Below are 72089 nucleotides of genomic sequence, written 5' to 3'. Positions count from 1 at the left end.
AAGTTTTTAAGTTTACAATTAAAATTTTGAAAGAAATTTTTAAGTTTAAAATTAAAATTTTGAAATTAATTTTTAAGTTTAAAATTAAAATTTTGAAATTAATTTTTAAGTTTAAAATTTTGAAAATAATTTTTAAGTTTAAAAATTAAAGTTTTGAAATTAATTTTTTAAGTTTAAACTTAAAGTTTTGAAATTAATTTTTTAAGTTTAAAATTAAAGTTTTGAAATTAATTTTTAAGTTTAAAATTTTGAAATTAAAATTTTGAAAATAATTTTTAAGTTTAAAATAAAAGTTTTGAAATTAATTTTTTAAGTTTAAAATTAAATTTTGAAAAGTTTAAAATTAAAATTTTTGAAATTAGTTTTTAAGTTTAAAATTTTGAAAATAATTTTTAAGTTTAAAATTAAAGTTTTGAAATTAATTTTTAAGTTTAAAATTAAAATTTTGAAATTAATTTTTAAGTTTAAAATTAAAATTTTGAAATTAATTTTTAAGTTTAAAATTAAAGTTTTGAAATTAATTTTTAAGTTTAAAATTGAAATTTTTAAGTTAAAAATTGAAATTTTTAAGTTAAAATTTTGAAAATGATTTTTAAGTTTAAAGTTTTGAAAATAATTTTTAAGTTTAAAACTAAAGTTTTGAAATTAATTTTTAAGTTTAAAATTAAAGTTTTGAAATTAATTTTTTAAGTTTAAAATTATAGTTTTGAAATTAATTTTTAAGTTTAAAATTTTGAAATTAATTTTTAAGTTTAAAATTTTGAAAATAATTTTTAAGTTTAAAATTAAAGTTTTGAAATTAATTTTTTAAGTTTAAAATTTTGAAAATAATTTTTAAGTTTAAAATTAAAATTTTGAAATTAATTTTTAAGTTTAAAATTAAAATTTTGAAATTAATTTTTAAGTTTAAAATTGAAATTTTTAAGTTAAAATTTTGAAAATGATTTTTAAGTTTACAATTTTGAAAATAATTTTTAAGTTTAAAATTAAAGTTTTGAAATTAATTTTTTAAGTTTAAAATTAAAGTTTTGAAATTAATTTTTAAGTATAAAATTTTGAAAATAATTTTTAAGTTTAAAATTAAAGTTTTGAAATTAATTTTTAAGTTTAAAATTAAAATTTTGAAATTAATTTTTAAGTTTAAAATTAAAATTTTGAAATTAATTTTTAAGTTTAAAATTAAAGTTTTGAAATTAATTTTTAAGTTTAAAATTAAAGTTTTGAAATTAATTTTTAAGTTTAAAATTGAAATTTTTAAGTTAAAAATTGAAACTTTTAAGTTAAAATTTTGAAAATGATTTTTGAGTTTAAAATTTTGAAAATAATTTTTAAGTTTAAAATTTTTGAAACTCATTTTTAGAGCCTTATTCATCTCACCCAAACTATATTATCAATCAGGGAAACCTATGGTTTTGTGAGATGAAATTAGTTTGATTATAGAGTTTTGGTTTAACTAGTGTTAGATTCAGACTTAGCTTTGGTTTCCACAAGTAGGCATTCTTCGGATAAACTTCTAAGCTTGGTGAGTCTCATGGACATCATTAGAAGTAACCAACCTTTCGAAGTTTTCCGAATAGTCCTATCCACGGAACTTAGTACTAAATCTTGGTCTAACTGGTTAGGATTCGTTTAAGGGTAGCTTTCGGTTCCACTTGGCCAAATGCACCGGATCAAGTCATATCTTTCTAGACATCGATGCCCAAGCTTCCTAACGTACTATCATCCAAAACTTCACGGTACCATGAGTCAAGTTAAACTTGGTCTCTTTTAACTAATCCTAATTACCCTGTCGGGTTAGTTTGTTTTGGGTTACCCTCGGGTATGTTAGTTTTGGAGGTGCCTGCTCCGGAGCCTCCCTGAATTATTGGCCCTTAATTTAGATTTTGGGTTTGTGTCGATTCTTTTTATAGTTATAATCAACTTGGTGATAATCTAAATTTTGTTGAGTTTTGAATTTTGATTTTAAGTTAAATTTATATTTTAGTTTTTGATCTGATTTATTCAAGTTTATATAATGTATTTTATCTTTAGGTATATAGAATTGATTAAGTCCTACTTGCGTGGTTAAGCACGCTGGACCCAAGCTTGTTTAGTTGCTTTGTGTTGGGTTAATAATGATTTAAAGGTTTTGTTTGAGTTTGACTTATATCCAAGTCCGGTTTTATTATAGCATGCCTTTTGGTTATTTAGAATTAAATCTAAATTTTTAGATCTTGTTGTGAATTTTTCCAACAATTCTTTTAACTTATTAATTTCATTTTTAATGATAAATTCTCCTCCTCAAGTGTTCGATCTTGAGTTGGATTCGAATTTTTTAATTGTTCCTTGAGGTTTTGATTTTCCTCAAGAAGCGATTTATTTTCATTTTCCAACTTAACTACTTTTTTATTTAAACACGAGATAATTCTAAAGAATTTACGATTTAAGTTTAGGTATACCTCTTCGGAACCTTCGGAAACGAGTGCGGACTCGTGGCTTGATTCGGGTTCGGACCCGTCTTCCGATTCCTCTGATTCGTCTTCCGTTTCAGCTTCGTGAGCCATCAGCGCGAGGTGACTTTGGTGCTTTTGCCTTTCTCCTTCCGATTCGTCTGAGGAGGAGTCGTCCCATGTTGCTTTGAGGGCTTTCTTCTTTGTTGACTTTGGTTTGTCAAGTTTCAATCTTGGGCATTCATTCTTGTAGTGCCCCTTTTTGTTACATCCGAAACATGTGACATTTCTTGAGTCGGCTGGCGAACTGATCTTCTGAAGATCCTGTTTGCTGAAGCTTCTCTTTTTCCTGGTGAACATTTTCCTTACCAGGTTCACCAGGTTCTTCGTCTTCAGAGTCTTGATCGGAATCTTCTTCAGATTCGGGTTTGTTCTTCTTTTCTTTAGAGGAACCTGCAAATAAAGCTACACCTTTCTCGACCCCGGCGTTAGTTTGCTCATGAAGTTCTAATTCACAGAAGAGTTCATCCAATTTTAATTTAGATAAATTTTTTGAAATTTTGTAGGCATCTACAATTGATGCCCACAAATTATTTCGCGGAAAAGCATTTAACGCGTACCTTATTAAGTCTCGGTTCTCCATTTGGTGGCCTATCGCGTGGAGACCGTTGAGGATATCTTTGACCCTCGCGTGGAGCTGACTTGCCGTTTCTCCTTCCTGCATTTTTATATTAAAAATTTTATTTAACAGCAAATCTCTTTTTGTTACCTTCGCGTCGCTTGTTCCTTCGTGCAGCTCAATCAGTTTATCCCAAAGCTCCTTAGCGTTTTCATGCGGTCCGACCCGGTTCAGTTCTTCTCGTGTTAGTCCGCAGTGTAGAGTATTGATGGCTTTGTTTTCAATTGATGCCTTTTTCTTTAAATCATTTGTCCATTCTTCAGGGTCTACTATTTTCCCGGAGTTGTCTACTGGAATTTTGTAAGCCTTTGTAACGCTCATCCATTGGTCGTAGTCTGTCTTCATGTAGACCTCCATTCTCCTCTTCCAGTACGAAAAATCATCCCCGTTGAATAGGGGAGGACGTACTGTGCTGAAGCCTTCTTGTTGAGACATCTTATCCTGCACACACTAAATTAACTGGAAAAAGAAAATCCCAAGACTTCGTCTTGGATTAGCAGTGCGGGGAAAAATAGAAACTCTAAGTTGGTGTTGTACCAATTTAGATTTTAAGTGCAACGAAAAAAAATCTTCCAAAAAGATAATAATATTAGTTTGGAAAAAAAATTTTCCACCCCCTGTCTGATTGGTGGTTGCACCAAATTAGAGCGGTACCTGCTCTGATACCACTTGTAAGACCGTTGGATTCGATAGAGGGGGGGTGAATATCGATTCGATAAAGATGAGTATAAACGCAGCGGAAAACTAAAATAGACACAGGTGTTTTTTACTTCGTTCGGAGCTTGTGAGGACTCCTACTCGAAGGCCCGTACTCCATGAGTACTTTCGTTGGGCAATCACTATCAATTCGAATGAAGATTACAAATAACTACAAGAATTGACAGAAATAAAATACCGACAAGAGAAGAAGAGTTAGACTTTAAGAAAGCGCTTTGTCGGAATAGCCTCGTGGCGTCGCAGGAGCGTAGAGCAGCAGAGCAAGCAGTAAGTTTTCAGTGCAGACTTGATCTCTTTGAAGCTCCTACCTGGGGCTTCTTTTATATGCTGTCCCGGGCGCCTGGATCCCTTCCGGGCGCCTGGAACGTGACGTAGCTGCACGAACCATGATGCTCCACGTGGCGACGACTCGGCTGGATGAAATTTGCCTTCCGGGCGCCCGGACCTCCGGGCGCCCGGATCCCCTCCGGGCGCCCGGACCACCTTGTTTCAGAAAGCTCCTTTTTCCTGCAAAACAGGGTTAGTCCGAGGCAAATATGTATCCTGTAAAATAGATTGTTAGCACAGTTAAAGTTCAATAGATGGATAAGAAAGAGTATGACTTAGATTCCGTCTTTCCGAGACCGGAATCTAGTCACGATCTCGACTTAGATATCCGAAATGGATCTAAGCCGGATCGATGCCTAATGTCCCCTTCCCGGGAACGCGTCCTCACAGTCACTCCCCTCCAGTGACTTACCTCACTTACCTGCCAGACGTCCGGTCAGCCCGTCGACCCGTCTGGACTTCTCGCCAAGCGTCCGGTCAGCCCGTCGACCCGCTTGGACTTCTCGCCAGCTATCCGGTCAGCCCGTCGACCTAGCTGGACTTTTCCTGCACACTTGATAAAAGTGTCAGACAACAACAAACCTAACTTAACCTGATTTGTCATTCATCAAAACCTGAGTTAGACCGTTAGTGCTAACCGCACCAACACCTTAGTGGTTTGTCAATACCATCAACGATCTGTAATGTTGTGATAAAGTTCCGCAGCCAAATCTCATGATTGGATGCTCCATATCATGCTATCAACTATGCCTCCATAGTAGAAGTAACTATTAGCGTCTTTACATTCTTCCAAGAGATAGCTCCTTTAGCCAACATGAAAACATAGTTTGAAGTGGACCTCCTACTATCCAAGCATCCAACAAAATCAGAGTCTGAATATCCAATCACCTCCAGATGATCTGATCTCCGATGTGTGAGTATATATATCTTTTAGTTCTTTACAAATATCCCATCACGCTCTTAGCCGCTTTCTAGTGTGATGGTTCTGGATTACTGAATACCTGCCTAAAATCCCCATTATAAATGCTATATCTGGTAGAATATAAACTTGTGCATACATGAGACTTCCCACTAGAGTTGTCAGATGGGCCAACCTATGGTAGGACGGGTCAGCACGTGGCGGGCTAGCCATGGCGAGGCGGGGCGAGTAAACCCATCATCTTGGCGGGTTGGGAAATCTCCAACCCAATCCAAAAGCGGGTTGCGGGTTAGGAAGACCAACCCATGGACCCATAATTTTTTAAAAAAAAAATAAAATAAGTTTTATATATTCAACATTTTACTTCAAAAAAATTTTATCAATCAAATATATTTAGTAATAGATATTTTAAATGAAAATGGACATAAACAAGTACACATATTTCATGAAAAGTAATATTTTTATTTCAAAATTATAATAAAAAAAGATAATAAATTCATATAAAACTTAGCTTACATGTATTTCTCAACCTGCAGATCAACCCAAGCCCATCTCGGAACGACCTGCATGGGTTGTGGGCCTAGGCAGGCCAACCCGCGGTGGGCTTGGGTTGATAAAATTTCAACCAAAATCGCTTAAATTGTTTTGTGAGGCAGGCCAACTCGACCAGCCCAACCCAAATTGACGGCTCTACTTTCCACTGTTGGTGTATATGGAAATTGTTCCATCTCTTTTTTTTTAAGTTTAAGTCATAGACATTGTTGCATGTTAAACTTGTCGCCTCTTGACACAAGTGTGTCACTAGGTGTACGGTTCTACATACTATAACTTATAAGCACATTTTTAATATATGCCTATTGTGAAAATCTAAGAATCCCTCTTGAAAGATCATGACAGATCTGTATGCTTAAAATAAAGGAAGCTTCGCCAAGATCTTTCATTTTAAAATTACTAGATAGAAATGACCTAGTTTGATATAATAGACCCTTATTATTGCTCGTAAGCAATATATCATCCATGTATAAAATGAGTATAACAAACTTGCTCTTACTGAACTTGACATATTTGCACTAATCTACGAGGTTCTCTTTAAATCTAAATGAGGTAATCACTTGATCAAATTTTTTTAGGTACCACTGACAGGATGCCTGTTTTAAACCATAAATAGACTTCTTTAATCTACATACTAGGTGCTTTGAGTCCTTAGACTCAAAGTTATCTAGTTGCACCATATATATAGACTCCTCTATGTCTCCATTGAGGAATGTAGTCTTTACATCCATTTGATGTAGCTCCAAATCACACTAAGGTACAAGTGCTATGATTACCCTAAAAAAGTCTTTCATTGACACAGGTGAGAAAGTCTCCTTGTAATCAATATCTTCTTTTTGAGTGAATCCCTTAGCAACAAAATGAGTCTTATACTTTTCGACATTGCCCCTTGAATCCCGCTTGATTTTAAATATCCATATACAACTAATGGGCTTGTTACCTTTAGGTAATTCATAAATTCTCAAACGTCATTGTCTGCAATAGACTTCAACTCTTCTTGCATGACGTTAATCCACCTTTCAGAGTTAAGATATTGTTTGACTTTTTGGAAAGATGTAGGATTAATTTTCAACCCTATATTAAAATTATTCTTTTAGAGATAAATATTATAACGCTCAAGATCCCCTAACATGAAATACTTTCATGTAAATAGATAAACCACTATATTAATTTGATTAGATGGTTTATTCATTTTAATTTAAATAAATGATAACTAAATAAGTAGAAAAAGAAGTTACAGGATTTAAAATATATAGGATGGTTGAGCCTAACTACTTGGTATTTAAATCCAAAGCCAACAAAAATAGCAGCCGCCATGGTCGTCTTGGCCAAAACACAGCAAGAAAAAAAAAACAAAAGTGTGAGGTTCTTGAGAGAGGTATTCCGACCAAAGGCTCCTTGCTCGTGCTCCTTGTGTTGGTGTAATTGACCTAGGATTGATCGGAGTTCAATCATGGTTTTGATGTGTATGTCAAAGAGTTTAAGTTAGGCTTTCATATTGGTTTAATATGTGTTTGAGTCATGCAGGACTTGGTGAAACACACATGAGGAGCTTGGTGCAGCTAAGCTTGATAAGTGCATCCTATGGCTTGAGTCCATGAGATCGGTGAAGGATTGTGCATCCGAGGGACCACAGACGAGGAGCAACGGAGTGAAGCCGAAGGAAGCAGACTTTAAGGCAATGTGAAGGATGACACGGAGAGGAGCCGCAGGCTCGGGTGCTTCTGAGGGACGAAGGCCGAGGAAGAGGGATTAAAGGGTGACTCCGGAGAGGATGAGTGTGAGTGTGTAACCGAGATCAGTCGATTGCTGGAAGTGACAGTCGACTAGTCCAGTCGACTTGAAGCGAATAGAAGTATTCTGTTCACTCAGCCAGCAACGACCATTTGACTGGTACTTTTACCAGTCGACTGGTAAGTAGACGTTGGCACTATGAAGTAGCCGTTGGCTACCTCCAATGGTAGCACCAATCAATTGATGGAAGTGCCAGTCGACTGGTGTCGAGATGAGTTGATTTATTGATCAACTCTATTCTCTTATTTATAGGAAGCTTTGGGGCATGAAGGAGTTTACTCATGCTTGTTCAATAACTCCTAAGCCTTTGCCCAAAGCTTCCAAGTCCACTCTTCCTCTCCAAACCTAAGTTCCATCTTGTAAGAGGAAGAGAGCTTTGTGAGAGGTTGTACTCCATCGAGAAGGAGTAAGATCTAGCCGGAGATTGTCGGGGACTGATCCATCGAAGGATCAAGGGTTCATCCACCTCAAGGACACGCCGTGGAGTAGGAGCAAGCAATCTTTGAACCACGTAAAGGAATCGTGTTAACGTTTATTTTTTGTTTGCTTTCATTGTTTTAGTTTTCGTATTTCCACTATGCACTAATCTTTTGTAGAGAAGAAACTAAGTTGGGGGTGAGCTAGCTATCCAACCCCCCTTCTAGCCGGCCACCGATCTCCTACACTTTGTCTCCTCACATCAAGGATCGATATTCGAGTGTTTTAAATGCAAAGGCACTTCTTAAACTCTTCCTTTTTTTCCTTCGATCTGCACCATTCAAGTTATATTATGTATGTTTATAATATTATGCATGGAAAACCAGTAGCTTATGTATTTACTATTGGATATAAGTGATGTGAATGGAAAAGAGGTGGAAGAGGAAAGAGACTTCATTTTGAATGAGACTTTAGTCCCACATTGAGAGTTTCATGGCATGTTGGTTGGTTTATATTGATTCATATGCATTGATGATGTGAACAAATGTATAGGGAGAGGTTCTCTCTCACGCGTGGGTGTACAGGGGGCTGTAAATCCAAGGCTCGGATTATATTGAATCATATTGACTTGTGTGTGGGCACAACTTGCATGCATCGAATATCGGATCGGTCTGGTTAAAATTTTCCCAAGTGGAACAACTAACATTTTGCCACGTAAAACTTTTTGCTGCTTGTGTAATGGATGCATTAAAATAAGATTAATGCAGAATCAAAATGGCCGACTGAAATGCTAGCGTTTCATAACTCGGCGAGTAATGATCATTGATCGATCATTAATGTTGTCATTGATCTGAGCTCCTATATAAGGAGACTGCGAATACAGGCAAAACACACAGCAACACAAACAAAAGTTCTCCACCATCATTCCCTCCTCCTCCTCTATTGTGCAACTCCTGCTCGACGGAGTGCTTGTGATAGCAATCAGGTGCTACTCAGTTCACCGTGACCACTCATGCTTGGTGTGCGTCATGGTTAACCATTGTATCCTGGGAAGCAGATGACCCGAGAAAAAATTCAAAGTACAGCCGGAGGTGGGCGAATCTGTTTTAAGAAAACTATGTATTGCAAGCCTCGGTTCACACATTCGACTGCTCACATCGCTCACCCGGTTATAGCATCCGCTCAGCCTCATTGCACGTCTGGTCATTCTGCTCGGCAGATAACTCGGTCGGTATTTCGTCTGATCGGTTGCACGCTCGGTTAGCAAGTCACTCGGTCAATTCACTCGGCCTTAGCTCGCCCATCCTCTCTCTCAGCATGTCTAGTTCGCCCGACCGACCTCTTGCTCAGCTTATCTGCTCGCCAAACCGACGTCTCACCCGATCAGCTTCTCTGTCCGGTCGAACTTGCTCGGCCTTACTACCCGGTCAACCTCTCTGCTGTGCGACTCAAACGCGAGGTTGGTCGCTCACCCGCTCGGCCTAACTGTCCGGTCGACACCTCTGGCTTGGACTTTGCTGCTCGGACTCGGAGCTCGGTCTACACTCAGTAATTAGCATAAACCAACCCCTGCTAGCAGCCTGAGATTATCAGCTCAGGTCATTTCAACAAATAAGTGAATTTAATTTGGTGTATTTAAATTCAGCTAAATCCCAAATATTTTCGATAGATTGTTTGTCCAATAACCTTGAAACAGATTCGCTTATGTTAAGATGGCCATCGAACAGAGTGTTGAGGTGCAACAGACTCAACACATGAAGGTCCTCTCCCCCTGATTGGAACTGTGCCAATCAATTATGGGGAAAAACTAGAAGTTCAGTGGACTGAACTTCAAGAGGTGACAGCAGACTACTTGACCACGCTCAATCTGGCTTGGTTCTTGACTGAGGACCCTCCCAAGAATGTGAGGATGCTGATGCACAGACCATCAGTGCAGTAGAGGCATGGACTCATTCTGAGTTCCTTTACCGAAACTACATCCTCAACTGTCTTGCCGACTCGCTGTACATATAGCACGAAGAGAATGGATAAGGAGTTGTGGCAGTCCTTGGACAAGAAGTACAAGATGGAGGATGCGGGGGACAAGAAGTTCATTGTGGGCCGATTCCTAGATTACAAAATAGTTGACTCCAAGATGGTGAACAGCCAAGTCCAGGAGCTTCAGGTGATCTTACATGAGATCCACTTAGAAGAGATGGTTCTGAGTGAAACCTTCTAGGTGGCTGCTATCATTGAGAAGTTGCTTCCCAGCTAGAAGGACTTCAAGAACTACCTGAAGCACAAGTGAAAGGAGATGAATGTAGAGGAACTCATTGTTAGACTTCGCATCGAAGAAGACAACAAGAGTTCAGAGAGAAAGCTGTTCTCTCAGGCTACTGTGAAAGTCAACGTAGTCGAGCACGGTCAAAGCTCGAAACAGAAGAACCCCAAATCTTCCAAGATGGGACCTAGAGGAGGCATCAACAAGAAGAAGTTCTTTGAGAAGTGCTTGAACTATGACTGAGTGGGTCACAAATCTTCAGAGTGTAGGAAGCCGAAGAAGAAGCAGGAGGCCAACCTGAACGAGGGACCAGAAATGGATGAGCTCTGCTCAATGGTCTCAGAAAGAAACCTGGTCAGTTTAAACCTGCGACAATGGTGGATCGATACTGGAGCCACCAGACATGTGTGCTACAACAAGGAGCTACTCGACAACTTCGAAGAAGTCACTGGAAACAAACTGTTCATGGGGAACTCAGCAACCTCGGACATTATGGGCCAAAGAAAAATGGTGTTGAAGATGACCTCGGGCAAGGACCTCACTCTGAACAATGTGTTATATGTTCTAGAGATTCGGAAAAATCTAGTGTCTAGATCATTGTTAAGCAAGCATGGCTTTCATATTATTTTTGAGTCGGATAGAGTTATATTGTCCAAGAATGGAATGTTTGTAGGAAGGGGCTATGTATTTGATGGGCTATTCAAGCTCAATGTAATGGCCATTAGACCTAAGATAAATAAAAATGAAAGTTCTTCTACTTATATGCTTGAGTCTTTTTGTTTATGGTATGGTAGACTAGGACATGTTAACTACGATGTGCTGCGTAGATTAATAAACATGCAGAGCATACCTACATTCCAACTTGACCCAAAACACAAGTGTGAGATTTGTGTTGATTCAAAAATGATAAGATTATCCTTTCAACATGTTGAGAGAAGCAACAAACTACTCGGGCTAATTCATACCGATGTGTGCGACCTCAAAGGTACTCTAACACGTGGTGGGAACAAATACTTCATCACTTTTGTAGATGATAACACAAAATATTATTATGTGTATCTTCTCAAAAGTAAGGATGAAGCTATAGAGAAATTTTCTCTATAAGAATGATATTGAAAACCAACTTAATAGAAAGATTAAGGTGGTTCGAAGTGATCGAGGCGGTGAATATATATCACTATTTGCTGAGTTGTGTGCTGAACATGGGATCATATATGAAACAACAACTCCTTATACTCTTCAGCAAAATGGAGTTGCTGAGTGGAAGAACCAAACTCAAAAGGAGATAATGAATGCTCTTTTATTAAGTTCTAGACTGCCAGAGTTCATATGGGGGGAAGCTGTGTTAACAGCTAATTACCTTTTAAATAAGGTACCCCGAAAGAAAATATATAAGAGCCCTTATGAGTTGTGGTATAGAAGACAACTTTCATACAAATATTTACGAATGTGGGGGTGTCTTGCCAAAGTATTGGTGCCTAATCTGAAAATGATTAAGATAGGACCAAAGATTGTTGATTGCATATTTATTGGATATGCACAGAACAGCAGTATGTATCAATTTGTTGTGTATGAATCACAAATACTGGAGATACACAAGAATTCAATAATAGAATCGAGAAATGCCTCATTCTTCGAGCATGTATTTTTGTATAAGACCCCAGAGGATGCTAGCTCCTCAAAGTGGGCATATGAAATACAAGATGAAGATGATGATGAGGAACCAGTGGAGGGTGAGCTTAGACAGAGCAAAAGAGCTTGGGTAGAAAAATCATATGAATCAAATTTTATCACTTTCATGTTGGAAAGTGAGCCCCGAAGTTACTCAGAAGCTGTAGGCTCTTCTGATGAACCTCACTAGCAAGAGGCAATTGCATCTTAGATAGAATTTATCTTACAAAATTACACTTGGAAAATTGTGGATCTTCCTCCTGGAAGTAAACCACTAGGTTGCAAGTGTATCTTCAAGAAGAGAATGAAGTCAGATCGCACAATTGATAAGCATAAGGCCAAATTGGTAATCAAAGGATACCGACAATGAGAAGGTCTTGATTACTTTGATACGTATCCTCCGGTATCAAGGATAACTTCCATTAGAGTATTGTTGGCTATTGCCGCTCTATGAAATCTCGAAATAAATCAGATGGATGTAAAGACAGCTTTTCTAAATGGGGATTTAGAAGAGGAAATCTATATGGAGTAACCTGAGGGGTTTTCTATGTTAGGACAAGAAAACAAGGTTTGTAGATTGGTGAAGTCATTATACGGCTTAAAACAAGTACCAGAGTAGTGACATGAAAAATTTGATAATGCCATGAAGGAATGTGGATTTAAAATTAATGAATGTGATAAATATGTCTACATGAAAGTCACAGAGAATGACTACGTCATCTTGTGCCTATATGTAGATGATATACTTATCATTGGAAGTAATGATAAGACAATCAAATCCACTAAAGATATGTTGAACTCAATATTAGACATGAAAAACATGGGCCCAGATGATGTGATTTTAGGAATCAAAATTCTTAGAATAAAAAAAGGACTTGTTCTTAGTCAGTCCCATTACGTGGACAAGATTCTTGAGAAATTCACCAAGGGTGATACTGCATTGGCATGAACACCGATAAATACGTGTCAACATCTATCTAAAAATTAATATGAAAGTATCTCTCAGATAGAGTACTCTCGAGTGATTGGAAGTCTGATATACTTGATGAGTTGTACACAACCAGACTTGGCCTACGCAGTAAGTGAACTGAGTAGATACACAAGTAATCCTGATGTTGAACACTAGAAAGGGATAACAAGAGTACTGAGGTACTTGAGATATACTCGTGAATATGGACTGCACTATACGAGATATCCAACTGTGATCGAGGGATACAGCGATGTGAGTTGGATATCTGATATAAAAGACTTTAAGTCTATGAGTGAATATGTATTCACTCTTGGAGGTTCAGCCATATCCTGGAAATCTTCTAAGCAAATGATAATAACCAGATCCATGATGGAATCTGAGTTTGTAGCTCTTGATAAATGTGGTGAAAAGGTTGAATAGCTACGGTAATTCTTAGAAGATATTCATCGATGGTTAAAACTATTAGTATTAGCCCTAGTACCAATTATGATATGATTGTAAAGGGTTCATATTGTATCATATATCATTATTAATAAAAAGGCAAAAGTTGGTTATTATATTTATTGCAGTTCAGTGCTGATTGAATAAATATAATAATGTCATTGGGTAATAGGTTCTTATCTACAGTATATCAATTGGCTGAATTGATAGTGAGATATTGTAGAGAACACTACTCTTAACTATTCCTAGTCGAGCATTAATATACAAGGACAATATTAATGCATTAAGACTAGCATGTAGGTCAACGGATGACTTGATCTCACAAGTCATGGATATGAGATATCAGGTTGACACATGGGTATATATTAGAGAATATATACTGAATGACCCGCCATGAGAATATTTCATGGATCGTCGTATGAGTGTCATAAACATTCTCATGTTACTATTGGTATGAATAGTTCTTAGACCTGAAGTCACTACGGTTCCCTATATAAGGAGTTGTATACTTTGGTATCGTCAAATGTCACCCGTAACAGGGTGGACTATAAAGTCGATCACTGGGTATGCAATAAATTATACGGAGGGATGTGAGTGATGTAGATGGGATCTATCCCTTCCATATGACGGAAGCGATATCTATGGGCCCCTTGATTGGTAGGACACAAGAAAGCATGGTCATACGTAAATGAGTCAATATGAGATATTGAGCTTATTTGATAAGTGTGTCTACTTGGAGATCAAGAAACACAAAGATTGATAAGAGGATGACATGGTCTATGCCTCATTGATCAATCTAGATATCAAGGATAGAGGGACCAAGTCATACATGATAATAGCCACAGACAGGTTAGGTCGAATCTCAAATTTCTCATCACTTGGGTAGCAATGATGCCTTACTAGATGTCACTCATTGTTTATGTATCGCAAATGTTGATTTGGGTACATTGCCAACGTTACGAGAGCCTATAGGGTCACACACAAAGAACAAGTTGATATGGAGATAGGTTCATGTGATGAATCTATGGATTAAGTGTAATCCGAATTTGACTCATTGAGTTAGACTCAAAGGGATCCAATTGTTGGATTAAGTTCAATTGTATGGGAATCAATGGGTTAGACTCATTGGGTGAACTTGAGTTCACAAAGGAAGTTGAATGGTCAAAATTTAACCATTGGATTGAATGGTTGATTTTGAGTCATTGGATTAGAATATGAAAGGGTGGAGACTCTTGGTATACCATGGGATGGTTATAAATATCATTTGGATGATATTTTTCATAAGATTTTCATCACTTGAGAAGGTGAAAAGTCCCCTTGATCTTCTTCTTCCTCCTTCCCTTTTCTTGGTCGAGACACACATATAGGTTGCTAGCACAACCTTGTGTGTTTTCCCTCTCCATCTTGCTTTGTTTGTAAGACAATCAAAGACAAGGCTTGTTCGTGTGGATACCGTAGAGGCGTGGATGCTTGAACGCGCTGAGATCTGCATCTAAATAAGAAGAGGTTGCTGTCGGGATTGTGAAGGGCATGCAACAAAGGTATAATCCTATCATGTAGCTTAGTATAGATTATGAATAGAAAATGTTTCTTCCCTTTGCATGGATCTGCTGAATAAGAGGATCTAGTAAATTTTCCGCTGCGTTTCCGCGTCTTTGGCGCGCTAGATCCCAACAAAAACCTATGTCGGAAATTTACATATATTGCGATAGTCAATCAGCAATCGGTCGGGTACAAAGTCATCTGTATAATGATAAGTTGAGACATATACGTCATAGACATAATGTCATTAGACAACTACTTTCAATGGAAGCTATCACTGTTGACTATGTAAAGTGAAAGGATAACCTAGCGGATTCACTAACCAAGGGGTTAAACAGAGAGTTAGTTGCAAGCTCATCACAAGGAATGAGCTTGATGCTATTGTTAGCGATTAGTGAAGAGATACCCAACCTATGCTGACTGGAGATCCCAAGAACTAGGTTCAAAGGGACAACTAATTTGCACTGACTAGACACATTGTGGGTGGTAGCCCAATAAAATAGAGACTGGATTAGGGTAAGCTGTTGGATCGATCGCACGTGAAAGGGGGGTGTATCATGTGGTTTTTAGAAAAAAAAAACTTATTTTGTCGGTTTTAAAATTATGAGTACATATTGGAAAAGAATAAGAAAAAAACAAACACCAGAGAACACAAGCGGTTTTACTTGGTTCGGAGCCTTCGACGACTCCTACTCCAAGACCCAGGTCCCGCGGGCCTATTGATGGGTAATCCATTAAAAACCTCTTCTAGTACCTCCGGAAGAGAGAATCGAGTACAAGAAGATTAGAACAAGTGCAACACACTGCACTTGTCCTTTTGCAGTAAATAAGTACACAAATAGAACTTGTTACCAACACGTAGGATCAAGCGTGGGAACATTCATGTGTCGTTGTCGATCTACCAGCCACAATCGAAAGTCCTCAGAATAGTAGTCAGGCTTAGTAGCTTTGCAGCAGAGTCGTAGCAGAAGCCTAGAGCAGTCAGAGGCTCAGAAAGATGTGCAGAGGCTCATATTTTAGTGTTGTGTCAACGCCTTCTCGAGATAGCCTTATAAAAGGCATGGAAGGTGCCTCCAATGAGGCAAATTTGATCCCAAATAGCCCGACACTTATCCACGACTTCGGCCAAAATTTATCCTGCAGAAGGTGCCTTCTATAGCTATGGAAGACACCTTCTATAACGGCAACTTTTCTCCTTTTGTCCTGCAAAACAATGTTAGTCCAAATAACCTGTAAAACAAGCATTAGGACAAATAATAATTTAATAATAAAGAGTAGTAATTAGTTCCTGTCCTCCCAGGATCAAGAACTAGTCAAGGTCTTAATTTAGGGATCTCAAATAGACCTAAACTGGACCGACACCTACTGACTCTCAAACCGGGACGCGTCCTCATAAGGTCACTCTACTCTAGTGACTTACCTTAACTTACCAACTTGCTAGACATCCGGTCAGCCCATCGACCTATCTGGACTTCACACCTGATATTCGGTCGACCCATTGATCTAGCTGGATTTCTTACCAGATATTCGGTCAGCCCGTCGACCTATCTGGACTTAGTACTAGCTATCCGGTTGGTCCGTTGACCTAGCTGAGATTCCTGCCAGATTTTTGGTCAGCCTGTTGACCTATCTGGACTTCGTACTGCACACTTATTCATATGGTTAGATCACAACAGAACCTAACTTAACTTACTTGTCATTTATCAAAACTTGAGTTAGATCGTTAGTACAAACTATACCAATAATCTCCCCCTTTTTGATGCAATAACAACCTGTATTAAGTTAGGAAAAAAATACAAGCATGATTATGATTTAGTTGTTAAGTTATTTTCTAACTTAATCTCTAACCCTCCCCCTTTGTCATTTATCAAAAACATGAATAGAAAACTAAGCAAAAAATGGGCTAAGTAAAGTAATCAGAAAAAACTTTGATAACTAGATAATTCTCAGAATTACTTAGGGGAGTTAGAAAATGTGAAAAGCCTTGTTCAAAAATTTGCAAAGTGATTTTTTTTAGAAAAAATATCTTTCAATGTGTGTTTAAAACAAATTTGAAAACACTTTATATTAGAATTTTCATAATTTGATAAAATTGAAATAATTTTCAAAATCTACTGACCTTTTACCTTGAGGATGCTTAAAAGAATTGTTAGAAAAAACATAAATTTTTCAGAAATAAAATTTTAAAAATTCTAGGTTTTACAACAAAACTTTTAAAAAGCATTTTAAAATATTAAGTGTTGTAAATCTTTTCAAAATTATTTTGGTTTAAGGTAGTCTAGAAAAATTGAAACAATTTTCAAAATAAATTTTCAAAACATGTGATTTGATTATAATTTTGCAAACATGTGATAAACGTTTTCAAAAGTGGGATTTTGAAAGGTATAAGGAATGTTTTTAAAATATATCAAATTTCAATACAATTTTTAGAGATATTAATCCTCCCCCAGAACCTGATATTATTTCAAAATAATCTAATCAACTATAAATTATCTTTAACTGTCTAACCATTAGTTACTAACTAACTATCAGAAGATAGCAATGTTCACTTGGTTAGTCAGGTTAAGTCTTTTTATCCAGTTAGTGTTTGACTAACCTGGATTATCTAACCTGATCACTATAAATTTGGTATTTAATGCCAAAACTTATGTTGATGCACTTATATAAGAATCTTAAGTTCAGACAATCTGCCTATGCATATCACCCCTTTCTAAGTTTGGCAATACACAAATAAGGTAGCCCAAATGTATTGGTGAGATGCCCAAGTCCTAAATCTATAGGAATATGCTTTCTATGGTTTTGATTTAGGCTAAGGCTAAAATTAATTTTGAAGAATTCTAAAAGTAAGGGAATTTTAAGAAAAAATAAAAAAGAATTCCCCTAGAATTTGCAAATTATTTAGAAAATAATTAAAAATATTGGTCCTAGTCTATGAAATATATTCCTAATTTTAACAATTAGATTGAAAAAAAAACTAACTGAAAATAGTAAGTCAAGTCATATACAATGCATAATATGTTGGTTGCTACTCGGAAAACCCAATGGCTCCACTGTACAAAAATTTTGTACGTGATCTGAACCTTTCCTAGCTACCATGTGTTCTTTTAAGTTAAACTTGTATCTCCTGCGGAACTTAACACGTTTGATTCCAAGTTTAACTTATATGTTCTTTTAGGTTTAGATTTGGATCTCCTGCGGAACTTAACACGTTTGATCCAAATCACCTAGGTTATAAATTCAATTAAATATTAGTTTCCAAAATTGACTTTCAGTGCTGCATGGTGAGGCACTAGGCCTTCTTGGATATGGGAGTAACCACCACCGACTAGATAAAGCTTTTTAAGGAAAGTTAATATTTAATTTCCTTATATAACTCTAGGTTAACCAAAAGGAACAATCAAATCACAAGGAAAAAAAAAGAAAAAGAACACAACATCGAAATTAAATTCGAAAAACAAGAATCGAATGCCTCTTGTATTTGGTATTTATACAAAGAAAAATTAACTAGTATGATGCGGAAATTAAATACTAGTTATACCTCTTCCTTGTATGCTAAAAACCTCGAGATCTTCTGCTGTATCCCTCGCCTCCTCTTAGACGTCGTGTGTAACGCCCCAAATTTCCTCAATTAGAGTCCTAAAAGTAATTTAAAAATATTTAAAAATGCTATAGAAATATTCTAGGGATTTTTAGAAATTTTTAGAGTATTTTTATGTAATTTTTGGAGGTCGTTTAGTATTTTTATAAAACGAAGGAAGTTTCGACAAAAAAATGTCCAAGCTGAGAATTGAACCCATGACCTTTGACTCGGTCAAAACCCGGTTGACCAGGTGTGCAAATGGATTTTTCTGTTTAGAAAAGGTAGCGAATTTATTTAAGATAGTTAACAGAATATTGGATTATAAAAGGGATAAGTTGTCTTGGATTTGTTTGTTTAGAAAAGGTAGCGAATTTATTTAAGATAGTTAACAGAATATTATAAAAGGGATAAGTTGATGTTGGATTTGTTTGTTTAGAAAAAGTAGCGAATTTATTTAAGATAATTAACAGAATATTGGATTATAAAAGGGATAAGTTGATGTTGGATTTGTTTGTTTAGAAAAAGTAGAGAATTTATTTAAGATAATTAACAGAATATTGGATTATAAAAGAGATAAGTTGATGTTGGATTTGTCTGTTTAGAAAAGATAGCGAATTTATTTAAGGAGTTAACAGAAAAATTAAGTTATAAAAAGGGATAAGTTGATGCTCTGTTTTCCCGTGACTTAAACCATTCTCCTCTTCTCTTCTACGTACGATGGCAGAGCTCGGGCAGAAAACGAAAGGGAGTTAGGGCATCATCTCCGGCGGCCGGCCAAGGCCCTAGAAGCCCTTTTTGCTCGGTTGTGAGTCCAAGAAGCAAGGTAAGTGCTTCTCACCTGTAGTAAGAGTAGTTTCGGACCTTTGTTCTTCTTGAATTCGAAGCATAAGAAGCGCTTATAGTGCAGATTTTTAATTAAGCCTATAGTGCAGATTTTAATTAAGCGCTTATAGTGCAGATTTTTAATTAAGCCTATAGTGCAGATTTTTAATTATGCTTATAGTGCAGATTTTAATTAAGCCTACAGTGCAGATTTTAATTAAGCTTATAGTGCAGATTTTTATGTAGGCTTATAGTGCAGATTTTAATTAAGTCTATAGTGCAGATTTTAATTAAGCTTATAGTGCAGAATTTTAATTAGGCTTATAGTGCAGATTTTATTTAAATCTATAGTGCAGATTTTTAATTAAGTTTATAGTGCAGATTTTATTTAACCCTATAGTGCAGATTTTAATTAAGTTTATAGTGTAGATTTTTAATTAAGTTTATAGTGCAGATTTTAATTAAGTTTATAGTGCAGATTTTTATGTAGGCTTATAGTGCAGATTTTAATTAAGTTGGTAGTGCAGATTTTTAATTAAGCCTATAATGCAGATTTTTAATTAAGCTTATAGTGCAGATTTTTATGTAGGCTTATAGTGCAGATTTCTTAGAGCTTAAAATGCAGATTTCTTTAGAGCTTGTAGTGCATATTTTTGGTGGAATTTATAGTGCAGATTTTTGGTGGAACTTGTAGTGCAGATTTTTGGTGGAACTTATAGTGCAGTTTTTAAAGAAAAAGATTATAGTGCAGTTTGGTTAAGTATTATAGTGAAGAATTTATGTTTGCATAGTATGCAGAAATAGTGTAGCATAGAATGTAGAATCTTGATTAGTATAGTATGCAGAATTTTGACTAGCATAGTATGCAGATTTTAGATAAGCTTAGTATGCAGATGTTAGATAAGCTTAGTATGCAGATTTTAGTTAAGCTTAATATGCAGATTTCTGTTTAAACTTGTATGCAGATTTTGTTTAAGCATTTCAGTGTTAGAATTTGTTTAAATATTTCAGTTTTGTAAGAAGCATTCTTATAAAGAAAAGTATAAGAAAGATAAAGAAAAGAAAGAAAAGGTCGAGGCCTTAAGTAGAACCCAAAGTCAAGACTTTAGGGGTTTTAGGCACACAAGGTGTCTATTAAAATGCCAAGGCATTTAAAGAAAAAGTAATTAAGATTATAAGTATTTTACTTTTAAGAAGAGGCTAGTACCCGACTTCCGAGGTTGTCGTTAAACAAATCCAGGTGTCCAATTCCGAGGTCTTGGCCCTGGTAGACCGAGGTCTGCTCTTTTAGGATTGGTGGCTCGCTACCCCAACCTATTAGGGAACGCGCATAAGATGGTACTACGCCTGGGCCCAAGAAGAAGTTGATTATTATTTTGAAGTATTATAAGTATAAGTTTTTGAACAAGTAAAATGAGTTTTACATAAACATAAAGTATTAAAGATTAAGTTAGAACAAATGAAATAAGTTTCATATAGTTCTGAAAATCAGTAAGTTTAGTTCTTTATTCTACCATGTTTATCTAGTGGATGAGTAGTTTTCATGTTTACCTATTAGATGAGTAGCATGATTAGCTATTAGAATTACATGAGTAGATTCCTTAGCTTTTCTTTGCTATTAGTTTGACATGAGCAGTTATGTTTATACTTTATTTCTTTTTAGAGCATATAGTTTCTAGTTCTTTTCGTATACATGCACATTCGTGATTTTGTGAGTTAGATAGCGCTTACTAAGCAAATTTTGCTTATAGATTGCACTTCCTCTTACTGCAGATAAAGAAAAAGAAAAGTTATAGCAAAGGAAGGCGACAAGGAGGTGCGGATGGATGTGTGATGCTTGGACTATAGAAGCCTTGGGACCTAGCATAAGAATTTATTAAGATTTTCATTTATTAAGAATGTATTAGATGAGTCATTTAGTCTTCCGCTGCTAGTTAATTGTAAGTTTTGAGTTCTCCGAGAGTTTTAGGAATTACTATCAACATGTGAATAAGGATAGTTAAGTAAAGTTAGTAGTCTAGTAGCGCTCTGTAACAACCACCCTTCTCACTACTACTACTCTCTAAGGATGACCGTTACTTAACTACTAACTCTACTTAACCGGTATGATTAAATATCACATGGAAACCCTACCGAAAAATTTCGACAGAGTCTCCCCTGTACCGGTGACTAAATCTATAACACACAAGATATATACGCAGTCACATGCGGCTGGAACACATTTTATTCACAACCACGCAATAATAAATTCATACTATAATCAAAAGACTAGACTAGCAACAAGTACTAAACACAACTCCCAGAATAGGACATAAATAACCTACAATATGAATCAAACTCAATCACAATCACATAACTTCATAACAGTATTTAAAGAAAAGAACTAAAGCATAAACTCTAATCATTAGGTCCTGCAAGTTTGCTAGCACTCTCTGGATCTCTCCATAGTCCAATCACCACACACATTCATCATCACCACCATCCTGTCGTCTCCCTTCATATCTTAGCTTTTCCTTTATCTGCAGTAGGAGGAAAAAAAAAGAAGATCTATAAGCGAAAACGCTTAGTAAGTACTAATCTATCTCACAAAACTTGCAATGCATAAATGTAATGCAAAAGTGCTGAAACTGAAATACTAAAGCAATCTGCATGTACTCATGATATACAGAAAATAAACTGGATACATGTCAAACTCACTAACTAGCAGGATAGCAAGGAATCAATGCGATAAGCTTAGAATTTCAGAAACTAACTTTTATTTATTTTGAGCATGTAACTTGTTTCATTTCTTATATCCTGGTGTTAGAAATTAATCTTTTAATTCCTATCTTTTTCTCTCTTCTTCTTTCTTTCTTTCTTCTTCTTTACTTCTGTCTTAACTTTTCTTTTCTTTGGGCCCAGGCTTAGTACCATCTCATGCGCGTTCCCTAATAGGTTGGGGTTGCGAGCCACCAATCCTAAAAGAGCAGACCTCGGTCTACCAGGGCCAAGACCTCGGAAATGGTCACTTGGATTTGTTTAACGACAAGCTCTTGGATGTCGGGTACTAGCCTCTTGCTTTACTTACTTGTTTTCTTTCTTATTCTGATATTAAAAATGCCCTGGCATTTAATTAAGCTTTAGTGTTCTTTTAATCCTAAACTACTTCCAGAAAAATGGTTTCAGGAATTCTAAAACATGGTAGTAGCATGGGAGTAAACTAATTCCAATCATACTGTAAATATAGGCAAAGAATGCTACTTTAATGATTCCAATCATGCTGTAAATATAGGCAAAGAATGCTACTTTAGTGATTCCAATCATGCTGTAAATAAAGCAAAAAGGAAGCTAATTCTAGACTTTTTAGCATGCTGCAATAAAAGTAAAAGAATGCAACTTTATGCTTCTTATCATGTTGTAAAAACCCTAAATCCATTTGCTGGAATTTATGGCAGCAATTAGGCCTACACGAATACTACATTTAAGGCTGTAGGTATGCTAAAGAGACAACTATAAGCTGAAATTAAGGCTGTCCAGTTTAACCAGGAGTTCGAAATAGAGTTTCTATGTAAGAAATGCTCAAAATCTACTTGGTATAAGGAGCTAGCGGCTTAGGTAGCACAAGAAACTACTTAACTGTATAACGAAACCAATGGTAAAACCACTTGGCACAAATCATACTACAAGTTTAATTAATCTAAACAAAATTCGGATCTCCCTGTAAAGCTCACGGCAGGGCTCGATTGACATCAAGAACCCACACAACATCAATCCCGCAAGCTCAAATCATGCTTTGTTAAATTGGCAAAAGACAATCAAAATCCAATCCTTCCTCAAAAACTCACGGCAGAAATCCATAGGTCTCAAAATCCATACTATTTCCATTCTGAAAGCCAACAAATCGAAGCAAAACTCGAAACAACTCCTACCGCAGGTGAGTAGTACTTACCCTTGATTGCTTGGACTTACAACCGAGAAGAGGAAATTTAGGGGTTCGGATGGAGCTTGATGATCTCGGTCCCTTCTCGTCCGTGCGTTCACCTTGCCGAGAGAAGCTCGGATGTGTGCCGAACCCTTGGAGGAAGAAGCTCGCCGACCGCTGGAGTTAAGCCCTAAGCCAGCTTTCTTCGTTTCCGCCGAGAGAGAAGGCGCCGTCGCGAGGGAGAAGGAGAAGAAAGATTTCGGGAGAAAATGTTGGGTTTTTGGAAAATCCAAAACCTAATTCCCTTTTATATATAAGGGTTTTATTCCAAACTATACTATATCCGTAATTCTCTCTATATAGGGTTAACAGAAATCTCCTAGCTTAGTTGGTCAGGTCGGTTTTGGCTTGGGTCAGTCTGACCCGAGGTCCGGGGTTCAAACCTCACTTCCAACGCTTTTTGCCTAAACTTCTTTGGTTTTGTAAAAATGCTAAACGACCTCCAAAAATTACGCAAAAAATACTCTAAAAATTTCTAAAAATCTCTAGAATATTTTAAAAGCATTTTCAAATATCTTTATGGACATTTGAAACTCAGAATAGGGAAAATTGGGTCGTTACAATCCCCCATACCTTATAAAAAGTTCGTCCTCGAACTTAGAATAGCTCTGGATACTTCTGTCTCATACTGTCCTCCCGCTCCCAAGTGATTTCCTCGTGCTTCTGGTTCTGCCAGACGACCTTCACTAGTGGTACTTCTTTGTTTCTCAATCTCTTGACTGCTCTGTCCACTATCTGTGTAGGTCTGCTCTCATAACTAAGATCCTCTTGGATCTGCATTGACTGAGGCTGAATCACTTGGCTCGGGTCATGGAGACACTTCCTTAGCATGGAGACATGAAATACATTGTGTATTGCTGACATGTCTTGTGGTAAGTCCAGCCTGTAAGCTACTTTCCCAATCCTCTCTATGATTAGGTAAGGTCCTACATAGCGAGGACTTAATTTGCCCTTCTTGCCAAATCTCATCACTCCCTTCATGGGAGCGACCTTGAGGAAAACTGAATCTCCTACTTGGAATTCCAGTGGCCTACGGCGTGTGTCAGCATAACTCTTCTGTCTGCTCTGGGCAGTCTCGATTCTCTGTCTGATTTTCTGGATCGCCTGAGTGGTCTCGTCTATCAGCTCTGTCTGAATACCCAGCTCTACTTCCATTTCTTTTCTCTCTCCTGCTTCTTGCCAGCATACGGGTGATCTGCATTTCCTGCCATATAGTGCTTCATAAGGTGCCATCTTAATGGTGGCCTGATAGCTATTGTTGTAAGCGAATTCAGCTAAGCACAAATACTTGCACCAACTTCCTTTGAAATCTAGCGCACAAGCTCTGAGCATATCTTCTAAAATCTGATTCACTCGCTCTGTCTGTCCATCAGTCTGTGGATGGAAAGCTGTGCTGAACTTGAGTTTGGTGCCTAGTGCATTCTGAATGCACTCCCAAAAGTGTGAGGTGAAACACCCATCTCTATCAGAAATGATGGATTTAGGAACCCCATGAAGTCTGACTACCTCTTTAACATATAGCTGGGCCAACTGCTCTATGGAGTGGGACACCTTTATGGCTAGGAAGTGAGCAGACTTGGTCAATCGGTCCACTATTACCCATATCGCATCATATCCATTGGTGGTTCTTGGAAGACCTGTTATGAAGTTCATGGATATATCTTCCCATTTCCATTCTGGTATTGGAAGAGGCTGAAGAACTCCTCCTGGTCTCTGGTGTTCTGCTTTGACTCTCTGGCATGTCAAGCAGGTACTGACATACTTAGCTACATCTCTTTTGAGTCCTGACCACCAAAACCTCTGTTTCACATCTTGGTACATCTTGGAAGAACCAGGATGCATGGAATATGGTGTACTGTGAGCTTCCTCTAAGATCTTCTTCCTCAGTTCCTCATCATTGGGCACGCAAATCGACTCCCGATAAAGAATCCCGCTATCCTGTCACTCTAAACTCGAGTTATCTTCTTCCGTATCCCCGCTTGATCTTCCGGATGTCCGGATCTTCACTTTGCTTTCTGTATCTCCACAAGCAATGTAGACTCTAAGGTCAATGCAGAGTTGTCCTTCGATAATTTCAAGTCCAAAATCGACAACTGCAGGGCTAGTGATGACAAGGACATCGGTGATGCACTAGATTTTCTGCTGCATCCGCCACTTTGTTAGCTTTGCACGGGTGGTAGAATTTCACAGTCGTAATCTTTGACCAACTCCAGCCACCTCTGTCTCATGTTTAAGTCTTTCGAGTGAAAAGTACTTAAGACTCTGATGATCTGTGAAAATTCTACACTGAACCCCATACAAATAATGTCGCCAGAGTTTAAGTGCGAAAACCACAGCTGCCAGCTCAAGATCATGAGTAGGGTAGTTCTTCTCATAGTCTTTGAGTTGTCTGGAAGCATAAGCTATGACTTTTCCTTCTTGCATAAGTACAGCTCCTAAACCCATCTTGGAAGCATCACTGTAGATGTCGAAACTCTTGTCGCTCTGTGGAACAGTCAGAATGGGAGCACTGACCAATCTCTTCTTTAGCTCTTGGAAGCTCTGTTCACATTTATCTGACCATTCGAATTTCTTATTCTTTCTGGTGAGGGCTGTTAGTGGAGAAGCTATCCTGGAAAAATCTTCCACAAACTTCATGTAGTACCCTGCTAAACCAAGGAAGCTTCTGATCTCTCTGACATTCTTGGGTCTACTCCAGTTGTTGACCGCTTCCACTTTGGCTGGATCCACTTGAATGCCTTTTTTAGAAATTATGTGACCTAAAAATGCCACCTGATTTAACCAGAACTCGCACTTGGAGAATTTAGCATAAAGCTGCTTCTGCTGAAGAGTCTGCAGTACTATCCTCAAGTGCGTGTCATGCTCATCTGGGGTCCTTGAATAGACCAGGATGTCATCGATGAATACAATGACAAATTTGTCAAGATACTCTCTGAACACCCTGTTCATTAAGTCCATGAAGACCGCAGGTGCATTGGTCACTCCAAAAGGCATGACCACAAACTCATAGTGTCCATATCTGGTCCTGAACGCCGTTCTGGGTATATCTCTTTCTTTCACCTTCAGCTGATGGTACCCGGAGCGCAGGTCTATCTTTGAGAAAACCGTCGCTCCTCTTAACTGATCAAATAAGTCATCGATCCTGGGAAGGGGGTACTTGTTCTTGATCGTCACTTGATTCAAAGCTCTGTAATCTATGCACATCCGCATTGTTCCATCTTTCTTCTTAACAAATAACACAGGAGCTTCCCAAGGTGAGTGACTAGGGCGAATGAAGCCTTTGTCAAGTAACTCCTGTAGTTGCTCTTGTAACTCCTTCAGCTCTGCTGGAGACATGCGATACGGAGCTTTTGAAATTGGACCGGTTCCAGGAACCAATTCAATCTCAAATTCCACCTCTCTGTTGGGAGGTAGTCCAGGTAACTCTTCTAGAAATACTTCTGGATACTCGCATACTACTCGAACCTCCTCCTGCTTGGGTCCCTTCTGCTCTTCTGCCTTTACTATATATGCAAGAAAGCCTGCACACCCTTTGGTTAACATCTGGTGTGCTGCTAGAGATGAGAGGAGCTTCTGGGTCTTCTTCCTTGGCACTCCTGTGAACTCAAAAGTTGGCTCACCTTCTGGACTAAAAATTACTTTCTTTCTGCGGCAGTCCACTGAGGCAGTGTACTTGTTGAGGAAATCCATACCAAAAATGATATCGAAATCCTGCATGGCGAGAACTATCAGATTTACATATAGTTCTCGGTCTGCAACTCTAACCAGTACAGCTCGGAAAGTTTCTCCAAGACGACATAAGCGGCCCCTTGCTTGGGCACCAAGCAAGGTGACCGACCACTTATTAAAAGGGAAAGAAAGAAAAATTTTTTATAAAATTTAAAAGAAGAAAACTTCTAATAAAATTTTACAAACTCTCTTTTTTCTAATGTGGATATTAAAAGGAAAGTTTTAAAATTTAAAACCAAGTTTTAAAATTTAAAACATCTCTAATAATATTTCTTTTTAAAAGAAAGTTTTATAAATTTTACAACTCTCTTTTAAAACCTTGTAGCATAATTTAAATTAGGAAAATTTTATAAATTTTTAAAATCTCTCTTTTTACAAATTGTAAATATCTGAGGAAATTTAAAAATTCAAAAACAATATTCCTAATTTAAATATTGTGGCCGACCCCCTTGCCCAAGTCAAGGGCCTGCCACTTCTAGAGAATATGTGGTCCGTCATTGCTTGGTCACCAAGCAATGAACCGGCCCTTTCTTGGACACCAAGATAGGCTTTTCTTTGGATGGACTTGAGACTTTATTGAGGCTACAACAGGGACCTAGAGGAGCAATTGGTTTTGGCCTTCCGATGAGCTTGAGTATCCCGTGCTCGCCCTGAACACACAACTCAAGTTCATCGATAATAACTCATTCCACTAGAGAGTTATTACCGCACTACCGCACCAATCCCAAATTACATTATGGGCTCCTTCTTATCATGAGTGTGTTAGTCTCCCTGTGTTTAAGATTACGAATATCCACTAATTAAGTGAGTTACTGATAACTCATTTAATTAATATCTAGCTCCAAGAGTAGTACCACTCAACTTTATTGTCATGTTGGACTAGGTCCACCTGTAGGGTTTAACATGACAATCCTTATGAGCTCCTTTTGGGGACATTCTCAACCTAGATAACTAGGACACAGATTTCTTCTATAATCAACAACACATACTATAAGTAATATCATTTCCCAACTTATCGGGCATATTGATTTTTCGAGCTAAACGTTACCCTTTGATAAGTCAAAGAAATAAATATTAAATATACATGCTTGTTATTATAATAGGATTAAGAGCACACACTTCCATAATAACTAAGGTCTAGTTCTTTTACTAAGTCGGTACAAAAAGAACTTACCTAAGTGATCCTACTCAATACACTTAAAGTGTATCAGTGTAATTTATTAGTCAAGATAAACTAATACTTAATTACACTACGTCTATTCTGATGGTTTGTTTCTTTCCATCTTATTCGTAAGCAACTGTTTATAATTTATAGAGAACCGACAACATGATCTTCTAAGTGTGACTCCACACTCCATGTTATCTACTATATAAATTAATTGAACAATTACATTTAACAAATAAATGTAAACATTTGACCAATGTGGTTCTTTATTTCAAAATAAATGTGTACAAAAGCTAAACTTTTAAGTATACACTCCAACATAATAATGTATGCACATGATCAGGTCTGATCATCGTCAGCAGGTGGTGGTAGGGGTCGCTCAGGAGCACGCAGAGCCTGAAGAATTTTCTCAAATCTGGTGGTCATGTCATCTCAAAGAGAAGTAAATCTAGTGGTCATCTCCCCCTAGAGTATGATGAATCCATCCAAGACTGACTGCTGAAGCTGCGCAGAGGACTCCTCAAGTTAAGCAAGTCGATTCTCGATGGATAGAGAAGTCGAGGGTTGAGTTGAGGTCGAGGGCTGGGTCAAAGTTAGAGGATACCCAAATATCTCCTCAGTCATAAATTCTGGTCTCTCCTCTCCCTCGGCTGTAATAGGTGGAAAGTCATCTACGGTCTCGATTGGTATAACTGGTTGTGCCCACCTCTTTAGGCTAGAACCCCTTGAGCAGTGATATCTATATGCACTAAAGCTAGCTGACATTGACCAAACTCGTCATATGCACTAAGGGAACTAGACGTACCCTAGGCCATATCTACTCCTATGGTTGAAAATATGTATGTCAAGATGTGACAAAAGGGCATATGAACATGACGCTTAGTGACGATACTGGATGCATGTATAACATTATGAAACACATGTAATGCAATGTCAATGTCTAGACACTAACAAAGAGCATACAAAAAGGAGTGGGAAGGTTGCATCATCGCAACGTCGTGAGATGTGATCGACAAAATGCATGTAGTCAGGACACGATATAAGATATAAAGTCAGTCATTGTAGATAGTATTTAATGTAATATAGGAGTATGGCTCATCAAATGACAGATCCCTACCAGGATAGCACAAAAATGTGCATGCAGATTTCCTAAGTCCTAAACTATCATAAAATAAGGTGAGGGAAAAAGTGAAAATTCTTTCCACCAACACTGGTGGAGTAGGTCAGGTCATCTATCTTTTCTAAGTTGTTATAGAAGTGGGCACATAAATCAAGATTTACTGCATAACTGCAATAAACCAGTTTATCTAACTAGTAGTGCTCAATAATCTGTGTGATAGGGGTGCAATATTGAGTAAAAAATATTCTACTTAAGTATCTAGATTTGAGGGCAACATATGTATGCTGTAAAAAAAGACAACATAAGCTGTTCAGTAGGGAATCTACCACCAGTAGATGGAGTATTGCTAGGCCTAGGGGTAACATGTCGTCATTTCCTAATTTTATACAAGTATATAAACATAAATTGACAAGAAAAAACACATAAGAACTAAAGATTAACAAGATAAACTAAGTTGAGGTTATACCTAGGAGGTATTTTGAGGTGTTGGGGATGAAAACATTGAGAAATCATGGCTGGAAGGTACCTTGTCACGTTCGAGATCGCGAACAGAAGATATTCTGTTCGCTAGAAAAATACTACTTGAAGGCGCCTTCAAGCTTAATGGAAGGTGCCTTCCATAGATTATGGAGGGTGCCTTCAAGCGGCTAAGGCGCCTTCCACCACTTAGGCGTGATTTTTCCCGCCTCTCTAGAGGGCGCCTCCGATGGTATCGAAGGTGCCTTTTTTAAAAAAAAAAATAACTTTTTAATTTTAATTAAAATTTTTATTTTTAATTAAAAATTTTATTTTTTATTTTAATTAAAATTTTAAATTTTAATTTTAATTTAATTTTTTTATTTTCAATTTTCAATTTTAATTTTGAATTTAATTTTAAATTTTAAGTTTAATTTTTATTTTTAATTTAATTTCAAATTTATTTTTAAATTTTAAGTTAAATTTTTAGGTTTAAATTTTTAAGTTTAAATTTTTAACTTTAAATTTTAAGTTTAAATCTTAAGTTTAATTTTAATTTTTAATTTAAAATTCCTTAGTCATCTCACCCGATCTACGTTTCCAATCAGTAATCCTATAATTTTATGAGATGAGTTAAGTTTAATTTCAAAGTTTGGTTTAACTTTATGTTAGATTCAGATTTAACTTTGGGTTCAACAAACAGACATTCTTTGGATAAACTTCTGGGCCATGGTGAGTCACCTAGATATCATTGGAGTAACCATGCCGTCAAAGTTTTCCAAATAGTCCTATCCACTAAACTTAGTACAAAATCTTGGTCTAACTAGTTAGGATCCGTAAGGGGTAGCTTCAGTTTGTTCCACAAAGCTAAATGCACCAGGTCAAAATCATATCTTCTTAGACATGCATAGATAGAGTTTCCCTAACTTACTATCATCCAAAACTTCACTAGTACATTTGTCAAGTTAAACTGTTGTCCCTACTTTAGCTAGTCCTAATTACCTTGCCGGGTAAGTTATTATTTTGGAGGTGCCAACTAATTTGGAGCCTCTCCTTGAATTATTGAGTTTGAGTTTCAAGTTTTAGATTTGTGTTGATTACTTTTGTAATTATAGTGGACTTGATGGTAATTAAATTTGTTTGATTTTATTTTGTGTTTAATTTTAGAATTTAGTTTTACAGATTTATTTGGGTTTGAATTTAATGTTTTAGTTGGATTTGATTTTATGTAGTGGATCTCATTTTTAGGTACATAATATTGGTTAATTCCTACTTGCGTGATTAGGCACGCTTTTGGAACCCAAGCTTTAGTTTGGGTCTTATTTTGTTTAACTAATGATATAAAGGATTTGTTGATTGAGTTGGACTTGTATCCGAGTTCGGACTTATTGTACACATCTATTTATGACCCAAGTATCATGTCGAGATACTTGGATCTAGTTATGAATTTTTGTAGTAATTCTTTTAGTTCAATTATTTCATTTTTCAGTATGAGATTATCCTCCTCAAGTTTTGCAACTTGAGTTGGAATTTCAGCTTGAATTGGTTCAGTTGTTGAACTTGATTTTAATTGTTCATTAAGTTTGTTATTTTCTTCTGTTAGTTCATTTATGTAATTTTCAGAGTTAGTTAATTTCTTATTTAAATATGCAATAATTTTGAAAAAACTTTTGCTTAAATGAAAAAAATACCTCATCGGAACCTTCGGAAACGAGTACGGACTCGTGGTTTGATTCGGGTTCGGGCTCGTCTTCCGATTCGTTCTCTGATTCTGTTTCATAAGCCATCAACGCGAGGTAGTTGGAGTGCTTCGGTTCTCCGCCGTTTGATTCATCTCCAGACGATTTGTCCCACATCGCTTTAAGGGTCTTCTTCTTCTTCAGATTCAGGCAGTCAGTCTTGTAGTGCCCTTTTTTGTTAACCCAATGCAGGTCACATTCTTGTTGTTAGAGTTGGTAGTGGAGTTGATCTTCTGCAGATCCTTTTTGCTAAAATTCTTCTTTTCCTGGTGAACATCTTTCTTACTAAGTTCACCAGGTATTCTTTGTCCTCTGAGTCTTGGTCAGACTCAACTTTTAATTCTGGTTTGTTCTTATGTTTAGCTTCTTTTGAGGGTCCTGCAAGAAAAACAACACCTTTCTAGACCTGCTTTGAGTTAGTCTATTCATGGAGTTCAAGTTCACAAAATAATTCATCTAGTTTTAATTTAGAGAGGTTCTTCGAAATTTTATAGGCATCCATGATGGATGCCCATAGTGCATTTCGAGAAAACACGTTTAGGGCATACCTTATCAGGTCATGATTCTCCATCTGATGGTCGAGGGTGTGAAGTCCGTTGAGGATGTCTTTTATCCTCATGTGTAGTTAACTTGCAGATTCTCCTTCCTATATTTTTATGTTAAATAATTTATTTAAACAAAGATCTCTTTTTGTTACCTTTGCATTGTTGGTTCCCTCATGCAATTCAATAGGTTTATCCCACGGCTCCTTCGTATTTTTGTGTGGGCTGACGCGGTTCAATTCTTCCTTCGTTAGCCCACACTGAGTGTGTTGAGAGCCATGAAGTCAATCTGAGCCTTCTTCTTCATTTCCGGATTCAACTGTTCTGGGTCCATTGGAATTCTAGCGGTGTCGATGGGAGCCTTGTAGCCTCTGGTGATGTTGAACCACTGGTCGAAGTCAGTCTTCAGCCTCCATCTGCTTCTTCCAGTACAGAAAGTTGTCACCGTTGAATAGGGGAGGACGAACGGTGTTGTACACTTCAAGTTGTGTCATTTGAGTGCTGAAAACATAAACTAAAGAAGGTACCAAGACTTGATCTTGAATCAGCAGAGTTTGAGATATAGAAATATAGAAAAATTTGAGAGGTGTTGCATCAATCTCAAATTAAAACTGAAAGAAAGAAAAAAAAATTTACCAATTCAAATGAAATGCGAAGAAATATGAAAGTGATTCCCCTGGCTTGATTGTGGTTGCACCAAATCAGAGCAAAACTTGACTCTAATACCACTTGTTGGATCGATCGCACGTGAAAGGAGGGGGGAGGGGGTGAATCATGTGGTTTTTGAAAAAAAAAAACTCGTTTTGTCAGTTTTAAAATTATGAGCACGCAGCGGAAAAGAATAAGAAAACAAATAAATACCAGAGAACACAAGCGATTTTACTTGGTTCGGAGCCTTCGGCGACTCCTACTCCAAGACCCAGGTCCCGTGGACCTATCGAAGGGTAATCCACTAAAAACCTCTTCTGGTACCTCTGAAAGAGAGAATCGAGTACAAGAAGATTAGAACAAGTGCAACACACTGTACTTGTCCTTTTGCAGTAAATAAGTACACAAATAGAACTTGTTACCGACACGTAGGATCAAGTGTGTGAACATTCATGTGTCATTGTCGATCTACCAACTGCGATCAGAAGTCCTCGGAATAGTCATCGGGCGCAGTAACTTTACAACAGAGTTGTAGAAGAAGCCTGGAGCAGTCGAAGACTCAGAAGGATGCGCAGAGGCTCGTATTTCAGTGTTGTGTCAATGTCTTCTCGAGACAGATTTATAAAAGGCATGGAAGGCGCCTTCAATAGCCATGGAAGACGCCTTCCATAGCCATGGAAGGCACCTCCAATGAAGTAAATTCGATCCTGAACAACCCGACACTTATCCATGACTTCGGCCAAAATTTCTCCTACATAAGGCACCTTCCATAGCCATGGAAGGCTCCTTCTATGAATAGTATGAAGGCACCTTCACTGCTTGAAGGCGCCTTCACACACTGTTCATCCAAAGGCAAATTTTCTCTTTTTGTCCTACAAAACAACGTTAGTCCAAATAACCTGCAAAACACGTATTAAGACAAATAATAATTTAATAATAAAGAGTAGTAATTAGTGTCTGTCCTCCCAGGACTTGGAACTAGTCAAAGTCTCAGTTTAGGGATCCCAAATGGACCTAAACTAGACTGACGCCTACTATCCCTCAAACCAAGACGTGTCCTCACAAGGTCACTCTCCTCCAGTGACTTACCTTAACTTACCAACTTGCCAGACATCTGGTTAGTCCGTCGACCTATCTGGACTTCACACCAGCTATCTTGTCAGCCCGTTGACCTAGTTGGATTTCTTCCAGATATCTGGTCAGCTTGTCGACCTATCTGGACTTTGTACTAGCTATCCGATCGGCCCATTGACCTAGCTGAGTTTCCTGCCAGATTTCTTCCATTGACCTATTTGGACTTCGTACTACACACTTAATCATGTGGTTAGATCACAATAAAACCTAACTTAACTTATTTATCATTTATCAAAACATGAGTTAGACTGTTAGTGTAAACTGCACCAACATATGTGAATGGTTGATGGGCTTTTAATGATCAAGAAGAGTAAATGGCTACTCTCGAGAGATCACCTATATGAGAAAGAAGTGAGGCTGCTTCGAAGAGAATTAGAGGTACAATTCTTAGAGCTTCTCATAGAACCAGGCATGTTCATGGCTAAGAACGAACACATTCATGAGAACTGAGTTGTATCAGGATGAGTCTTGGGTGAGATATGTTAATGCTTATACAGACAGCAGAATAGTTCAAGGACATCATGTCTACTATCATCTAGTAAGCAAACAGATCTTCACAAGGGAAGGTTCAAAGGGTAAAACCTACCTGTCCTATAAAGGATTCAGCTGTGGAATGCTATCACATACCCTATCTGTATTCATGTGGGGGATTATTGGATATAAGTGATGTGAATGGAGAAGAGGTGGAAGAGGAAAGAGGCTCCATTGTGAATGGGGCTTTAGTCCCATATTGGGACTTTCATGGCATGTTGGTTAGTTTATATTTATTGACATGTATTGATGATGTAAACAAATGCATGGGGAGAGGCTTTCTCTAATGCGTGGGGGGGGGGGGATTTACCCAAGTGGAACAATCAATATTTTGCCACATAAATCTTTTTGCTGCTTGTGTAACGAATGCATTAAAGTAAGATTAATATAGAATCAAAACGGCCAAGTGAAACGCTAGCATTTCATAGCTCGGTGAGTAATGATCATTAACGTTGTCGTTGATCTGAGCTCCTATACAAGGAGGCTGTGAATACAGGTAGAACACATAACAACACAAGCAAAAGTTGTCACGCCCCAGGTAGTCCCAGCCAGAAGAAATTTCGGCAGCATCTCCCCTGTACGGATGACAATATGAGACTTGACTATGCATCCTCAGGGCCACACATACCTCGGCCAACACGGCCAGAACAATAACAATAAACATAAATCCACAACCACGCAATATAAATATATATATAAGCCTCCGACTGTCAACACAATTCGAAAACCATAAACAAACATCCAACTTACCTCTTCTGCCGTCCGGGCAGGCACGTAGCAGAACATATCGAATAAATCCCATCGACAAACAAAAAGACTAAACAAAATCCATGGTGCAAAACCAATACAAGTCTGAAACATAGACTAGATAGTATAATAGGAAAACAAAAGACCAAACAAAAATCCTTGCGATCTAGAGGGGGACTAGTGATTAGAACTCCTAACGACCTCAACCTGAAATAGTATAAATCAACGGGGTGAGTCAACTCCTCAGCGAGTACCGGCTAACATGCATAGTAAGACATAACAACTACTAATTAATATAAGTACATCCTCCTGGATATATATATAAAGGAACAATGCAAAATTGAAATAAAGGGAAGAAACTGTACTAACTAGGACCTGGGTATAAGGTAAACAAAGTTGTCAGACTGAGGAGTATCATGATCCTGTATGCATGTCAATCATATGCATCCACCATGTCATTGGCATCATATGCATGATTGCATTTATTGTTTGTATTTGCTACACTTGGGGGGGGGGGATTTACCCAAGTGGAACAATCAATATTTTGCCACGTAAATCTTTTTGTTGCTTGTGTAACGAATGCATTAAAGTAAGATTAATATAGAATCAAAACGGCCAAGTGAAACGCTAGTATTTCATAGCTCGGTGAGTAATGATCATTAATCGATCATTAACGTTGTCGTTGATCTGAGCTCCTATACAAGGAGGCTGTGAATACAGGTAGAACACACAACAACACAAGCAAAAGTTGTCACGCCCCAGGTAGTCCCAGCCAGAAGAAATTTCGGCAACATCTCCCCTGTACGGATGACAATATGAGACTTCACTACGCGTCCTCAGAGCCACACATACCTCGGCCAACACGGCCAGAACAATAACAATAAACATAAATCCACAACCACGCAATATAAATATATATATAAGCCTCCGACTGTCAACACAATACGAAAACCATAAACAAACATCCAACTTACCTCTTCTGTCGTCCGGGCAGGCACGTAGCAGAACATATCGAATAAATCCCATCGACAAACAAAAAGACTAAACAAAATCCATGGTGCAAAACCAATACAAGTCTGAAACATAGACTAGATAGTATAATAGGAAAATAAAAGACCAAACAAAAATCCTTGCGATCTAGAGGGGGACTAGCGATTAGAACTCCTGACGACCTCAACCTGAAATAGTATAAATCAACGGGGTGAGTCAACTCCTCAGCGGGTACCGGCTAACATGCATAGTAAGACATAACAACTACTAATAAATATAAGTACAGCCTCCTGGATATATATATATAAAGGAACAATGCAAAACTGAAATAAAGGGAAGAAACTGTACTAACTAGGACCTGGGTATAAGGTAAACAAAGTTGTCAGACTGAGGAGTATCTTGGGGGAATTTACCCAAGTGGAACAATCAATATTTTGCCACATAAATCTTTTTGCTGCTTGTGTAACGAATGCATTAAAGTAAGATTAATATAGAATCAAAACGGCCAAGTGAAACGCTAGCATTTCATAGCTCGGTGAGTAATGATCATTAATCGATCATTAACGTTGTCGTTGATCTGAGCTCCTATACAAGGAGGCTGTGAATACAGGTAGAACACATAACAACACAAGCAAAAGTTGTCACGCCCCAGGTAGTCCCAGCCAGAAGAAATTTCGGCAGCATCTCCCCTGTACGGATGACAATATGAGACTTGACTATGCATCCTCAGGGCCACACATACCTCGGCCAACACGGCCAGAACAATAACAATAAACATAAATCCACAACCACGCAATATAAATATATATATAAGCCTCCGACTGTCAACACAATTCGAAAACCATAAACAAACATCCAACTTACCTCTTCTGCCGTCCGGGCAGGCACGTAGCAGAACATATCGAATAAATCCCATCGACAAACAAAAAGACTAAACAAAATCCATGGTGCAAAACCAATACAAGTCTGAAACATAGACTAGATAGTATAATAGGAAAACAAAAGACCAAACAAAAATCCTTGCGATCTAGAGGGGGACTAGTGATTAGAACTCCTAACGACCTCAACCTGAAATAGTATAAATCAACGGGGTGAGTCAACTCCTCAGCGAGTACCGGCTAACATGCATAGTAAGACATAACAACTACTAATTAATATAAGTACATCCTCCAGGATATATATATAAAGGAACAATGCAAAATTGAAATAAAGGGAAGAAACTGTACTAACTAGGACCTGGGTATAAGGTAAACAAAGTTGTCAGACTGAGGAGTATCATGATCCTGTATGCATGTCAATCATATGCATCCACCATGTCATTGGCATCATATGCATGATTGCATTTATTGTTTGTATTTGCTACACTTGGGGGGGGGGGATTTACCCAAGTGGAACAATCAATATTTTGCCACGTAAATCTTTTTGTTGCTTGTGTAACGAATGCATTAAAGTAAGATTAATATAGAATCAAAACGGCCAAGTGAAACGCTAGTATTTCATAGCTCGGTGAGTAATGATCATTAATCGATCATTAACGTTGTCGTTGATCTGAGCTCCTATACAAGGAGGCTGTGAATACAGGTAGAACACACAACAACACAAGCAAAAGTTGTCACGCCCCAGGTAGTCCCAGCCAGAAGAAATTTCGGCAACATCTCCCCTGTACGGATGACAATATGAGACTTCACTACGCGTCCTCAGAGCCACACATACCTCGGCCAACACGGCCAGAACAATAACAATAAACATAAATCCACAACCACGCAATATAAATATATATATAAGCCTCCGACTGTCAACACAATACGAAAACCATAAACAAACATCCAACTTACCTCTTCTGTCGTCCGGGCAGGCACGTAGCAGAACATATCGAATAAATCCCATCGACAAACAAAAAGACTAAACAAAATCCATGGTGCAAAACCAATACAAGTCTGAAACATAGACTAGATAGTATAATAGGAAAATAAAAGACCAAACAAAAATCCTTGCGATCTAGAGGGGGACTAGCGATTAGAACTCCTGACGACCTCAACCTGAAATAGTATAAATCAACGGGGTGAGTCAACTCCTCAGCTGGTACCGGCTAACATGCATAGTAAGACATAACAACTACTAATAAATATAAGTACAGCCTCCTGGATATATATATATAAAGGAACAATGCAAAACTGAAATAAAGGGAAGAAACTGTACTAACTAGGACCTGGGTATAAGGTAAACAAAGTTGTCAGACTGAGGAGTATCTTGGGGGAATTTACCCAAGTGGAACAATCAATATTTTGCCACATAAATCTTTTTGCTGCTTGTGTAACGAATGCATTAAAGTAAGATTAATATAGAATCAAAACGGCCAAGTGAAACGCTAGCATTTCATAGCTCGGTGAGTAATGATCATTAATCGATCATTAACGTTGTCGTTGATCTGAGCTCCTATACAAGGAGGCTGTGAATATAGGTAGAACACATAACAACACAAGCAAAAGTTGTCACGCCCCAGGTAGTCCCAGCCAGAAGAAATTTCGGCAGCATCTCCCCTGTACGGATGACAATATGAGACTTGACTATGCATCCTCAGGGCCACACATACCTCGGCCAACACGGCCAGAACAATAACAATAAACATAAATCCACAACCACGCAATATAAATATATATATAAGCCTCCGACTGTCAACACAATTCGAAAACCATAAACAAACATCCAACTTACCTCTTCTGCCGTCCGGGCAGGCACGTAGCAGAACATATCGAATAAATCCCATCGACAAACAAAAAGACTAAACAAAATCCATGGTGCAAAACCAATACAAGTCTGAAACATAGACTAGATAGTATAATAGGAAAACAAAAGACCAAACAAAAATCCTTGCGATCTAGAGGGGGACTAGCGATTAGAACTCCTAACGACCTCAACCTGAAATAGTATAAATCAACGGGGTGAGTCAACTCCTCAGAGGGTACCGGCTAACATGCATAGTAAGACATAACAACTACTAATTAATATAAGTACAGCCTCCTGGATATATATATAAAGGAACAATGCAAAATTGAAATAAAGGGAAGAAACTGTACTAACTAGGACCTGGGTATAAGGTAAACAAAGTTGTCAGACTGAGGAGTATCATGGTCCTGTATGCATGTCAATCATATGCATCCACCATGTCATTGGCATCATATGCATGATTGCATTTATTGTTTGTATTTGCTACACTTGGGGGGGGGGGGGTTTTACCCAAGTGGAACAATCAATATTTTGCCACGTAAATCTTTTTGTTGCTTGTGTAACGAATGCATTAAAGTAAGATTAATATAGAATCAAAACGGCCAAGTGAAACGCTAGTATTTCATAGCTCGGTGAGTAATGATCATTAATCGATCATTAACGTTGTCGTTGATCTGAGCTCCTATACAAGGAGGCTGTGAATACAGGTAGAACACACAACAACACAAGCAAAAGTTGTCACGCCCCAGGTAGTCCCAGCCAGAAGAAATTTCGGCAACATCTCCCCTGTACGGCTGACAATATGAGACTTCACTACGCGTCCTCAGAGCCACACATACCTCGGCCAACACGGCCAGAACAATAACAATAAACATAAATCCACAACCACGCAATATAAATATATATATAAGCCTCCGACTGTCAACACAATACGAAAACCATAAACAAACATCCAACTTACCTCTTATGTCGTCCGAGCAGACACGTAGCAGAACATATCGAATAAATCCCATCGACAAACAAAAAGACTAAACAAAATCCATGGTGCAAAACCAATACAAGTCTGAAACATAGACTAGATAGTATAATAGGAAAACAAAAGACCAAACAAAAATCCTTGCGATCTAGAGGGGGACTAGCGATTAGAACTCCTGACGACCTCAACCTGAAATAGTATAAATCAACGGGGTGAGTCAACTCCTCAGCGGGTACCGGCTAACATGCATAGTAAGACATAACAACTACTAATAAATATAAGTGCAGCCTCCTGGATATATATATAAAGGAACAATGCAAAACTGAAATAAAGGGAAGAAACTGTACTAACTAGGACCTGGGTATAAGGTAAACAAAGTTGTCAGACTGAGGAGTATCATTATCTTGTATGCATGTCAATCATATGCATCCACCAAATATGCAGCAAATAAAGTGTAGCAAATACAAACAATAAATGCAATCATGCATATGATGCCAATGACATGGTCACCCCTGACGCCAGTCAGCCATCTCACACACTATGGTCAGACCGAGTGGGTAGGGCTATGACAACCGTGCACTCTGTCATCACTGCTCTTGATGAGTGACCGAGTGGACGGGATGCTGTCGGAGTACACCTATCCTCCTACCTAAAATAATAAGTGGGGGAGCTTAATACTCTCATCTCCCTGAGACAATCCAGAAGAGAGATCCTTGACGTGCTACCACGCTGCGTCACGCTACCCATGAGTGGACCAGCGGAGCACTGACAGAGCAAACTGCCACACACTCTGCCTGATATACCACTAACCCATGAGTGGTTGTGTGTGCAGATCTATGTAACTGGCGATGAGATCAACAATAATAGGGCTACCAATCGCACAGCATGCAATCATGCAAGATGGTGCATGACACTAAGCTTTTAAACCCTGACTGATCCTGTCCGAATCGCTGAATCAACGGACGCTGGGCACGTGGCGCTCTCCCAGTTGCTGACGCAGATCTCCGACTGGTCGTGCGGAGCTCCGGCGAACCTGCAAAGAAGTCAGGCCGGGAAGGGGTTCCCGGCGACGACCCTCCGACGCTCAAGTCAAGCAAGTGGACAACAAAGAAGTGGCTTCGAATATCGTAGAATGCGTACCTCTGATGAAGTGTGAGGCCCTTTATATAGAGCTAGGAAGGGGCTCATGCACGCACACCGAGGCGAATACGTGTCCTCAGCCCGTACCTCAATATGTGCTTGTCAGAAAAGCTTGCCTGACACCATACTGGTACAGTCCGAGCACATCTCTGATGGGACAGCGGAACCCTCTGTCATAAGATCTTGCGTATGGCTCGCTCATTGGCCATACCCGCTGTCAGAGGATGTTTCCTTGTCCTTTTGTCTCTCTTTACTCCATGCCGAGTGTTCAGCCGGTCGGCAGTCCCCTTGCGTCCGGCCGGTCATATGTGCTGGTCCACTTAGGAGATTCCCGGTAGTGTGCTCTATGGAGACTGTTCGCAGTATTGCTACCTTATGCCTTCGGCCGAGTGGGCTACCCGCTCGGCCATACAATCCTGTTCAACAGGAGCGTCGGAACCCTGACTCCTCGTCGGGTGCCTTTGACTCCGATGAGACCCCGTTCGGCCGACCGGTCTCCTCTTCTCCGGTCGGCCATTCGGCCCTTTGACTTCCACGTGGCGTTGACTTCCCTCAGAGGGGGGTCCCTGTTCTTACCGCCGGATCACTTGCCTCCTCTTCAAGTATAGTCGAAGGAGGCGATTAGTCCGACTGACTGGACCATCAGTTGGGCCGAGCGGAAACAAGGGGCAGCCAAAACGCCAATCAACGCCAATATTACTCAGCATCTCTTCGAATTTTCCGCCAATCTCCATCATTAAGGTCTAGCACGCGCTCATTAAATGCCGCCCAGTGGTTGAATGCCACGTGGCAGTGCTGTCGTCATTGTACGGCGGTGGCGTGGTGTTCTGACGAGATCGAGGCGGTTCGAAATGAATGGCGCGATTCGTGCTCCGATTCTCGCGACCTGGATCCAACGGTGGAGGCCGCTTGGGCTCCGCCCTATAAAATCTTCGCTTTCTCCCCTTCATCGCATTTGCGTCTGCGCGAGTTCACTGCTTCCTCTTGCGTTCCAGACTCCCGGCGATCTCACGCTTCTGTTTCCGGCAATCTCCGGTGCTCTTCCCTCGATCTTCTTCTTCATTGTAAGGTTCTTCTCCTTTCTCTCTTTGGTTCTAGCATTTTCTTTGCACTTCTTTCCCAAGTTTTCTTCCTCGGGGTACTGTTTCGTTGCCATCTTCTTCCTTTTATCCTTTCATTTTCTTTTAATTTCGTCCGTTCGTACCATGGCCCAATCCTCTCAACTCGAAGACCAAACCCTCGGCCCATGGTACTATACCATGGAATCGCGCTTCGATCGGCGCGAAGCCGATGTCCTGATTAATAGTTTTGGCATTCCCTCCGACCTTGAAATCATCCTACCCACAGACTCCGCTCGGCCACACAAACCGCCGCGTGGAGCTTTTTGTGTTTTCCGTGACTAGTTCACGGCCAGTCTGCGATTTTCGATTCATCCCTTTATCATTGGCGTCTGTAATTTTTTCGGCATTCCGCTCGGAAGCCTAATTCCCAACACCTTCCGTCTTCTATGCGGTGTTGACGTCCTTTTTAAAATCCATAACATTCCCCTCCTACCGGAGGTCTTCTATTACTTCTATTACCCCAAACAATCTGAGCCGGGCACTTATATGTTCCAGGCTCGGCCCGGCTTGGTCTTCTTCAATAAACTACCTTCCTCCAATAAGTATTGGAAGGAATTCTACTTCTACATTCGCCTTCCCGAGCGGGCTCCCTTCCGAACCCAATGGCAGGTTGGCCTTCCTCTCTCCCCAGAGCTCAAAAGGTTCAAGACCCGGCCGGATTATCTCCACGCCGCCAACATGCTTGCCGGTCTGTGTTTTGATATCAACAAATTTCTTCCAGAAGGTGTTATGTACATATTCGGGCTGAGTCCGATCAGAACACCTCTCCCGAGCGGCTTCGGTAAGATTTTCACTTTGTACATTTGCCTTGCTTGCTAACTGATTTTTTCCTTTTTCCTTTGCAGCGAATATTGTCATGGAGTCGGTGATGGCCGGTATTCTGAAGAGAAAGGCGGAGGCGCTCGAAGCCGCGGCAGCCAAAGAAATGGAGACGCTCGGCATCCAACCGGTCGGCTCGCATGAAGGGGAGAGCGAGACATAGGAAGAGTCGGCCGCTCAGGCCTCTCATCAGAACGTGGCAAGTGGAGCCACACCCAGCGGAGGACCAACTGTCCAATAGGAAGGTTCCGCTCAGGGAGAGGAACAACCCGGACAAAAGAGGCGCCGAGTGGAGACTCCACTCCGATCGGCCACGTCCGTGGTCCAACCATCCGAGCGGGTTACTGCAACCGCTCGCGGCAAGGCTCCAGAGGTCAAGTCTATTTCCTCCGACCGGACTCCATCTCAATTGGACGCACCGACGGACCCTCTTAAGGCCGTTCCAGTCAGCGTCCTTCCGCCTGCTCCCCGTCAAGTCCAACGTTCAACCATTTTATCCCAATTTTCGGCGCCAGCCTCTGATCCTCTCCCATCATCCGCTCGGACAACCCCCGGTCATGGCCGCACTGTCCGGGTTACACTTCACCTTCCGACTGAAGAATTGCTACCTGAGGCCGATCGCCCAACCGCGCCCGAGCACACAATCACCCTGAAGGGGCCCCTAGCCGAGATGTGGGCCGACGCTCAGGCGCGCGTCGCGATGATCCCCCTCCGCAATTTGGCTAATAGCCACATGCAAGAGGCCACGGGGGTAAATTCGTTTTCTTCCAAGTTTTGTATGCATTCTTTCCGATCGGCCACTAACAACTTATATTTTCTTGCTTTTTCGTCAGAGATGGGTGGAGGAGATAGCTGTCTCCAACCGCCTGGCGATGGTGGACGAGGAATTGAGACAACTGAAGGCTGCAAGCGGTCCGTTCGGCTCTCAAGGCCCCTCGTATGCCGAGCTGAAGAAGGAGCTGAAGAAGGCTCAAGATTTGTTGGCGGCCGAGCAGAAGAAGACAGCCGATCAGGCCCACGTTTTGGCCGAGCTCGAGCGGCAAGTCAAGTCGCTCGACCAAAAAATAAAGTTGGCCACCACTCGGAAAAACATGACCATCTCCGATCTGGAGAAAAAGAATGTCGAGGCTCGGGGGCTAAAGCAAAAAGTGAAGGAGCTGATGGACCAACTGGCCAAAGAGAAGGTTGCCCGAATGGACGAGGTGGCAAAGCTTGAGACGGCTTTACAAGAACACAAGGCAGCCGCCGATGCTTCCCGAGCAGCCTTTAAAGAATACCAGGAGGCCGAACCAAGCCGGGTCGCTGCCCTGCAACAGAAATACATCCGTTCGGTCGAATTTTCGGTGAAGGTCTGCGAGCGGATGTACATGGCCTTCGAGCTTGCCATGAATGCCACGACGGAATACTTGAAGTCCAAGGGGCAACTTCCCGAGTCCGCAGTCATCCCGACTAAGGACTAGGCGACACTTCTCAACGACATCCCGACGACGCTTTATGATTATTTGGAGTAGTTTGTATGTAATCCAGCCGCCCGGCTAAAAAAACTATCACTTTTTGTAACTAGGCCGTTCGGCCTTATTTTCTATAATGTTATGCCTTTCCCTTTGCTAATCCATATGCGTGTTGTCCGCTCGGCTCGCTAACTGCCGTTTATATTCGTCTGCTTCTCCTCGTAATTCTCCCTTCATCCCACCTTTCTTGTGTTCGAAAGGGGTTTTCACAAAGTATTTCGCGTGGATAGTCTGCTCGGATGAATGTATACTTTTTCGCAACTGAAATTTACGCTAGCTGTTCGCCAAGTACCTTTGGTTACCTGGCCGATTGGCGACTTTATTGTCTTAGCCAACGCAACTCGATTTTTGATGTCGGAGCTCTACGGTATTCCGGCCGGAGGGTTTATAGATGCCAGTTCGTCTCTCGATTTTTAACGTCGGAGCTCTACGGTCTTCCGCTCGGAGGGTTTATAGACGCCGGCTCGTCTCTCGATTTTTAACGTCGGAGCTCGACGGCCTTCCGGCCGGAGGGTTTATAGACGCCGGTTTGTCTCTCAATTTTTAACGTCGGAGCTCGACGGTCTTCTGCTCAGAGGGTTTACAGACGCCGACTCGTCTCTCGATTTTTAACGTCGGAGCTCGACGGTCTTCCGCTTGGAGGGTTTATAGACGCCGGCTCGTCTCTCGATTTTTAACGTCGGAGCTCGACGGTCTTCCGGCCGGAGGGTTTATAGACACCGGTTCGTCTCTCTATTTTTAACGTCAGAGCTTGACGGTCTTCCACTCGGAGGGTTTATAGACGCTGGCTCGTCTCTCAATTTTTAAAGTCGGAGCTCGACGGTCTTTCGGCTGGAGGGTTTATAGACGCCGGTTCGTCTCTCGATTTTTAACGTCGAAGCTCGACGGTCTTCCGCTCGGAGGGTTTATAGGCTCGACTCTCGATTTTAACGTCGGAGCTCGACGGTCTTCCACTCGAAGGGTTTATAGATGCCTCTCGATTTTTAACGTCGGAGCTCGACGGTCTTCCACTCAGAGGGTTTATAGATGCCGGCTCGTCTCTCGATTTTTAACGTCGGAGCTCGACGGTCTTCCGGCCGGAGGGTTTATAGACGCCGGTTCGTCTCTCGATTTTTAACGTCGGAGCTCGACGGTCTTCCGGCCGGAGGGTTTATAGACGCCGGTTCGTCTCTCGATTTTTAACGTCGGAGCTCGACGGTCTTCCGCTCGGAGGGTTTATAGACGCCGGCTCGTCTCTCGATTTTTAACGTCGGAGCTCGACGGTCTTCCGGCCGGAGGGTTTATAGACGCCGGTTCGTCTCTCAATTTTTAACGTCGAAGCTCGACGGTCTTCCGCTCGGAGGGTTTATAGACGCCGGCTCATCTCTCGATTTTTAACGTCGGAGCTCGACGGCCTTTAAGGCTAATTTTGACACTGCCGTTCAGCGAAACTATTTGCCATCCTTTAATCATTTTTGCTTCCTGCATTACAAGGACATAGGCGACCAAAAAATATATAAAATTACATCAGCGCACCTCTCACCCAGCTCGGTACGGCTGGAGATGATTCGCGCTCCATGGTCGATCCAACCGCCGTCCGTCTTCATCCTCCAAGTAATACGCACCCGAGCGGAGCTTTTCGATGACTTGGAAAGGGCCCGCCCAAGGAGCCTCCAACTTGCCGACGTCGCCGACTGGCTTTACTTTTTTCCAGACAAGGTCGCCAACTTGGAATGCTCTAGGGATCACGCATCGGTTGTAGTTCTGCTTCATTCTTTGCCAGAACGCCATCAGCCGGACGGACGCCTTGCCTCGCTCCTCGTCGACCAAATTTAGCTCCATGTTCCTCCGCTCGGCGTTGTCATCATTATAGTTCTGGATCTGGACGGACTCAACGCCCACTTCAACTGGAATCACTGCTTCACCCCCATACACTAAGTGGAATGGCGTCACGCCGGTTCCCTCCTTCGGGGTCGTTTGGATGGCCCATAGGACGCCCGGCACTTCATCCACCCAGCTTCCTCCCAAATGGTCGAGCTGAGCACGCAAAATGCGAAGAATTTCCCGGTTGGCTACTTCGGCTTGACCATTGCTTTGGAGATACGCCACGGACGTGAAGTGTTGCTCGATGCCATAGCTTTTGCACAAATCTTCGAGCAACTTTCCCGTGAATTGTCGCCCGTTGTCGGAAACAAGTCGACGGGGGATGCCGAACCGGCAGATGATATGTTGCCAGTAAACTTCTTGACCATCTGCTCGGTGATCTTGGCTAGCGGCTCGGCCTCCACCCATTTGGAAAAATAATCGACCGCCACTAGTAGAAATTTTCGCTGCCCGGTCGCCATAGGAAACAGACCCACAATATCCATTCCCCATTGGTCGAATGGACAGGACACGGTAGCTGCTTTCATTTCCTACGCCGGTCGGTGGGAGAAGTTATGGTACTTTTGGCAAGAAAGGCACGTCGCAACGGTCCAAGCGGCGTCTGCTTGCAGGGTTGGCCAAAAGTATCCGGCCAGCAAGATCTTAGCTAGCGATCGTCCTCCCGGATGCCCTCCCACGATCCTTGATGCACTTCTTAGAGGATGTACGCCGCGCCTTCCGAGCTTACGCATTTCAACAGCGGACGGCAGAAAGCCTTCTTGTAGAGTTGATCTCCAATAAGTGTGAACCGACCGGCTCTCCTCCTCAGAAGCTGGGCTTCATCCCGATCGGACGGTGTAGCACCCGAGCGAAGAAACTCCTTGATGGATGTCTGCCAATCGCTCAGAAACGAGAGACCCTCCATCCGGTCGACGTGCGCCACCAAAGATACTTGTTCAATTGGCTGCTGGATGACGACCGGCGTAATTGAACTTGCAAGTTTGGCTAATTCATCGGCCGCCTGGTTTTCCGCTCGGGGTATCTTCTGGATAATGACTTCTCTGAAATTGGCCTTGAGCTTTTCAAAGGCTTCAACGTAGAGTTTGAGCTGAGCGTTGTTAATCTCAAAAGTACCAGAGAGCTGCTGAGCGGCCAACTGAGAATCTGAATGCAGCGTCACCCGTCTGGCCCCCACATGTCGGTCGACCTGTAAGCCGGCTATAAGGGCTTCATACTCTGCTTCGTTATTTGTAGCTCTATAATCCATCCGGACGGATAAGTGCATCTTTTCTTCTTGGCGCCAAATTGATCCTGTCCGAATCGCTGAATCAACAGACGCTGGGCATGTGGCGCTCTCCCAGTTGCTGACGCAGATCTCTGACCGGTCGTGCGGAGCTCCGGCGAACCTGCAAAGAAGTCGGGTCGGGAAGGGGTTCCCGGCGACGACCCTCCCACGCTCAAGTCAGGCAAGTGGACAACAAAGAAGTGGCTTCGAATATCGTAGAATGCGTACCTCCGATGAAGTGTGAGGCCCTTTATATAGAGCAAGGAAGGGGCTCACGCACGTACACCGAGGTGAATACGTGTCCTCAGCCCATACCTCAATATGGGCTTGTTAGAAAAGCTTGCCTGACACCATACTAGTACAGTCCGAGCACGTCTCTGATGGGGCAGCGGAACCCTCTGTCATAAGATCCTGCGTCTGGCTCGCTCGTTGGCCATACCCGCTGTCAGAGGATGTTTCCTTGTCCTTTTGTCTCTCCTTACTCCATGCCGAGTGTCCAGCCGGTTGGCAGTCCCCTTGCGTCAGGTCGGTCGGCAGTCCCCTTGCGTTCGGCCGGTCATATGTGCTGGTCCACTTAGGAGATTCCCGGTAGTGTGCTCTGTGGAGACTGTTTGCAGTATTGCTACCTTATGCCTTCGGCCGAGTGGGCTACCCGCTCGATCGTGCAATCCTGTTCAACAGGAGCATCAGAACCCTGACTCCTCGCCGGGTGCCTTTGACTCCGATGAGACCCCGTTCGGCCGACCGGTCTCCTCTTCTCCGGTCGGCCATTCGGCCCTTTGACTTCCACGTGGCATTGATTTCCCTCAGAGGGGGGTCCCTGTTCTTACCGCCGGATCACTGACCATATCTACCTCCATAAAACATGTACCAAAAATAAATGGATCAAATACACAGATCTAGGTACACGGGTCAGATATGGTAACTAACTAGTCCGGTATATCATAAGGCATGATATGTCATTACCTCTATAACATAAATAATAAATAGGACATGTATGCAAAACAAGTAGGTAACAAACAAGGCATAATCAGGAAACAAATAGTGACATGCTGATGCAGATATAAACATAATTACTACTACTTGTTAAAAATCTACTAAGCATATCAACATGACATATCAAGAGAGATAAGTCAGGGTACCTGTCTCAAAATGAAGATTATCTCCGAAATAGACCCCACGTCGAGACGTCATCTTAAATCAAAGTCCTGCGTCACCAATATATACATTTTTATTTAGCAAAAATTCAATGAATAGCTAAATAAAATCTCTATGACTAATTTAGGGTAAAGCCCTAATCACATCGCCATTCATCCTACCTAAACAAAAATTTAACGATCAATTAGGGTTTGTTACCTAATTCCCAATCAACCATTAGATTAATAATCCAAACCTAATTCCATTTACACATAATCATCTAACTACAAAACGTATCAAATTCCTATCCTTAACTCAATTCACAACTGTGATTTGTGCTGGAACACGGGGAACTGATTGCTGCTAGAAACAAGTAAGCAACTGAACTAAGGAAGAGTAATATGAAAACCTACAATTCCAGCAACAAAATAGTTTACATTACCTCTCCCGCTTCACACGCCGGTGCTACTCACAGATCTAGCAACGACAGCTATCCCCTGTCGACGACAGAGGCAACCTGAATCCACTGCACCCACTGCCTACCAACTAACCAAACACCCAATCAACACAATACAGAGATCAGATACCCCAAATCACCACTAGGAGTGTACCTACCTCCAAGATCACCACGACCAGAGAGGAAAAAGGCAGAATCAGTGACCGTGCTAGGGCATAGCGGCTGGGACCTCAGTCACTCCAACGCAGGTCGGCACAGCCCTCGTAACGGCGGCGGTGGATTCTAGTTAGGCACCGAGCGTCGCGCCAAACGTGAGGAGATCAGGAGAGGAGAGAGCGGCGTCGGTTGTGGTGCGAGCTCGACAAAGGGAAAGAGGAAAGGAGGGTGTGCGGCGGTGGAGAAGCTAGGGCAGAGATCGGCTAGGGCACAGGCAATAAGGCTCGGGTAGCTGATGGACGGCTAGCGCCGATTTGAGCCGTCGGCAAGGGCGGCGAGGGGTTCGGTGTCGCTGGTTGGTGATGAGAAGAGGGGAAGGACATAGAGCACAGAGGTGCCCGATATCCCTTGGCCACTAGTTTTGTTCACGAGGGAGATGAAGCGCGAAGCGACGCGTCAGTTGGGGGGAAAAGGGAAGAAGAAGAGAAGGATTAGGGCATAGCGAAAATGAAGAAAGGGCGACGTCAGGGAATGGCTCAGGCGCGCGAGGAGGGAAAAAAGAAAAGAAAAGGAAAAAAAATAAAATTAAAAATTAAACTTTTCTTCGTTTAAATGGGGTAGCTTAAACAAGCTTTCTGTGGCCCAATATTTATCCCCGTAACCTACATCATACGGCCTTCAAAAAATTTCAAGAAAAATTCTAAAAATTCCAAAAAAAAATCCCTTATGGTTATTCTCCCTTCTTTCAGTATTTTACATTCTCCCCCACTAATAAAAATTTGGTCCCCAAATTTCGTTATCTATTATCAGCAAGTACTAGCAATAAATAGTAGTATAAATGCTGAATGGAAATTAGCCTACATACCTCAGGTAAACAGATGGGGGTATCGAGCTCGAATCGTATCCTTGAGTTCCCAGGTAGCCTCCTCATCTGAATGATGCTGTCATCCGACTTTAACCAACCAGATAGTCTTTTTCCGTAGCTGACACTCTTTCTGGTCCAGAATCCGTACCGGAACCTCCTCGTAGGTAACATCAGGTTGAATAAGAACGGGTATATCTGAGAACACATGTGCTGGGTCAGCTATGTATCTCCTCAGCATAGACAAATGGAACACATCATGAACGCCTGCCAGAGCTGGTGGTAGCGCGAGACGATAAGCTACTGCTCCAATCCTCTCCAAGATCTGGAAAGGCCAAATGTATTGTGGAGCTAGTTTACCTCGGAGGCCAAATTTCTTCACCCCTTTCGTGGGTGAAACTCTCAGGAATACATGGTCGCCAGTAGAGAACTCCAGGGATCTGCGTCTCCTATCATAATAACTTTTCTGGCGGTCCTGCGCCTCTGTCATCCTCCGTCTAATAGTGTGGAACAACTCTGCCTCCTGCTGAGCTCTCTGAGGTCCTAACAGCTGGGCCTCCCCAACCTTCTCCTAGAGGGTGGGTGTTCGACAAGGCCTACCATACAACGTTTTAAACGGTGCCATCTGGATAGCCGAATGATAACTGTTGTTGTAGGCGATCTCTACTAATGGCAAGTGGTCCTCCCAACTACCTCCAAAATCCATAACACAAGACCTCAGCAAGTCCTCTAGAGTCTGAATGGTTCACTCTGACTGTCCATCTGTCTGCGGATGGAAGGCTGTACTGAATTGGAGCTGTGTGCCCAAGGCCTGTTGCAAACTCTGCCAGAACCGAGACGTAAACCATGCAATCTGATGATCTCTCGATAATACAACTCTGCCAATCGATCCAGAGAATCGGTCTTCCGGATCGCTAAGAAGTGCACGGATTTGGTTAATCGATCAACGACTACCTAAATAACGTCATGGCCTCGTCGTGTCCTTGGCAATCCCACCACAAAATCCATAGTAATGTGATCCCATTTCCACTCTGGAATTGGAATCCTCTGAAGTAATCTGGCAGGTCTCTGGTGCTCAACCTTCACCTGTTGACATACTAGACATCTTGCTACAAACTCCGCGATGTCTTTCTTCATGTCGTTCCACCAATAGGAAAGCCTCAAGTCTCGATACATGCGGGTTTCGCCTGGATGGATAGCAAATCGAGAGCGATGAGCCTCCTGAAGTAGCTCCTGCAAGATCGGGTGAGACTGAGGTATGCATAATCTGCCTCGAAAGTATATAATGTCCTCGTCATCTCGGGTGAACTCGGTCGACTGCCTGGAAGCTATCTGGTTGCCAATGGACTGTAAGTGCTGATCACCAGCCTGGGCCTCTCGAATCCTCATCCTGATCAACGACTGAGCAACCATGGTAACCAGAATACCCTGCTCCTCAATGACCAACTCGGAGAAACCTTGAATCAAATCTGTAACCATAACTCGATGGCAAGATAAAGTCCCTCTGGACTTCCTGCTAAGTGCATTGGTCACCATATTAGCTTTCCCCAGGTGGTATCTAATAGTACAGTCATAATCCTTCAGGAACTCCATCCATCTCCTTTGGCCGAGATTAAGCTCTTTTTGGGTGAAAATATATTTGTGACTCTTATGATCAGTGAGAATCTCAAATGTAATACCATACAGGTGATGCCGCCAAATCTTCAAAGTAAATATAATGGCGGCCAACTCTAGATCATGAACTGGGTAGTTCTTCTCATGCTCCTTGAACTGTCGAGAAGCATAGAAGACTACCCTGTCGTGCTGCATCAGAACAACACCTAAACCCTGAAGAGATGCGTCGGTGAAGAGTATGAATCCGTCCTCTCCAGAGGGTAAAATCAGAACTGGTGCCGACACTAATCTCCGCTTCAGCTCCTGAAAGCTGGTCTCATAGGCTTCTGTCCAAGTGAACTTCATGCCTTTCCTAGTCAGGCGTGTCAACGACATAGCAATGCGAGAGAAACCTTCGACGAACCGTCTGTAATATCCAGCCAGACCCAGAAAACTGTGGATCTTCTGAACTGATTTCGGCTGCTCCCAGCTGGTGACAGCCTCGATCTTCTGAGGGTCTACAAAAATACCTCGGCTGGAAACTACGTGACCCAGAAAACCAACTGAGGATAGATAAAAAGTGCACTTGCTGAACTTCTCGTATAGACGATGTCGTCGAAAAGTCTCCAAGACTCGGAGTGCGAGTAGATCAAAATGTCATTGATGAAGATGACAATGAACTGATCTAGATACTCCAGAAAGATACGGTTCATAAAATCCATAAACATCATTGGAGTATTGGTAAGCCCAAATGGCATTACCAAGAATTCATAATGTTCGTATCTGATACGGAATGATGTCTTCTGAATATCATATTCCTTAAATCTCAGCTGATGATATCCGGACCGCAGATCAATCTTAGAATATACTGAGGTACCTCTGAGCTAATCTAACAAATCCTCAATTCATGGTAAGGGGTACTTATTCCTGACGGTTACTGCATTCAGCTGTCTGTAATCGATGCACAACCTCAGAATACCATCCTTTTTCTTGACAAACAACACCGGAGAACCCCACGGAGAAGCATTAGGGTGAATAAATCCCCTATCCAATAAATCTTGGAGTTGGACCTTTAGGTCGTCCAACTCCTTCGATGTCATACGGTATGGAGCTTTCGATGCTGGCGCGGTCCCCGGAAGTAGTTCAATAGCAAACTCCACTTGCCTTCTGGGAGGCAAGCGTAGTAGCTTATCTGGAAATACATCTGGATACTCTCGGACCACTTTAACATCTGAGAGCTGAGTACTATTGTTATCGTCAGTATTAATCAAAGATAAAATAAATCTCTGACAATCATGTGACAGCAGCTTTTGAACCTGAATTACTGAAATGATCGATATGATGTCATCCCTAATGCTAGTGAAATCCAACGAGAGTTGGTTCGAAGGTCGGAATGTGACAACCCTCGTCTGGAAATCAACCGTGGCATGACACGCAGATAGCTAATCCATGCCAAGGATAATGTCGAACTCGACCATTTCCAGTACTAGTAAATCAACCATGAGTATCATATTGCCAAAATCTAACAGGTAACCTTTGACCTCTTGAGTGATGTCCAATGTTGCACCGGACGGTAGGGAGATGGTCAGTCGTTGCGGTCTAAGACTAGGTAGTCTACCTATGTCCTTCATAAAGGCACGGGAAATAAAAGAATGTGAGCTACCAGTATCTATCAGCATATCAGTGGATAATGCATAAAGTAAAACCATACTACGGAAAACAGATCGTTAAGCCCACTGCGCATCCTCTCTAGTAACCGTGTGAATACGTCCAGTCTCTGTCGGTGGTGGAGGTGGTAGTGCTGCCAAAGGCTGCTGCGCCTGAGTCTGAGCCTGCCATTGTGACGGTGCCAGGTACTGAGCTAGAGACGGATATGTGGGTTGCGCCTGATACTAGACCGACGGCTGGGGCTGTGACTGGTACTGCACTAGGGGCTGGGGATGCAGCTGATACTGCACTAGTGGCTGAGGCTGCATTTGATATTGTCCCTGTGTCAGATACTGAAGTCCCGGAACAGAGCTCTGGGATACTATAAGGGTGCTGGAGTGCTCCTGTGCATGCATGCCATAAGCAGCTGCTGCAGGGGGAGTTGTCCTCTACTGACTGTGCGAAGATTGGGCTCTCTGCCCTCCTCGTCGAGTCCCTGACTAACTGTGTTGTCCCTCATGAACAATAACTCCGGAAGCTATATGCTAGCCTTCAGTGAACAATCTCAGCTCAGGTGCCCGGGTTGTTTGCAGTAATAGCAAATTGACTGTCTCAAGTTGTAGGCTAAGATGATGTGGTCTCTAGCCCCACATATGGTGCAGTGAATGTCGCTAGCGGGTTGTTTCTGGTTCTGCTGAGGAGACCGGAAATGTCCTGATGAAGATCGCCCTGATTTCTAAGGTTAACCAAATGCCCCAGAAGTACCCTGCCCTGGCTGACTGCGACCACTTTGCTGCTGTCTGGTAGCCTGCGGCCGCTAAATCTGTCCTGATGTTCGATCAGTCTGCTTCTTTTTCTTGTCTGGATACGCTCTCTGGTGAGCTGACTCAATCATAAGGGCTCTTTCCAGTGCTTCTATGTAAGTCGAATTCCCATAACCGGCAAGCTTTACTTGTAGATGTCCATCTAGTCCCTGAACAAACTGAAACATACTAGATCTATCCTCAGCAACTAATTCTTGACAAAATCTGGCCAACCGATTAAACTCAGCATTGTACTCTATCACGGTGCGATTATTCTGCCATAGACTCAGAAAATCCTGTCGATGAGTCGTTTGATATGCCCGTGAAAAGTATCGGCTCTCAAAAGTCTCTCTAAATCTCACCCAAGTAATGTTCTGCTCGCCTAGGATGGAGCATTGCGTATCCCACCAGATATCGGCCTCGTCCCGTAAATGGAAAGCAGCCAGCTCTGCTTTCTCCCACTCAGAGCAAGCCATGTAGAAGAAGGTCCTCTCCATGGTCTCTATCCAGGAATGGGCCACACTCGGATCAGTCTCTACGCGGAAGAGGGTGAATCGACTTTTCATCGACTCTGCAAAGTTGGGATCCGAGCTCGTGCCGCAACTATATCAATCAGGTGATTAGGAACTGCTGCAGGAACTGGGGGTACCACTCCGACTGGTACTACAGGTGGTACCGCTGGATAGGCTGAGGGAGGTATCCCTGGTACTGTTGCATAAGAGGGGGTAGGTGCCGCTGGTGGCACTGCAGGGTCAACATAAGTGGGTGCGGTTGGAGGTGCGGTTGGAGGTGCGGTAGGTGGTGGTACCAGATGTGGAGCAACTACTACTGCTAGTGCGGGTGCTAGGTGAGCAGTAGGCACCGGTGGCGATGGTGCCTAGTACGCCGTAGGCACTGGTGGCGGTGGTGCCGGGTATGCCGTAGGCACTAGTGGTGAGGGTGTTGGGTACGCAGTGGGCACGACCGAAATAGGTGTCGGGTATGCCGGTGGTACCGTAAATACGGTAAGAGTGGGTACGGCAGGTACGGCCGAGGTAGGTAATTCTAAAGAAACCATCGGGGTCTAGGAGCCCGACGCACCCGCAACACCATAAAAAGTCTGTCCCTGACCGACAGGCTCAACCCCCGTAGACGTCTCTGGCGACTCTGTTGCCAGGGGCTCCAACGTCCTCTTGCGTGGTCGTCCTACACCACGTCTCAGCATGGGAATACGTGTACCTCGCCTCATATCTGTTAAATTATGATGCAAATATTACTACAAGTATCAAAATTACAAAAATTAACATTTTACCTATTTGTCGTCTGGAGATGTTCCATCGCAGACCAATCCCCATTTATGACTTCGGAACTTCGAAATGAGAAAATCGATGGAAATCCATACAGATTCGAAACAGAATTCTGAAACATGAATATAACATAAATTCATACAAATCCGTAAATACCTAGATTGACTCGTAAAACTTGGCTCTGATACCAAAAATATTGTCACGCCCCAGGTAGTCCCTGTCAGAAGAAATTTCGGTAGCATCTCTCCTGTACGGGTGACAATATGAGACTTCACTACATGCCCTCAGGGCCACACATACCTCGGCCAACACGGCTGGAACAATAACAATAAACATAAATCCACAACCACGCAATATAAATATATATATCAGCCTCCGACTGTCAACACAATACGAAAACCATAAACAAACATCCAACTTACCTCTTCTGCCGTCTGGGCTGGCACGTAGCAGAACATATCGAATAAATCCCATTCACAAACAAAAAGACTAAACAAAATCCATGGTGCAAAACCAATACAAGTCTGAAACATAGACTAGATAGTATAATAGGAAAACAAAAGATCAAACGAAAATCCTTGCGATATGGAGGGGGACTAGCGACTGGAACTCCTGACAGCCTCAACCTGAAATAGTATAAATCAACGAGGTGAGTCAAATCCTCAGCGGGTACCGGCTGACATGCATAGTAAGATATAACAACTACTAATAAATATGAGTACAGCCTCCTGGATATATATAAAGGAACAATGCAAAACTGAAATAAGGGGAGAAACTGTACTAACCAGAACCTGGGTATAAGATAAACAAGGTTGTCAGACCGAGGAATATCATGATCCTATATGCATGCCAATCATATGCATCCACCAAATATGGAGCAAATAAAGTGCAGCAAACACAAGCAATAAATGCAATCATGCATATGATGCCAATGACATGGTCATCCCTAACGCCAGTCAGCCATCTCACACACGATGGTGAGACCGAGTGGGTAGGGATATGACAACCGTGCACTCTGCCATCACTACTCCTGATGAGTGACCGAGTGGATGACATGCTGTCGGAGTACACCTATCCTCCTATCCCAAATCATAAGTGGGGGAGCTCAATGCTCTCATCTCCCTGAGACAATCTAGAGGAGGGATCTCTGACGTGCTACCAGGCTGCGTCACGCTACCCATGAGTGGACCAGCGGAGCACTGACAGAGCAAACTGCGACACATCCTGCCTGATATACCACTAACCCATGAGTGGTTGTGTGTGTAGATCCATGTAACTAGCGATGAGCTCAATAATAATGGGGCTACCAATCGCACAGCATGCAATCATGCAAGATGGTGCATGACACTTAGCATGCAAATCCTGACCATATCTACCTCCATAAAACATGTACCAAAAATAAATGGATCAAATAAACAGATCTAGGTACACGGGTCAGATATGGTAACTAACTAGTCTGGTATATCATAAGGCATGGTATGTCACTACCTCTATAACATAAATAATAAATAGGGTATGTATGCAAAACAAGTAGGTAACAAACAAAGCATGCTCAAGAAACAAATAGTGACATATCGATGCAGATATAAACATAATTATTACTAGTTAAAATTCTACTAAGCATATCAACATGACATATCAAAAGAGATAAGTCAGGGTACCTGTCTCAAAATGAAGATCATCTCCGAAATAGACCCCACGTCGAGATGTCGTCTCGAATCAAAGTCCTACGTCACCAATATATACATTTTTATTTAGCAAAAATTCAATGAATAGCTAAATAAAATCTCTATGACTAATCTAGGGTAAAGCCCTAATGACATCGCCATTCATCCTACCTAAACAAAAATTTGACGATCAATTAGGGTTTGTTACATAATTCCCAATCAACCATTAGATTAATAATCCAAACCTACTTTCATTTACACATAATCATCTAACTACAAAACGTATCAAATTCCTATCCTTACCTCAATTCACAACCGTGATTTGTGCTGGAACACAGGGAACTGATTGCTGCTAGAAACAAGTAAGCAACTGAACTAAGGAAGAGTAATATGAAAACCTACAATTCCAGCAACACAACAGTTTCCATTACCTCTCCCGCTTCACACGCCGGTGCTACTCACGGATCTGGCAATGACAGCTATCCCCTGTCGACAACAGAGGCGACCTGAATCCACTGCACCAACTGCCTACAAACTAAATAAACACCCAATCAACACAATACAGAGATCAGATACTTCAAATCACCACTAGGAAGTGTACCTACCTCCAAGATCACCACGACCAGAGAGGAAAAAGGCAGAATCAGTGACCGTGCTAGGGCATAGCGGCTAGGAAATCAGTCGCTCCAACGCAGGTCGGCACAGCCCTCGCAACGGCGGCGGTGGATTCTAGTTAGGCATCGAGCATCGCGCCAAACGTTAGGAGATCAGGAGAGGAGAGAGCGGCGTTGGCTGTGGCGTGAGCTCGACGAAGGGAAAGAGGAAAGGAGGGTGTGCGGCGGTGGAGAAGATAGGGCAGAGATCGGCTAGGGAGCAGGCGACAAGGCTTAAGTAGCTGATGGCTGGCTAGCGCCGATTTGCGGCATTGGCAAGGGCGGCGAGGGGTTCAGCGTCGCTAGTTGGTGATGAGAAGAGGGGAAGGACACAAAGCACAAAGGTGCCCGATCTCCCTTGGCCACCAGTTTTGTTCGCGAGGGAGATAAAAAGCACGAAGCGCCACGTCGATTGGGGGGAAAAGGGAAGAAGAAGAGAAGGATTAGGGCATGACGAAAATGAACAAAGGGCGGTGTCGGGGAACGGCTCGGGCACGCGGGGAGGGAAAAAAAAGAAAAGGAAAAAAAAAGAAAAAAAAATTAAACTTCTCCTCATTTAAATGGGGTATCCTAAACAGGTTTTCCGTGGTCCAATATTTATCCACGTAACCTACACCATACGACCTCCGAAATATTTCCAGAAAATTTCTAAAAATTCTGAAGAAATCCCTTATGGTTATTCACCCTTCTTTCGGTATTTTACAAAAGCTCTCTACCTTCATTCCCTCCTCCTCTGTCGTGCAACTCCTGCTCGGCAGAGTGCCCGTGATAGCAATCAGGTGTCACTCAGTTCACCGTGACTACCAGTGCTTGGTGCTCGCCACGGTTAACCGTTGTATCCTGGGAAACAGACGACCTGAGAAAAACATCAAAATACAGTCGGAGGTGGGCGAATCTATTTCAAGGAAACTGCGTATCGCAGACCTTGGTTCACACGTTCGGCTGCTCGTATCGCTCACCCGGTTACAGCACCTGCTCAGCCTCATTGCCCGTCCAGTCGTTCTGCTCAGCAGATAACTTGGTCGGCATTTTCGTCCGATCGGCTGCACACTCACTCGGTCGATCACTCGGTCAGTTCGATCAACCTCAGCTCACCCGTCCTCTCTCTCGGCCTATTTGCTTAGCGCGACCTGCTTCTTGCTTAACTTGTCTGCTCACCAGACCGGCCTCTCACTTGATCGGCTTCTCTGTCTGGTCGAACTTGCTCGGCCTTACTACTTGGTCGGCCTCTTTGCTGTGTGACTCGGACGTGGGGTTGGTCGCTCACCCGCTCGGTATAACTGTCCGATCGACGCCTCTCTCTTGGACTTTACTGCTCGGACACGGAACTCAGTCTGCACTCAGCAATTAGTAGAAAGTAGACGCTACTGATAGCCTGAGATTATCAACTCATCTCATTTTAACATATAAATAAATTTAATTCGATATATTTAAATTAAGTTAAATTCTAAATATTTCCGACGGAATATTTGTCCAACATTTACCCATGATTTTTTTTTCGGATCTTTTTACATGATCTAACCAAGCTTTTCCCAGTTCTTGCAAGGGGTATGCTAAAAAGGATTAATTTTAAACGATTGTGGAATTTTATGAATTTTCTTTTTATGATATATTTTAAGACTACGTTGCATGCATCGTTTAAAAGAAAAGGGCATGATATTATTTGCAGCTGGCCTTCAAATTATATTATGCATGATTATAATGTTATGCATGGTAAACCAGCAGCTTGGGCCTTTACTCATGTTTTTATGATTTTTACATGATTTGACCGAAGTCTACCAGGTTCTTGCATTGTATATGATAAGAGGATTATTTAAACAAATTATGGAATATTATGGAATTTGAATGATATATTTTAAGGCTAAGTACCATGCATGGTTTAAAAGAGAAGGCGTGATGTTTTTTTATCAAGGAGGATAATTATTTTGAAGGATGTGAGTACGTGATAAAAATATAATGATAATAATTTAATAGGAACATTGTAAGAGAAAAAGTCTTAGAGAGAGTTTGTTTATGAGAAAAAGTTTCAGAGGAAGTCCAACATCAAATTTTCATATTAGGTTATTACCTAGTGATAAGAGTTACTGATACTCCGCTGTTAGGTATCATGATTTTACAGCTGAGATTGATCAATCGATTATATGTTAATAGCTAATCACTTTCAATGAACAAACCTCATCTTAAAAAGGATTATATGATATGATATAAAATGATGATAAAAGTAATACAATGATATAATGATGATTCTATGATGTATAGAAATAATAAATGATGATCTGATTTTTTATGATTTACGATAAATGCATATATTCATGATTTTAATGATGCACATGCTTGTATACATATTAATGGTGATTACTGGTTAGAACATGCTGAGCTATTGGACTCACTTGGTTTGAATAGTTGTAGATGATAATAGTGATGAGATTGAAGGCTCTGATGCTTGACTAGATCGGGCCACTATAGTACATAGTCGAGGACCTCGCTGCTTATCGCATTATGATAGGACAATATGTTTTTATGATTTGTGAGGGGTTTTGAAAAAAAAAAATGAGCGAGAGAGTATGTTTAAGTATTATTCCTGAGATTTTACAAAATTTAGACTTTTTAGAAATTTTATTCATACTGGTATGGTCACACTATGATTATCTGTCATTAGCATTTTGCTTGACTAGTCATGCTTTGAAATATCTATTGATCCGGTGGTAAGAGCCCGGGACCCCCTAACGAGGGGTCAACGCCACGTGGAGGTCAAAAGGCCAGGTGGTCCATTGAAGAAGGGTGAGCCGACCGGACTTGGGAGAAAAGGATAGACCGATCGGCCGACCGATGAGCATCCAACAGTAAAACGTGCCCTGACAGGGGTCGGGTTCCGACGCTCAGTTGAAACAATAGCTAAGAGCCGAGCGGAAGGCCTAAGAGAAGGTGACATACTGCTAACAGTCCTTACGTAGCACCCGCCCGGAAGTCTCCCCAGCATATCAATGCAAATGACAGGCGGGACGTGATGGGCATGCCGCCCGGCCGGCGCAGGGGATGAGGGCCGTCCGGACGACGCTCTTCGTCCAGCCGGCCAGACGGACGTCTCGGCCGGTGGTGGGTAAAGAAGGACAGGAACATCTTCTGACAGCCGTCAAGTCCTATGGCTAGGCCATACTCCAAGTCTGACAACGAGGTATTCTGTTGTCCCATCGAAGACATGGTTGGACTGTAGCGGTATGGCGTCAGGTAAGCTTTCTGACAGACACATACCGAGGTATGGGCTGCGGACAAGTACGTGCCTCGGTGGGCGTGTAGAGGCTCTTTCACCGCTCTATATAAAGAGCCGCAGACTTCGCCGGAGGTCCGCATTCTACGATTTTTGGAGCCGCTGCTTTGTTGCTTGCTTGCCTGACTTGAGCGTCGGAGGGTCGTCGCCGAGAACCCCTTCCCGGCCCGACTTCTGTGCAGGTCCGCCGGAGCTTCGTGAGACTAGCCGGAGATCTACATCGGCGACCCGGAGAGCGCCACGTGCCCAGCATCCGTTGGTTCAGCGTTCGGACAGGATCAATTTGGCGCCGTCTGTGGGAACGCTCCTGCATCCGATCGGAAGCAATGGACGAGGCTGGACGACAACACATGGTGACGCTTTCGAACGAGGAACTCGACGCTCTGATCGAGATAAGGGCCGCCAAGCTCGTGGAGCAAAAACAGAAAGCCACAGCTGAGCGGCCGGAGCAGCAAGCAACATCAGCGTCTAGTGGTCGAGCGGAAGCACCACCGGCCACCGTTGCATTTCATCGATCCCTATTCCGCACCCCTGAAGCCGTACCAGCTCATAGAGATAGGGGATCTTCTTCGGATGAGATGCCTAGACGAGATGACAGAAAGGGGAAAGCCCCCCGAGCGGACGCATCACCCGAAAGGATTAATCGCCAATTTTCAGAAGCTATTCTGAGAGATCATCTGCCGAAGCACTAGGTGCCTCCGACGATCGGCGAGTATAATGGGACAACTGACCCAGATGATCATCTAGGTAAGTTCGATAACACAGCTGCTCTCCATCAATACACAGATGGAGTAAAGTGCCGAGTTTTTCTTACTACTCTCTCGGGATCGGCTCAACGGTGGTTTCGGAGGCTGCCGGACGGATCCATCACAAGCTTCAAGGACTTCCGAACGGCCTTCCTCCACCATTTTGCAAGCAACCGACGCTACCAGAAAACGAGCGTGAGCCTGTTCGCCATCAAGCAAGAAGCCCGTGAATCGCTCCGAGCTTACATCCAGCGATTCAACAAAGTGGCGATGGATATTCCAACGGCTACTTCGGAAACCATGATGAATGCCTTCACACAAGGCCTAGTGGATGGGGATTTTTTCCGATCACTCATCCGAAAGCCGCCCCGAGATTACGATCACATGCTACACCGGGCTAACGAATACAGCGGCCAGGAAAAAGAAACTCCAACCGAGCGGGCTCCTCGGCCGAGCGGAAACAGCACGCCGCTCATCAGCCGCCTAGAGGACCAAGGGCCGAAGCAATCCGATCCCCCCACGCCATGTCTCATGTGCAAGAGGTAGCTGCCGCCCGGCCCAAGCCAAAGAAGAGATGGACCCCGATGTTCTGCTCCTTCCACCGGACGGATACGCACAACACAAGGGATTGTCGAAGTCTTCCCTTCGTGGCTCATCCTATGCCCCGGAATACCAGACGACGGTCTCCCTCAGTCGACAGGCGACAGAGAACTCATGAAGCCGATCGGACGCGAGCTGATAGGCCACAGCAACAGACTCCCGATCGGCATCGTTCTCCAAGGCAGGAGAATCGCCGAGCGTCCAGAGAACGGTCTCGACCGTCCGCTCGGGAAGAGGAAAATAGAAGCAATACTTCTCGAGGCGAGATCAACGTTATTGCTGGTGGGCCAACCGAAGGAGACTCCAACCGAGCTAGAAAGGCGAGCATCCGGCAGCTCCAGATTCATGCGGTCGGCTGTAGCCGAGAACGAGCGGAAGGACCCGAAATTAGTTTCGGGCCCGGGGACTTGGAAGGGGTTGAAGTACCCCACGACGATGCTCTGCTCATCAAAGCGGTAATAGCCAATTATACTATTCACCGCGTATTTTTTGACACAGGGAGCTCAGTCAACATCATATTCAAGAAGGCGTTCGATCAGCTGCAAATTGATCGAGCCGAGCTGTTGCCCATGACAACTCCGCTCTACGGGTTTACGGGTAACGAAGTTCAGCCGGTCGGACAGATCGCTGGGAGAAGAGTCGCTCAGGAGGACAAGGACAACAAACTTCGTGGTGGTCGACTCTCCCTCGTCCTACAACGTCATTTTGGGACGACTAGCGCTCAGCGAATTCCGAGCGGTCGTCTCAACCTTCCATCAGAAGATCAAGTTCCCCGTGGAGGACAAAGTGGGAGAAGTACGGGGAGATCATCTAGCAGCTCGGCGATGCTACATCGAGATGGTCCGAGCAGAAGCCAATTCCGCTCGGAAAGCGCCCCGGATTGAGGTAAACGCCATCACCGAAAAGCCACCCTCTTTAATTTATGAAGAAAAAGAGGAAGTGCAGATTCACCCAACCCGATCGGAGGCCACGACTTTTATTGCGTCCGATCTGGAGGAGAAGCAGAAAGAGGAGCTGATCCAATGCCTCCGAAGAAATCATGATGTCTTCGTCTGGTCGACACATGAGCTGCCCGGAATTTCGCCGAGCATAGCGCAGCACGAGTTGCATGTCCGACCGGACGCTCGGCCGGTAAAGCAAAGAAAAAGGCATCATTCTAACAGAGGTGGAAAAACTTTTGGAGGCCGGCCATATACGCGAGGTGCAGTTCCCGAGCTGGTTGGCTAACGTAGTATTAGTCTCCAAGCCAGGCAATAAGTGGAGAGTGTGCATAGATTTTCGGGATCTCAACAAAGCTTGCCCGAAAGATATTTATCCTCTGCCCCGGATATATCAACTGGTGGACTCTACGGCCGACTGCGAATTAATCTGTATGCTCGACGCCTACCAGGGCTATCACCAAGTGCCGCTCGCCCGTGAAGATCAAGAAAAAGTCAGCTTCGTGACGGCCGACGGCACTTATTGCTATAATGTGATGTCGTTCGGATTGAAGAATGCGGGGGCCACATATCAGCGCTTGATGAATAAAGTATTCAGAGAGCAGATCGGGCGGAATCTAGAAGTTTATGTGGACGACATTCTCATTAAGTCCGTCCGAGCGGCCGATCTCTTCAAGGACATGGAAGAAACCTTCCGAACACTACGCAAATATGGAGTCAAGCTAAATCCCCAGAAGTGCCTATTCGGAGCAAAAGGAGGGTGATTCTTGGGGTACATAGTGACCGAGCGGGGCATCGAAGCAAATCCCAGCAAGGTGAAAGCTCTGCAAGATATGCCGCCTCCAAGAAATACAAGGGAAGTGCAGCGTTTGACCGGTCGGATAACTGCTTTGTCCAGATTCATCTCCAAAACTGCCGACCGGAGCCTCCCTTTCTTCAAAATCTTGCGGAAGGCCACTAAGTTTCACTGGGATGAAGAGTGCGATCGGGCGTTCGAAGACTTGAAGGCATATCTGAATTCTCTCCCGGTATTGGCCAAGCCGACTGCGGGTGAGCCACTTTATATGTACTTGTCTTCAACCGAGCATGCAATCGGCTCGGCTTTAGTGAGGGCGAGCGGAGAAGAGCCTGTGTATTTCCTTAGTCACATTTTAAAAGATGCTGAATCTCGCTACACTGGGCTCGAGAAGCTGGCTTTCGCTCTGGTCCTCGCCGCTCGGCGCCTTCGTCCATACTTCCTGGCGCATACGATCATTGTCAATACCAATAGCCCACTCGGACGTGTGTTACTAAACCCAGAAGCGTCCGGGCGGCTCATCAAGTGGACGACAGAGTTAAGTGAATTCGACATCCAATACCATCCCCGCTCGGCGATCAAAGCACAATCCTTGGCCAATTTTGTGACTGAGGTGCAAAGGTCGGAGCCGGAAACTATGTGGAGAATATATGTAGATGGGTCGTCCACTCGGCTCGGAAGCGGGATTGGAATATTGTTGCTCTCCCCTCAAGAAGAAAAGATGCACTTATCCGTCCGGCTGGATTATAAAGCTACCAACAATGAAGCAGAGTATGAGGCCCTCATAGCTGGCTTGCAGGTTGCCCGGCATGTGGGAGCCGGTCGGGTAATGCTTCACTCGGATTCACAGTTGGTCACTCAGCAGCTCTCTGGTACCTTCGAAATCAATAATGCTCGGCTCAAGCTCTACGCTGAAGCCTTCGAGAATCTCAAAGCCGATTTTAGAGAAGTTGTTGTCCAGAAGATACCCAGAGCAGAAAATCAAGCAGCTGATGAGTTAGCCAAACTCGCGAGCTCAATAACGTCGGTCGCCATTCAGCAGCCAATTGAAAAAGTACTGTTGGTGGCGCACGTCGACCGGATGGAAGGCCTCACATTTCCAAGCGACTGGCGGACACCCATCATAGAATTCCTCCGCTTGGGCGCCACACCATCCAATGAGTATGAAGCCCAGCTGCTAAGGAGGAGAGCCGGTCGGTTCACCCTCATCGGCGATCAGCTTTACAAAAAGGCTTTCTCACGCCCGTTGTTGAAATGCGTGAGCTCGGAGGACTCGGCTTACATCCTCTAAGAAGTACATCAAGGATCATGCGGAGGGCATCCGGGCGGACGATCGTTGGCCAAGAAGATCCTCTTGGCCGGGTACTTTTGGCTGACTTTACAAGCAGACGCCGCTCGGACCATGTCGACGTGCCTCTCATGCCAGAAGTACCATAACTTCAACCACCGACCGGCAAAGGAAATGAAGGCATCAACAGTTTCATGTCCGTTCGATCAATGGGGAATGGATATTGTCGGTCCATTTCCGATGGCGACCGGGCAGCGGATATTTTTGCTAGTGGCGGTTGATTATTTTTCCAAGTGGGTGGAGGCCGAGCCGCTAGCCAAGATCACCGAACAGATGGTCAAAAAATTTATCTGGCAACACATCATCTGTCGGTTCGGCATCCCTCACCGATTGGTTTCCGACAATGGGCGGCAATTCACAGGGAAGATGCTAGAGGAGTGGTGCAAAAGCTACGGCATCAAGCAACACTTCACGTCCGTGGCTTATCCCCAGAGCAACGGTCAAGCCGAAGTAGCCAATCAGGAAATTCTTCGTATTCTGCGCACTCTGCTCGACCATTTGGGAGGAAGTTGGCCGGACGAAGTGCCGGGCGTCTTATGGGCCATCCGAATGACGCCGAGTAATCCCCAGATCATTCCAGGTCGGGGATCTCGTCTGGAAGAAAGTCAAGCCGGTCGGCGACGTCTGGTAAGAGCCCGGGACCCCCTAACGAGGGGTCAACACCACGTGGAGGTCAAAAGGCCAGGTGGTCCACCGAAGAAGGGTGAGCCGACCGGACTTGGGAGAAAAGGATAGACCGATCGGTCGACCGATGAGCATCCAACAGTAAAACGTGCCCTGACAGGGGTCGGGGTTCCGACGCTCAGTTGAAACAATAGCTAAGAGCCGAGCGGAAGGCCTAAGAGAAGGTGGCATACTGCTAACAGTCCTTACGTAGCACCCGCCCGGAAGTCTCCCTAGCATATCAATGCAAATGACAGGCGGGATGTGATGGGCGTGCCGCCCGGCCGGCGCAGGGGATGAGGGCCGTCCGGACGACGCTCTTCGTCCAGCCGGCCAGACGGACGTCTCGGCCGGTGGTGGGTAAAGAAGGACAAGAACATCTTCTGACAGCCGTCAAGTCCTATGGCTAGGCCATACTCCAAGTCTGACAACGAGGTGTTCTGTTGTCCCATCGAAGACATGGTTGGACTGTAGCGGTATGGCGTCAGGTAAGCTTTCTGACAGACACATACCGAGGTATGGGCTGCGAACACATACGCGCCTCGGTGGGCGTGTAGAGGCTCTTTCACCGCTCTATATAAAGAGCCGCAGACTTCGCCGGAGGTACGCATTCTACGATTTTTGGAGCCGCTGCTTTGTTGCTTGCTTGCCTGACTTGAGCGTCGGAGGGTCGTCGCCGGGAACCCCTTCCCGGCTCGACTTCTGTGCAGGTCCGCCGGAGCTTCGTGAGACTAGCCGGAGATCTACATCGACGACCCGGAGAGCGCCACGTGCCCAGCGTCCGTTGGTTCAACGTTCGGACAGGATCATCTATATATTTTAACTACTAGATTTTTTTCCTTCATGTTGTGGTGCATATTCATTTAGTTAGATTATCCATCTTTTAAAAAGTGGTTAATATGTTGTACTTGGACGTAAGTGATGCTTGATTGCATCACACGTCTGCATATGTAAATGCACTCAGATATTAACTTGAAGTTTAAGTGATGCATCTCAATCAAGTTAGCCTATTATATCAGTCTAAAGAATATGTTTACAAATAGATCATATGTAATCATTAACAATCTCTTTATAAATAAATAAAATAGTATTATTTAATTAAAGAAGGAGTTAGGGTCATTTCAGTTGGTATCAGAGCAAAGTTCTTGAAAGGATTGTGCCTATTGTCGGTCCCAAAAAACTCAAGAAGTCGAGTCTCAAGTCTGTGAGTTTTACTGCTTTAAATTTTACATGTTAAAATTAAATGCTTTCATGATATAAAAATTAGGAGAATAGATGCTATTAAATTTAAGTGCATGATGCTTACGCACTGAATGGGTCGTTGGGTACAGATATGGCTCTGAGACGCGTTGGTAATGGAGATAGGGATGAAGCCCTAGGGACGTGAGGAGGTGCCATGAAACCCTCCAGATGCTGGTACACTATTACTTGATGGAATGACTCAATTATTTGAGCAATATGCGGGTAATGCTAATAGAAGAGGGCAGTAGAACATCTATGTGCGATTTAGGAGGATGGATCCTAAAGATTTCTTGGGTACTACTGATCCATTCATGGCTGAGGGATGGATCAAATCTTTAGAGGTGATCTTTCGATATATGAATATGGCTGATGCTGATAGGGTTTGTTGTGCCATATATCTGTTGAAAGATGACGCTTCCTTATGGTGGGAGCTAGGGAGCTGAAAGAGGGGTTGATCTAAAAACCCTGACATGGGAAGATTTCAAGAGAATTTTATATGAGAAATACTTTACAGTCGACATCAGGGGACGACTGAAGAGGGAGTTTATGAGTCTACGTCAGGGGGATTTATCTATTGCTGAGTTTGTTAAGAAGTTCAATAGGGGGGGGCTACTTTGTGCCCCTTATTGCCAACTACGCTGCTGAGAAACTGAGACACTTCTTAGATGGTCTCAGGTCTACTATCTACCGAGATGTTCTTGTCACAAATCTGACTGTGTATAATGTTGTTGTCAATAGAGCTTATAGGGAAAAGCAGTCTTTGAAAGACATAACATGGGAGATGCAAAGGGAGAGGCTACCACCACAACAGCAGAATAAGAAGTCGTACACAGGGCTACAAAGGGGACAACAAAAGCCTCAGGGGCAACCCAAGCAACAACTGAGAGCAGCTATCCAAAAGACTGAGAAGAAGCCACTGTGTAATGAGTACAACCGTTAGCACCATGGAAAATGCATGTGGGGTACCTACAAGTGCTTTAACTATATGGAGAAGATGGCCATAAACAGGGGCGTAGCTAGGATTTTGAAATAGGGGGGCTAGAAAATTAAATTTTAAGCTAGAAATCACTATATCATTTTCAACATAACATAAAAATCTAAGTGCAAATCACAAGTTTCTTCATAAAATCATTAAATCTAGATAAATGTTTGTTAAGAGTTCAAGCGTTAATAATGATATAGTATGCATAAACAAAAAAGTACAATTTATGCCAAAAGAGATGTAGCTTCAATAAAATACTATTTTAGTTGCAACCTTCTATTGTTCAAGAGATCAAACCTATCAATTATGCACTCTATGTCAATTTCACAAGCTATCTCTTTCTCAACATACAAAACCATTGCATTGTTCAAATATTCTTGCTCCATTTTATTGCGAAGTAGTGTCTTGAGAAGTTTCATCCCTGAAAATGCTCATTCTGTTGTACCTGTTGAAACCGGAAGAGTTAAGACCAGACGAATCAACCTATAAATAATGAAATAAATCCTTGACTTCTTTGTTTCAACCAACAGTCGACATAATTTAGGAAGAGAATCAACATCTTTAAACCTCGTGTCCTCAAATACATCAAGCTTATAAAGATCCATCTTTGGAAAAATCACTAGGATAAAATTTCTCAATTAAAAAATAAATTGCACTTTTAGAGAATGATTTGAAACCATCACTTGGATTCAAGTCTTCACATAGAGTAAGAAGCTCTATTGATTCCTCAGTAAATCTTATATTCAACTCCATCAATTGTTTATCAATCACAACATTGAATACATGAAAATGATAGTATTCTTCCACTGTAAAATGATTTTTTTCCGACAAGAATGCTTAGTACCTTCAATATAACTACCAGTCAAATCAGGCACTACAATATCATGAGGATCATAAAAATTATTCACACTCCACAGAAAATCATCCCATTCATCATCTCACATTTTCTGGAAAAGTAATTTCGTAGTAGTGACTAAACTCATTGCATTCAAAATGTCTTGATTTTTTTGTTGCATGCTTGGCACAACATATCAGATGTTTCCAAAACTCTATGCATCAACCAATAACATAAACACAAAATCAAATGTCATCATCCCTTTAAGCAAACCTTTAGCCTCCTCACGAATACTAAAGGTCAACTCCCCCCCCCCCCCAAAAATAATAATAATAATAATAATAATAATAAAAAATAAGATCTTCTAGAAGTGTACAAATAATTCAATAACTCAAATAACAGAAGTGTAATGTGAACTCTGACGAGTAGATGTGAAAGTACTAGCTTGATTGACTCCGATACCAATCCCAAGTTCTCCAGATTTTATCAAATCAATAATTTCATTGTCTCGGATTGATTTCAATTGAGAATGTCACTTTGAAGAAGAACCCACAAAATTGACAATTGAACTTAATTTGGAAAAAATAGCCATACATCTGATACCTCTTTAGCTGCTACAACTAAAGTAAATTGTAGTCGATGAGCAAAACAATGAATATAATATGCAAATAGACAATCTTTGAGGAATAGTGCTTGTAATCCATTCCATTCTCTCCGCATATTGCTAGCACCATCATATCCTTGACCTTGCATATTTTCAATCAAAAGCTTATGTTGTGTCAAGATGTTACATATATGTGTTTTCAAAGTCAAGGAATTAGTGTCATCAACACCAACAACTTCAAAAAATCTCTCTCTAACAAACCCATCACAATCTACATACCGCAAAACAATAGTCATTTGTAATCTATGAGATTCATCAACTGCTTCATCAACAAGAATACAAAATTTAGCATCCCCCCCTTCATCATGGATTTTAATATGCACAAGATCGGCAATAATATTTAGTATCTCCTGTTGAATTGATGGTGATATATATTTGGCATTTTTAGCAGCTTTGTAACGACCCAATTTTCCCTATTTTGAGTTCTGAATATCTTTAAAAATATTGGAAAATGCTTTTAAAATATTCTAGAGATTTTTAGGAATTTTTAGAGTATTTTTATGCAATTTTTTTAGTCCGTTTGGTATTTTTACCGAGTGGAGGAAGTTTGAAAAAAAAATAATAATAAGTTGAAGAAACTGGGTTTCGAACCCACAGCCTCGGGCCCAAGCAGAACCGGCCCGACCAATCGAGCTAAGCTCGTTTTGTTAACCTTATATGGAGTGAATAATATTTAAGGTATAGTATTTGATAAAATAACCCTAGGTTATAAAAAGAGGTTAAGTTAAGAGAGGAAAACCTAAAATTTTATCTCGAAATTTCTCTTCTCTTCTCACGCGACGGCGTCGACTCCTGCTCGGGCGAAAACGCAGCACCTCCTAGGGCTCCGTTTCCGGCGGCCGGCGAGGATTTCTTTTCGGGTGTTGTTCACAGATTCGTGGTCTCCTCGTCAAGGAGAACACGCGGATAGGAAGGGATCGCCGAGACCTTCACTTCATCCAAACCCTAGAGCACTTTCCCTCCGGTTGTAAGTTCAAGAACCCAAGGTGAGTTGCTTCTCACCTGCAGTAGGAGTAGTTCCGATTCGTTTATGTTTTCTGGTTGTTTGAGTTTCCTGTGAAGCATGCTAGGGTTGCTGTTTTACTGCCGTGTACTCTAAGAAGTTAGACAAAATCCTTTTGTGAAGTTTGATCTGTAAAGAATTCTTCGATTAGACTTAACAAAGGCTTAATACAAGATTTTTGATCTCTAATCTATGAAGAACCAACTATAGTTTCTGTGGTTTCGGGTTGGTTTATAATGGTTGCTGCCATAATTGTTAAATCCGAATATGCTAGGTGGATTATGGGATCATTTTATGGTTGAGTAAGTCAGATTTGAGTTTGTGCCATGCAATGGGTATAGATCAACCTTATTTGAGAGAGTCCTGTTGGTTTCTTTTAATGGCTTAATTTATTTCCTTAAGTTTAGAACCATGTTAGAACAGTTTGAAGTTAGAAGAGTAGTTAAGGAAATATTTTGCAATGAGCTAGGTTTTGGTTCCTTATATGCTTAATGTGCATGCTTAAAAGTATGATAACAGCAGCGTTCTTTTAGTTGATAACTACATTAAAGCCTTAATCAGAATGCTCATGTTCCTTTACAAGTTTTATTAGTTTTGGCTTGGTTTTAATAAGCAATGAATATGAGATAGCTTGATTAAATTTTGGGCTTGTAGTTAGTTTTCTGTATTGCTGTTAGAAGTTTAAAAAAAAAGAGACCAAAGTCTTAATAGAATCCCTAATCTTTTTAAGAATTGGGATCAGTAGCATATCAAGTGCTCAAAGAAATGCCAAGGCATTTTATCAGAAGAAGTATTTAAAGTAAGATATAAAGAAAAGTATTTTATTTTAAAAAGGGCATGTACCGGACACAAGGTCCAAGGGATGGGCTCCAAGTTGCCCCTAGACATAAAGTCTAGAAGTGTCTTAATGGTTTTGGGATTAGCTACCTCAATTCTCATTAAGAAAGGCGCGCAAAGTGGTACAATGCCGGGCCCAAGTAAAGTTGAGTATTATTTTAAAGTATAAAAGTATTAAATTTGGAAACAAATAGAACAAGTTTCTTTTATCTAAATTGAAAGATTCTAACAAGATAAATTGTTGTTTCCTTTAGAGATGCATGATGTAGTTTCACTTCTATTTCATGTTGAGCATGTACCTCCTGTTTTCTTTTACGTATATGCAGTTCTTATCGGATTTTGTGAGTAGAAAGCACTCATTAAGCTTTTAGCTTATAGATGCTATTTTTCCTCCTACTGCAGATATGGATAAAAATAAAGGAAAGGCTAAAATGGCATAGAAGAAGGCGACAAGGAGACACTGGTGGTGTGTGTGTGGATGGCGGTGATGGAAGATTTGGGGACCTTGCTTTTAAATTTCTGCAAGTTAAATTATTTAGGTTTCTTCTTAAATAACTAGGAGAATTAATAAAAATTCAGATTCTTTATGCTCTCCCTGTTTTA

This window comes from Zingiber officinale, chromosome 1A (genome assembly GCF_018446385.1).
Source record: "Zingiber officinale cultivar Zhangliang chromosome 1A, Zo_v1.1, whole genome shotgun sequence".
Taxonomy (NCBI): Eukaryota; Viridiplantae; Streptophyta; class Magnoliopsida; order Zingiberales; family Zingiberaceae; genus Zingiber; species Zingiber officinale.
Note: the sequence above shows the minus strand (reverse complement) of the source record.